The 72,089-nt window shown below is 39.9% G+C and overlaps 1 protein-coding gene across 3 annotated transcripts; it reads left to right on the forward strand.

The window, feature by feature from the left end:
* Positions 1-18,250: 18,250 nt before the first annotated feature.
* Positions 18,251-37,362, forward strand: TNFSF10 (TNF superfamily member 10). Of its 3 annotated transcripts, XM_010356906.2 has the most exons (5): positions 18,256-18,503; positions 26,473-26,610; positions 30,101-30,143; positions 33,090-33,194; positions 35,954-37,200. In XM_010356906.2, the coding sequence occupies exons 1-5, from the start codon at positions 18,372-18,374 to the stop codon at positions 36,379-36,381; spliced, it is 846 nt and encodes a 281-aa protein (XP_010355208.1). In that variant the 5' UTR covers positions 18,256-18,371; the 3' UTR covers positions 36,382-37,200. The 3 variants fall into 3 exon arrangements, with proteins under 3 accessions (XP_010355210.1, XP_010355208.1, XP_010355209.1); XM_010356907.2 differs by lacking the exons at positions 30,101-30,143; positions 33,090-33,194 and having other exon boundaries at positions 18,271-18,503; positions 35,954-37,362; XM_010356908.2 differs by lacking the exons at positions 26,473-26,610; positions 30,101-30,143; positions 33,090-33,194; positions 35,954-37,200 and adding an exon at positions 23,340-25,180 and having other exon boundaries at positions 18,251-18,503.
* The last annotated feature ends 34,727 nt before the right edge of the window (positions 37,363-72,089 follow it).

Consider the following 72,089-nt stretch of genomic DNA (forward strand, 5'->3'; position numbering starts at 1 on the left):
TTTGGTTGCCTTTTTAGTTAAAATTCTACCTGTGAATGTCCTGTGAAAACAAGAGGGAATGGGGACAGGAGGCCCCCACAGGAGACCCAGAATTGAGTCTTCTTTCCCAAGGAAGGAAGAAAGGTTGCAAAACTTACAGAAACTTGGAAGAGGCATTTGTGAATTTACAAATTTTACAAATATTTGCTAAGCACCCTCTTAATACTGAGATACTGAGTTACTAAAATAAATGCAAAAGCAAAAGTTCTCTCTCTGCCTATCAGTGCTTCTCCCTGTCTGACAGGACGTAAGACTATGTTCTGCCCTTCTTGTGACAGCATAAGAAAGACACAAAACAATTCAGGGAAGCGATTTACTTATCGAGAAGCCAGGCTAGCCCCAGACTTCCTTTCTTATACTGATATGCACGTGACTCACAGTAAACACCACCCTACTAGCATTAGATCCTCCCCTAGATTTGCCTCTGACATGTCCAGGAGAGCAGTTGTGGTCTCCAGGAACTGTTGTAGGCTGAACTGCCAAATGGGATGAAACTCCTCACCCTCTCTGGTACCATTGCCATTCCCTGACTCAGACATTTCAGTCTTGCTCTTCAGTGTCAGGGCCTGCAGTCCAAAACCCCTTCCTCCAGGAAGCCCTGCCAGTATCCTCTCATGCTTACCTCCTGCCTGTACACCTACTGCTTACTAAGTGCCAGAAACTCCTAGCATTGGTAATCAAAGACAATAAGATGGGCCTATGCCTATTAGGGAGGCAGTCTTGTGGGGGAGTCGAACTTATAACAAAATGTAAATGCAATACTGTCATAGGTTATTTGAAAACAAAGGAACAAGGAGCAAAGTGGCAGAAAGAAGAATAGTTGTGTATTCTACTGGTGTGGAAAGAATGATAGGAAAGTGTTTGCCCAAACAAGTTACACCTGTTTACTTTCTCCCTCCTCCCAGCAGGTAAACTTCCTGGTCCTTCTTTACCATTTCCTGGCTGAACCTAACAGCCCTCTGGGCTCAAGTGCTGATGGCAGAAGGCCTGAAGAAAGGGAAGGAAACTTTACTCCTGCTTTATTTGCATCTTCGGGCCTACCCAGAAAGCCACCTTAGCTGTTAGAATCCCTACTAGATGGAAGAGAAACTTGGGATCAGAGAAGTTGACTGGCCTGGCCAAGAGCACACAGCTAGTAAGATCTCCTTCTGACTTGTGTTACTATAGTGGGCTGTTCTCACATTGTTACAAAGAATTACTTGAGACTGGGTAATTTATAAAGAAAAGAGGTTGAATTGGCTCACAATTCTGCAGGTGGTACAGGAAGCATGGTGCTGGCATCTGTTTGGCTTCTGGGGAGGCCTCAGGGAGCTTTTACTCATGGCAGAAGGTGAAGTGGGAGCAGACACATCACATGGCCAAAGTGGGAGCAAGAGACAGAGTAGGGTGGGGGGAGTGCCACACACATTTAAGCAACCAGATCTCAGGAGAACTCACTCACTATTGCAAGGACAGCATCATGCCATAAGGGATCCATCCCTGTGACCCAATTCTAGCAAATAAGCCATTAGGAGAATTTTCTGGAGTTGTCTGAGGAATGTTTTCCTCAATCTTAAGAGTAAGGTAGGGTTGGACTTCTGACTTTTGATAATGGCTGAGTAGATAATATCAAACTACTTCTCTGCTCATAACAATTCTAAATTTGGGGGAAACACTTTTTGAAAACAAAAAGTTTCATCACACACCGGAGCCTATCATGGGGCGGCGGGGGAGGGATTGCATTGGGAGTTATACCTGATGTAAATGACGAGTTGATGGCTGCTGATGAGTTGATGGGTGCAGCACACTAACATGGCACAAGTATACATATGTAACAAACCTGCACATTATGCACATGTACCCTAGAACTTAAAGTATAATAATAATAAAAAATAAAATAAAATAAAATGAAAAAAGAAAACAACTGTTTCAAGGCACTGATAAGCAACCAAAAGCAAGCAGAAACTAGAAGAGACACAAGCCTTGAAATAAGGGAAACACATTGGGTAAGATATGATATCTAACTGGCTTTCCCATGAAGAAACTCTCCAGTGTGCAAAATGCAGGGGAATAGAGTTCAAGCAGAAAACAGCAGTTTTGTTTACCTGTGTAACAAACCTGCATGTCCTGCACATGTACCCCAGAATTTAAAACAAAAGTTGAAGGAAAAAAGATTCATAAAATGTAAAAGAAAAGAAAAAAGAAAGAAAATAGCAGTTTTACTGGACTGAGGAGTCTGAGAATAGTTTTTGGGATTATTACAGCAACAACTTAAAATTGAAGAGAAAATCCCAGAAAGAAGGGAGTCACAGAGAAGTGAGTGCTGAAACCTGAATACAAATTTCCCTCAAATGCGTGGCTGAATCCTAAACTATCCATGCACATAGCAAGGGAGACCAATGGAAAGCAACTCTGAAACCTGAGGAGATGAGCAACGATTTTAGCAACTCCTCAGTACCAGGGGAGACTGAGTTTGGAGTTCAAATCTTACCAAGTTAGAAGACTTGGTAAGTTCCTTGGTCTTTACTAAAACCCCAGGAGGGTCAGGTCTTTAAAGTAAGTACCAAAGCTCAGGACTAACAGCTATTCCCTAGAACTAAGGGAAAATAAAATAGACTTGCTATATCAAAGCCTAAAAGCAAGTCTCCATGGGATCAAGGTGATCCACCTGTAATTTAACCGCCCACCAGGAAACAACTCAATCATCTTCAGAGGAAGATTACATAATCCATAGTTTATATAATGTATCATTTGTGCTGTCTGGTATATAACCAAAAATTACTAGAATGGGAAGAAACAGGAAAATAAGACCTCTATTAAATTTATAATAAAGTTAATAATTAAAGAGCTATTCGTGACATAGATATTGGAATTAGTAGACAAGAACTTTAAAATAATTACAAACTTTTTTAAGTCAGTAGGAATAAATGATTATAAATAGTGAAGGAATGAGGAATTTCAGGAAAGGCATGAAATTCTGCAAAAGAACCAGATGGAAATTCTAAAAGTGAAACAAACAATATTGAAATAACACATTCATCAAATGGAAATTATGGAAAATTAGACAATGCAGAAGAAAGATTTTGTACCGTTGAGGACAAGACAGTAAAAAAAAAAAAAAAAAAAAAAAAACACATACTGGACTAGAGAGAAGAAAACTGGTGGGGTGGGGTGCGGAAAGAATGAGACATCAATGACTTGTTACACAGTATCAAGTACAGCCTCCAAATTACATTAGTTAGTTACACCTAACGATTTTTCAACTTGATTATGGTGTGAAATTATCACAATTTTGATGTATTTCAAACTTTGAATTTTGATCTTTTCCCAAACTAGCAATATGTGTTTCATGAGATATTCAACATTTTACTATAAAATAGGCTTTACTTTATGATTTTTCCCAACTGTAGGCTAATGTAAATGTTCTGAACATGTTTAACGTAGGCTAGGTTAAGCTATGATATTTGTTAAGTTAGGTGTAGTAAATGCGTTTTCAACTTACAATGGGTTTATCAGGACATAACCCAATTGTAAGTCAAGGATCATCTGTAACTAAAAATACATATAATTAAAGGTCCAGAATGAGAACAGAGACAATGGGGCAGAAAATTTATTTAAAGATGTATTGGTTGAAATTTTACCAAATTCTATGTAAAACGTAATTCCAGTGATCCAAGGAGCTAAATAAACTCCAAAATGGATAGATTAAAATAACACACACATTTCGGAACATCATAATAAAACTCTGAAAACAGAAGATACAGGAATTTTTTAAAGAGAAAAAAGACGTGATTTATGGAAAAACAATGATGAGAATTACAACTAACTTTTTGTCAGAAGCAATCGAGATCTGAAAATGATGAAAGGTTGTATTTCAAGTTATCAATGAAAAGACACCTGCCAACCTGGAATTCTATGTGTAGTGATATCATCCTTTAAAAACAAAAACAAAATTAGGATATTTTCAGAAAAACAAGTCTAAGGAAGTTGTCAGCAGAATGCCACTATAAGAACTGCTTAAGGAAATTCTCAGGCTAAAAGAAAAGATACTATAAGAAAATTCAGAGCCACAAGAAATAATTAAGAGAACCAAGAATGGTAAACATATTTACCATTACATATAACAATATTATGTGTCAACAATAGCATAAAGAATGGAAGCGAGCAATAGCATTATACTGATGCAAATTCTTTTTTTTTTTTTTTTTTTTTTGAGACAGGATCTCACTTTTTCACCCAGGCTGGAGTGCAGTGGCCCTCTCTCAGCTCACTGCAAGCACTGCCTCCCGGGTTCATGCCATTCTCCTGCCTCAGCCTCCCGAGTAGCTGGGACTACAGGCACCTGCCATCACACCGTGTTGGCCAGGATGGTCTCGATCTCCTGACTTCATGATCCCCTGCCTTGGCCTCCCAACGTGTTGGGATTACAGGTGTGAGCCACCATGCCCGGCTGCAAATTCTTACATTATATATGAAATAATATAATTTTAATTCAATAATTCATTAAAAAGACATAATAATAACTAATAGAAGTGATTTAAAATACAAGAAGTAAAACTATTAGAAATGAGATAAAAATCAGAAAAACCTACCATTATAAGTGAGATTTTAACACTTCTTTCTCAGAAATAAGTAGAAGTGGACAAATAATCAGCAAGTTATAGAAATTTTGAACTTCACTATCAAGCAACTTGACCTCGTTGATATTTATATAATGCCACACCAATCACTGAATTCTTTTCAAGTGCAAATGAAATTACCACTAAGATAGATTATATGTTAAGCCATATCTTGACTCATTTCTTTTCTTTTTTGTTTTTTTGTTTTTTTTTTTGGTTTTCTTGACATGGAGTCTCGCTCTGCTTCCCTCCCAGGCTGGAGTGCAGTGGTGTAATCTCTGCTCACTGCAAACTCCACCTCCCAGGCTCAAGCAATTCTCATGCCTCAGCCTCCTGAGTAGCTGGGATTACAGGTGCTCACCACCATGCCTGGCTAATTTTCGTATTTTTAGTAGAGACAGGGTTTCATCATGTTGACCAGGCTGGTCTCGAACTCCTGACCTCAGATGATCCACCCACCTTGGCTTCCCAAAGTGCTAGGATTACAGACATCAGCCATCACGCCCGGCCTGACTCATTTCAAAAGATTAAAGTAATGTAAGTACATTATCAGTCCACAATAGAATTCAATTAAAAAATAAATACCAATAAGATGTCTAGAAGATCTGCAAATACTTACAAATTAAACTGCATGCTCTAAATACTTTTGTCTAAGAAGAAGTTACAAAGGAAAATTAGGGGATATTTAAAATTGAATGATAATGATGACAAAAAAGTCAAAGTGTACAGAATGCAGTTCTTAAGGGAAAATTTGTAGGCTTACAGACCTATTTTAAAAAGGAAGCAAGGTTAAAATCAATTATTTGAGCTTCTAACTTAAACAGAAAAAGAAGAGCAAATTAAATAGAAGAAAGGATACCATAAAGAGAAGAAATAAATGAAAGAGAAAGTGGACAAATAATATAGACATTAGCAAAACCAAATGTTTGTCTTTAAATATTTATAAAATTGAAGAACTCCTAGGATGGTTGACCAAGAAAAAAAAAAAAGAAAAGAAAGAAAAACTGCAAATACCAATCATAGGAATACAAGACAATGCATTATTTCTGTCTTTATAGACACCAAAAGAATAAGGGGATATTATGAACAACTTTTACCATTACATTTCACAATTTGGATAAAATGGACAAATTCCTTAAAAAACACAACTTCCTGAAACTGACACAAGAAGAAATAGAAAATAAAAATAATCCTATATCTATTAAAAATTTGAATTCATGATTTAAAAGTTTTCCTTGTAGAAAACGTCAAGCCCAGATGGATTTCCCAAATGAATTTTGTAAAATATTTAGAGAAAAAATATCAATTTTACATAAATTATTTCATCAAATAAAGGAGAAAGGGCCATTTCTCAACTCATTTTATAAGGCCAATATAAATCCAATGTAAGAGCATGTTACAAACATTACAAAAAGAAAAGGAAAGAACAGAAAATGACAGTTCAATATTTCTCATACACATAGGTATAAAATCATTAAAATATTGGCAAATCAAATCCAGCAATGTATTTTAAAAGGTTAATATATCATGACCAAGTCAAGTTTACTCCAGGAATCAACGTTGGCATTATATTCAAAATTAAACATAATTCATCACAATAATAAAAGAAGAAAATGACACTATAATTTCAATAGATGTTCTTAAAAAAATAAACTCAGCAAACAAAGTAAACAAGAAAGTTTCCTCAACCTGATTAAAAAACATTTAAGAAAAACTTACACTTAATCCATACTTACTGGTGAAAACCTGAATACTTTGCCAATAAGAATGGTAATAAAGCAAGAATATCCACTTTCATCACTCCTGCTCAAGGTACTATGGAGGACTTAACTCATTGCAATAAGGCAAGAAAACAAAATAATAAGGTATAAGATTGAAAAGAAATAAGTAGAAGTGTCTTTATTTGCAAACAAAAAGAACTGATGATTAATATATAAAATCCCAAGGAATAACTTTTAAAAAAACATACTAGAACTAATGTTTGGCAAAGACACAGGATATAATGTCACTATTAAATATTAATTACATTTCCTTATTCAAACTGTTGAGACTTGAAATTAAATAAAGAATAACATGTAGAACAGCACAAAAATGTGTAGAAATAAATTTAACAAAAGATGTGAAAGATTTCTACACTGAAAGCAACAAAACATTGCAGAAAGAAATTTTAAAGACAATAATTGAAGGTAGAGGGCAAGATGGCTGACAGATGCAACCAGGTTGAACAGCTGCCACCAAGGACCAAGATGATTGGTGCCCTCCTGACAAATCTTCAGAAGGAAGGCACTGAGTGAACAGAGGGAAGGCACGGAGTGGGCGGAGGGAAGACACAGAAGCTGGGCTGAAAGGGGAGGAAACTGGGAATCCCATATGGGGCTACTACACACTAGGACTCGTTCCTGACCCCCAATGACTTCAGGGGAATGCATGAGTTGAACTGGCAAAAAGCAATCCGCCGCCGGGTGGGGTGGCTCACAACTGTAATCCCAACACTTTGGGAGACCAACGCAGGTGGATCACAAGGTCAGCAGATCGAGACCATCCTGGCTAACAGGTGAAACCCCATCTCTACTAAAAATACAAAAGAAAAAAATTAGCTGGGCAAGGTGGCAGGCGCCTGTAGTCCCAGCTACTTGGGAGGCTGAGGCAGCAGAATGGCGTGAACCCGGGAGGTGGAGCTTGCAGTGAGCTGAGACCGCACCAGTGCACTCCAGCCTGGGCAACAGAGCGAGACTCAAAAAAACAAAAAAACAAAAAAAGCAGTCTGCTCTTGCCATAGACCTCTGGAATCCTGACAGGAGGAGACCCCGTGGCCATCAGGGACACTCAAGTTGGCAGGAGAGCTGCTTAGAGAAGGGATAGGGGCAGCACAAGAGCTGAAGCACAACCAAGAGAATTTGGTACGGGAGCATCTGTAGCAGAGGATGGCCAGAGAAGCCCATCTCCCTGGGCTTGACTTGCTCCCATAGGAGACTTTAGCCCTAATGGAACTGTTGGACCTGAATTCTGAAGGACAGTCTTGCCCATCAGACGGGGTGGGTTTGACCCGAGGACCCCTTGGTCTGCTGGCCTCTTCCAGGGCCCCAGCCTGGCTACACCTGCTTGCAAGGCAGCCTTGGGTGCTCCAGGGGCCCACATCATAGCTGGTGGATCATGTCTGATTGGTGGAGAGCTCCAGCAGGGTGGCCTTCATGGCCATGCACCAGCCTGCCCACTTCCTTCCCAGACTGCAGCTTCCCTCAGGCCGATGGCAAAACCCCACATCAATTTGCCAGTGTGTGCGTGTATGAATGGGGTTTGCCTTCTTTGCCCTGCCTGTACGCCTGTGTGTATGCACCCTGCCCTGCCACTGTTGCAACAGGAGTGCACTCTGCTGTGCTCCCCACCGCGCCAGACCACCATTGCAGTCAGAGCCTTGGCAGGCACAGAGCTATGCAAATGGAAAAGAGAAGAACACTGGGGTTGCAATCCTAGTTTCAGACAAAATAGACTGAAACCAACAAAGGTCAAAAAAGACAAAGAAGGGCATTATGTAACGGTAAAGGGTTCAATTCAACAAGAACACCTAACTATCTTAAATATATATGCACTCAACACAGGACTACCCAGATTCATAAAGCAAGTTCTTAGATACCTTCAAAAAGACTTAGACTCCCACCCAATAATAGTGGGAGACTTTAACACCCGACTGACAATATCAGACAATCAAGACAGAAAATTAATGATACGATACAATAAGTCTTCATTAATGTTGTCAACAGGTTCTTGTACACTGTAACCCTGAGTGAAACAACATACCGTATACCACAGGAATTTGCCTCATTTATGTCAATTAGCCTATAGTAAAATTCGTTTTGTTAGACAGTACGTTGTCTCACTTGAAGTTGCAGTTCACAAGAATTTATGAACTACGCAAGTGAAGACTTACTGCTTACATATATTTTTAAACTCTTATAAATCAACAATAAAAATTTGAAAAGCCCAATGACAAAAATACATGAATAAGCATATCACAAAAGAATCATTAGTCATTAGGGAAATAAAATAAAACCATAATGAGCCACCACTTCACATCCACTACAATGGCTATGATTTTTTGTTGTTGTTGCTCAAAAAGAAGTTTCCCATATTTATTAACAGAAATTTCATGTCCCCAATTAAGAATTTTATAACATTTGCTTAGAAGACATATGTTCAAGCGATATGTATTTTGGAAACATTGTCACATGATTGCGAGATCAGAATACATCTCTTCCTTTACGCACCACTCTTGAAAGACGTTCCTTTCCACCATGGATGGAAAGATTAAACATACACATTTCAAACAAGTTAAAATTATCAATTTACAACCAGCACAGGAATAAGTACTTGCAATTTCAATATTTTGGCTTGTTTCCAGTCTTTTATTTGCAATTTCTTTAGAGACAGTGGTGAATTTGGAGAATATACATATCTCCATTGTTACCCTCTTTTGGGTCCAAAATCTTGACTTCTATCCAATTTCTTTTGCTAAATTAAGATTCTTCATTATTTCAGATCTTCTCTTCTCCACTAAAATGTGCATGAACATTTTACATAAAGTAGAAACTATTATTTCTATAATTTGATAGAATTTGTCTTTAAAATTTGCAGAATATAACCAGGTGCAGTGGCTCACACCTGTAATCTCAGCACTTGGGCAGGCCAAAGCGGGCAAATCACTTGAGGCCAGGAGTTTGAGACCAGCCTGGCCAACATGGTGAAACTCCATCTCTACTAAAAATACAAAAATTAGCCAAGCATGGTGGTGGGTGCCTGCAATCCTAGCTACTCAGGGGGCTGAGGCAGGAGAATTGCTTGAACCTGGGAGGCGGAGGTTGTGCTGAGCTGAGATCACTAGTGGCTGTGATTTTTTTAAACTGCCAATAGCAAGTGTTGGTGAGGATGTGTGGGCAATTGAAACACGTGGATTATTTATTAGAGTGTAAAATGTTACCACCTCTTTGAAAAACTGTTGGCAGGTTTTTTTGTTTGTTTGTTTTGAGACGGAGTCTCGCTCGGTCGCCCAGCCTGTAGCCCAGGCTGGAGTGCAGTGGCGTGATGTTGGCTCACTGCAACTGCACTCCACCTTCCGGTTTCAAGCAATTCTCCTGCCTCAGCATCCCGAGTAGCTGGGGCTACAGGCGCCTGCCACACCATGCCCGGCTAATTTTTTGTATTTTTAGTAGAGACAGGGTTTCACTGTGTTAGCCAGGATGGTCTGGATCTCCTGACCTTGTGATCTGCCCGCCTCGGCCTCCCAAAGTGCTGGGATTACAGGCATGAGCCACCACACCCAGCCTTTTATTTTTTTTAATTGAGATGGAGTCTAGTTCTGTTGCCCAGGCTGGAGTGCAGTGATGTGACCTTGGCTCACTGTAACTTCCACCTCCAGGGTTCAAGCAATTCTCATGTTTCAGCCTCCCATGTAGCTGGGACTACAGGCACGCACCACCATGCCTGTCTAATTATTTTGTATTTTTAGTAGAGACAGTGTTTCACCACGTTGGCCAGGCTGGTCTCGAACTCCTGACCTCACGTGATCTGCCCTCTTTGGCCTCCCAAAGTGCTGGGATTATAGGCGTGAGCCACCACACTTGGCCAGCAGTTCTTTAAAAAGTTAAACGTCTACACTGTGACCAGAAATTCTATTCTTCAACACTAACTTAATAAAAAGCTTTTGTGCATAACAACTTTACAAAAACATTCGATGTTACTTTATTCATAGTTATCAAAAACTGAAAACAACCCTAAAGCTCATCAATAGAAGGAACAGAGAAATTATGGAATACTACTTACTAATAAAAGAGAACAAACTACTGATGCATGCAAAATAGGGATAAATCTCAAAAACATTATATTAAGGAGGAAAAAAAGCCAAAAAGTAATTACCTTGAGGGGCTAACTGGAAAAGTGCATGAGGGAAATTTTGCTCTAGGACTGCCAGGTTTGTATGCTTGCTGTGTAGCAACAGACCGTTACCCTGACAGTTATCAGTGAACTGAAAATGTCCCTTGTGGTTTGAGCTGATAACATCCCTTACGGCTGTGGCATTTAGCTTTTGCTTTGACTAACCAGCATGCAACTAACTTCCTTCCAGTGTTGGAATTTTTCTAACTTGCAAGGCAGAGCTCATTTCTCATTGGATAAACTGAAAATGTTAGATACTCACCTTCTCATCTTCCCTTGAGGCTAGGGTGTGACATGACCTAGACTCTGCCAATCAGGTACATAAACACACATGAAACAGAAGTTAGTGATGAATTATGAAGCTCATGAATTATGAAGCAGAAGAAGACACTGAGCAGATTCTGTTCTGGGGATTTTGTCCACTGACTACTGTATTAAGTTTCCAGAAACAGCAGTGTCACTGGTTCTAGGAGCAGCATCTGATGTCTAGTGTAGGTGGCACCAGTGTTGCAGCTGTGACGTGTGTATTCCGTGGTGGAAGCAGTCATATTGCTACCACAGTGACTGTGTGTGTATTCAGTTTCCAGAAACAGCAGCATCACTGGTTCTAGGAGCAACATCTGACATCTAGTGTTGGTGGCACCAGTGTTGCAGCTGTGATGTGTGTATCCTGCAGTGGAAGCAGTTATATTGCTATCAGAGTGACTGTGTGTGTGTGTGTGTTCAGTTTTCAGAAACAGCAGCGTCACTGCTTCTAGGAGCAGCATCTGATGTCTAGTGTAGGTGGCACCAATGTTGCAGCTGTGGTGTGTGTATCCTGTGGTGGAAGCAGTTTTATTGCAACCAGAGTGACTGTGTGAATAGGTTTTGGTGATTCCAGATTTGAGAGCTCCAAATCTAGGTTTGTAGCCACCTCAACTCCCACCAAGATTCAAACAAGTCATTTTTCTGTTTCCGTGTGTCAGAATTGGTGTTAGTTGCCTGACACTAAAACACTACTTGAAATTTAATTGAAGTTTTCTTGAGTAGTGTTCTCTGTTAATTGTAGCTGAATGTATTTAAATAATCCCCAGTCCTAAGCTCTATCAGTTTTCTATTGCTACAATAATACTTTGAAGCCAAAAACTCAGTGGATTAAAACAATTATTTATTCTTGCTCACTTCTCTGGGAGTTGCCTGGGAATCAACCGATCTAGGCTGTGTTGAACTGACCTTGGCTCCAAAATGTGGACTAGGTCTAGCTCAGCTCCATGCACCTCTCATCCTCCTTGGACTACCCAGGGTTTGTCTTCTCATGGAAATAACAGAGTTGGACAAGACCAACCATGAAATTTTAATCTAAGCCTTCTCATGTTAGGTTTACTGATATTCCAATGGTCAAATCACATTACCAAGTCCCACATGGGTGAAGAGGGGATATACACCCCTTATATACTGATGTGAACTGTAAAGCCACATGGCAAAAGGTATGAATAGAGAGACGGATGAAGAAGTGGGGAAAATAATAAGATCTACTATATTAACTTATACCCCACCCCTATCCTCCAACATAAAAAAAGAAACACTTAGGTAGTGACTATTGTTGGTATAATTGTTGGGTTTTGTTTGTTTTTGTTTTTGAGACGGAGTCTCGCTCTGTCACCCAGGCTGGAGTGCAGTGACATGATCTTGGCTCACTGCAGCCTCCACCTGGCCTGGTATAATTGTTTTAATAGCTATTGAAGTCTTACAGAAGATGCCACGTGCGGTGGTCATGCCGGTAATCACAGCACTTTGGGAGGCTGAGGCAGGTGGGTCACCTGAGGTCAGGTGTTCAAGACCAGCCTGGCCAACATGGTGAAACCTCGTCTCTACTAAAAATACAAAAATTAGCCAGATGTGATGGCAGGTGCCTGTGATCCCAGCTACTCGGGAGACTGAGGCAGGAGAATCACTTGAACCTGGGAGGCGGAGGCTGTGGTGAGCCGAGATCACACCATTGCACTACTGTTGCATTCCAGCCTGCAAGACATAGCGAAACTCTGTTTAAAAAAAAAAAAAAGAAAAAGAAAAAGAAAAAAAGCTGTTATCTCCAAAGAGTTTGTAAAAAGTGGACAGATACTTTGTATTGCTTAAGAGGACTCATCTGGCAGCAGTTTACCATCTTCATTCTGGAAGCTCAGTTGTCCCAACACCTATGAGATTACTAGCCTGAATCAGCAGCTATTGAGTGGTAGAGTGTGGATGCTTAGGCAGAAGAGTCCAAACACATATCCAATTTTATATCTAGTGTGATGGGGGGAGGAGGAGTAAATGATTTGAGGAATACAGAATTGGTTTTGCCCTAATATAGTGTGGATAAAATAGCCGAAGTTTAGAGCAATTTACCTGGAAGCAAATAGACGTGAATTCTAGTCATTCTGCCATTTTGTAGTTCAACAACCATGGCTAACTCACTTAAATTTTGGTGCTTTAGTTTCCTTTATCAACCAAGCAATAGAATTTTCCTGGGGGTCTTTAAGATGTCTAACAGTCCAGTCATTTTATGATTCTACCATTGCCTGATTATAAAAATAATAAGATTCAGCCTGCCACAGTGGCTCATGCCTGTAATCTCAACACTTTGGGGGGCTGAGACGGGTAGATCACCTGAGGTCAGGAGTTCGAGACCAGCCTGGTCAACATGGCAAAACCCCATCTCTACTAAAAATATAAAAATTACCTGGGCGTGGTGGCACAACGTGCCTATGGTCCCAGCTACTCGGGGTCTGAGGTGGGAGAATTGCTTGAATCCAGGAGGCGGAGGTTGCAGTGAGCAGAGATCATGCCACTGCACTCCAGCCTGGGTGACAAAGTGACACTCCATCTCAAAAAAATAATAATAATAATTTTAAAAATTAATAGAATTCATTTCTTCACTCGAAGGCAGTGTGTCCAAGACCTCTTCTAACAAGACTTCATTTTTATTTTTATTTTATTTTTTATTTTTTTGAGACTACATGTCCTGCTCTTGCCCAGGCTGAGGTGCAGTGCATGATCTCAGCTCACTGCAACCTCCTCCCACTAGGCTGAAGCAATTCTCCTGCCTCAGCCTCCTGAGGAGCTGGGATTACAGGCAGGCACCACCATGTCCGTGAGCCACTGCACGCGCCCAGCCTAACAGCTCTTATAATTAAATCTTTACATAAGAAGAAAAGTTTTAAAATCTTTACAAATCCTCACAAGGCACTGGTGGCAGCAACAGCTTCTGTTTTTCCCTTCATGTTAAAAGCAAACAAGGATCAACTATTGGCAAAATTAAGTGCTGGAAGTATAGATCTTCTAGACAAATACCCAGGCTTATATTCCCGAAACCTTTTCCTGCATCTCTGCTTGAGGAATGTACAGTCTTCTCTTCACCTCTATTGTCACTTGGTCTGATTAAGAAAACAACCCAAGCCTCCCAGTGTGGTTAAAGTTACTTTAACATTTACATTTTAACTAACATCTTTATTCACAGAATGAAATATTTGGCACTTGGTCACGGGATGTCATGCACTAGGAAGCAAGTAATAGATTTCTTGTAAGGCTTGGTGGGGAAGACTTAACAATTCCTTGTCTGTGACCATTCCGCAGAGCACACTGCTGCTCCTGAGGTAAAGAGCCTTAAGACTGTGAAGACTATGAAATGCTCATTCATCCAACCAGCATAGATTGTGCTCACAGTGTGCAAGGCATTGGTAGCAATGCATGTGGCAAAGTTTCACTCTCATGCAATCTACATTCTTATAAATGGGGTAGCCATAAAATAAATAAATAAATATAGAAACAAAAAGCCAGGCATGGTGGCTCACACAGGTAATCCCAGCACTTTGGGAGGCCGAGGTGGGCGGATCACCAGGTCAGAAGATTGAGGCCATCCTGGCTAACGCGGTAAAACCCTGTCTCTACTAAAAATACAAAAAAATTAGCTGGGTGTAGTGGCATGCGCCTGTAATCCCAGCTACTCGGGAGGCTGAGGCAGGATAATCGCTTGAACCCGGGAGGCAGAGGTTGCAGTGAGCCAAGATGGCACCACTGCACTCCAGCCTGGGGGGACAGAGCGAGACTCCGTCTCAAAAAAAAAAAAAAAAAAAAAAAAAAAAAAAAAAAAAAAGAAGGAAACAAACAAGATACCCTGGAAGTTCTCTAACCTCCAGTCAGTATGTTCCACAGAGGGAATGAAGAACTTAGGCTGTTCTCCTGTTTCCGTCTATATATCTAACAAGAATTAAATTATTCTCAGAACTGATTATGCCAGTTGTAATTACATAGTTCATATAAATATCATGGAAGCCAATAAAATGTGAGTTGTTTCTTGGAATGCTAAATTTAATGTTTTGTAAGGACTTAATTAAAAATTACTTAAAAATTATAAAACAGGCCGGGCTTGGTGTGTGATCACACCTGTAATCTCAGCACTTTGGGAGGCTGAGGCGGGTGGATCACTTGAGGTCAGGAGTTCAAGACCAGCCTGACCAACGTGGTGAAACCCTGTCTCTACTAAAACTACAAAAAATTAGCCAGGCATGGTGGTGCACAGCTGTAATCCCAGTTACTCAGGAGGTTGAGACAGGAGAATCTCTTGAACCCGGCAGGCAAAAGTTGCAGTAAGCCAAGAGCCCACCACTGCACTCCAGCCTGGGTGACAAAGTGAGACTCTATCTCAAAAAAAAAAAAGAAGAAGAAAGTATTTTTAAAAGGTTCTCAGCCGGGCATGGTGGCTCACGCCTGTAATCCCAGCACTTTGGGAGGCTAAGGCAGGTGGATCTCTTGAGGTCAGGAGTTCGAGATCAGCCTGGCCAACATGGTGAAACCCTGACTCTACTAAAAATACAAAAAAAAAAAAATAGCCAGGTGTGGTGGCGAGCACCTGTAGTCCCAGCTACTTGGGAGGCTGAGGCAGGAGAATCACTTGAAACCAGGAGGTGGAGGTTGCAGTGAGCTGAGATTGCACCACTGCACTCCAGCCTGGGTAACAGAGTGAGACTCTGTCTCAAAATAAATGAAATAAAATAAAATAAAATAAAATAAAATAGAAAGTTCTCACTCCAGTTTAAAGAAACTGAATCCCTGATTAAAGGGTATAGTTAATGTATGGATGCCAGTCAGCAGAGTCATACTAGTAATAACAAAAATGGCTTTAGCTCTATATTATTTATATTAATGTTGTTATAACAAAAGGATTAAGATTTCTCTATATCAAATACATATATATAATATCTTTGTATTTAATACATTAGGAGGCTCAAAGATAGAGGTAGCTGGACCTCTTGACTCTTGTTTGTTTTTCGTTTTTTGTTTTTTTTTTTTTTGAGATGGAATCTTGCTCTGTGGCCCAGGCTGGAGTGCAGTGGCACGATCTCTGCTCACTGCAAGCTCTGCTCACTGCAAGCTCGCACCATTCTTCTGCCTCAGCCTCCCCAGTAGCTGGGACTACAGGCACCCGCCACCATGCTCCGCTAATTTTTCGTATTTTTAGTAGAGACGGGGTTTCACCATGTTAGCCAGGATGGTCTCGATCTCTTGACCTCGTGATCCACCTGCCTCGGCCTCCTGAAGTGCTGGGATTACAGGCGTGAGCCACTGCACCTGGCTGACTCTTGTAACTCCTCAAATCACCCCTTCTCCTGACCTGACCCCAAGACAAGCCTCCTCATTTCCACACTCTGAACTTTCTTACATGCTCATAAGATAGAGATGTTGACTTCCTGCACGTTTCCCATTCCTTCGTTTCATGCCTTTCATGTACATCATAGCCGTAATGTTTCTATTTCTGGATTATAACAAAGGTGTTACGTTGGTTTTCTTTGGTATTCTCCCCTGTGTTTCTTTGTCATCCCTCATTTCTTGTTTCTGCCCTGCCAGACTGTGTGTCTTGTGCATTACAGTTATCCCACTCATCTTTCACCTGATTTAAAAAAACTCATTCAGTCCAGGACTTAAGTATAAGTGTGTTTAAATAGTGTTAGGTTCACATAATGTCTAAAACTTTTAGTAGGAAAAAGGCTACCTTGCCAATTTGTCAGTGTCTGAAAGGAATTTGCTTTTAAAAATTTGGCAATTTGACAGAGGCAAATTTAAGATTTGAAAATATTTTCTTAAATGTCGACAGTTGACTCATCTACAGCTAGAAGGCAAGGGCAAGAAGCGATGGTGACCAGTGGAGCCTGAATGAACTCAGGAATGTAACTCTAGATCAAGGGTCCTAACTGTAGGTTTCAAAGACTCTCTTGGAGTACTTGCTGAAAAATGTAGGTTCCTAAGTCCACTGCCAGAAACTCCGATTCAGTGGGTCAAGATGGAATAACTAAACAATGGCCTGATGCAGTGGCTCATGCCTGTAATCCCAGCACTTTGGGAGGCTGAAGCAAGAGAATCACTTGAGGTCAGGAGTTTGTGACCAACCTGGCCAACATGGTAAAACCCCATCTCTACTAAAAATACACACACACAAAAAAATTAGCTAGGCATGATGACATGCACCTGTAATCCCAGCTACATGGGAGGCTGAGGCAGGAGAATTGCTTGAATATGGGAGGTGGAGGTTGTGGTGGGCCGAGATCTTGCCATTGCACCACTGCACTCCAGTCTGGGCAATAAAGTGAGATTCTGTCCAAAAAAAAAAAAAGAAGAGAGAGAGAAAGAGAGAAAGAGAAAAAAGAAAGAAAGAAAGAAAGAAAGAAAGAAAGAAAGAAAGAAAGAAAGAAAGAAAGAAAGAAAGAAAGAAAGAAAGAAAGAAAGAAAGAGAAAGGAAAGAAAGAAAGAAAGAAAGAAAGAAAGAAAGAAAGAAAGAAAGAAAGAAAGAAAGAAAGAAAGAAAGAAAGAAAGAAAGAAAGAAAGAAGGAAAGAAAGAAAGAAAGAAAGACTGAACAAGATATAGAGACAACATACAGCTGGGCCAGCATACGACATCTGATAATGGGGAGATGTGGGGCTGGGTCCTGAATCTGAGGGTAATTAATTCCCTGTAACTTCTTTTCCTAATCTGTAAAAGGATAGTGACAGTGAGACACTGTGATGGGGTTAATATCTTGGAAAACATCCACATGTTTTTTTCCTTTGCCTTTCTGAGTGTGTCAACTACTTCCTACCTGTCCAGCCTAATACACAGGCATATTGTCTTGGTGGGGGTGGAGATCTGAGAAGGAGATTAGAATTTGTGTCTGAAGGTTTACAAAGAGGAAGAAGAAGTCAATATTTAGATTCTGACATTCAAGATGGAGTTATGTAGCAAGACCATTGCTATGAGATAGTATTTCTATTTTCCTTTATCCACTCCCACCCTGCCGTCTCCCCACACCTCACAGTAGCATGAGAAAAACCAGATATGGAAGTTTCAGGTCATAAAAATTATCTTATAATTTAGAAAATAGGCCTTGTGCCTATGACAGCCAGGCCATGAGGTTTAGAGCTCTGTGGTAGAATGAGGATATGTTAGGGAAGAGCAAAGAAAATCGCTCCCCTCTTCGGCTGAGGACATTATAAAAAGGAGAGCAAGAAAGAGAAGAGAGAAATGGGCTTGAGGTGAGTGCAGAGAAGGGGTGCATGGATCCTGAGGGCAAGGAGAGGAGCTTCTTTCAATTTCCCTCCTTTCCAACAACTACTTTGAGACAAGAGTTGTCACAGGGCGGTAGGAAAGGGGAGGGACAGATGCAGGTTCAATAGATGTGGGTGGGGCCAAGGCCACAGAACCCAGAAAAACAACTCATCCGCATTCGTTTCCTCACTGACTATGAAAGAATAGAGAAGGAAGGGCTTCAGTGACCGGCTGCCTGGCTGACTTACAGCAGTCAGACTGACAGGATCATGGCTATGATGGAGGCCCAGGGGGGACCCAGCCCGGGGCAGACCTGCGTGCTGATCCTGATCTTCACAGTGCTCCTGCAGTCTCTCTGTGCGGCTGTAACTTACGTGTACTTCACCAATGAGCTGAAGCAGGTCAGTGCAGGACAGTGCACTCGGTTTCGGTTTCGGGGGCGCTTAGCAACTGTCTGGTTACCTGCTCCTCCTTTGCATGTCAGCTTGCTCCTCTCTGAAGACTTACTGCTTCCTTTCTCAGTGGGTACACTCTAACTGCTAAATTGCATAATCACTGAGGTCCTCGCAAAAGTGTAAGTTCAAGAAATTGTGTAAACTAAGTGCAGTGACAGAACTGGCTCCACTAGTTACTAGCAGATGTGGGCAACAAAACTCCTGAGAGATTGTTTTTAAAAGTATGCGTATTTTATAATATCAGCCATTGCAACTGTTCATGAAAGCTTTCTGCTAAATGCTTTATAGTTCTTTGGTTTTTCTTTTCCAAACTTTTATTTGTGCACATTCAATTGAAAAAGATAACTTTTACAGGTTCTTTGGTGCCCATATTCAGCATACAAAAATGTAAAAGACTATTCACAAATAAAACACATTAGCTCAAAATGGAAAAAAATAACAATGACAACAATAAAACAACCTAAGGTAGCGCACACTGTGACAGCTCTGCTTATGGCGACATGAGAATTACTGCGAAAATAAATAGAATGTCCTTTTGTAAAAGCAGCAATGGCATGTCTTGTAAACTTCCTTTTCTATGTTACAGCAAGGTTTGGAATACAATCCACAGGGACTGAAGCTTACACGGCAGCCATGAATAAATAAAAGAGTCTGTTTCCTCAATTACCGTTGGTCCAGTTTTCCTTTTGAGTCCAAAGTGCAGCAGTTTTAAAAGGTGCTCAGTTAGAGATTCTAACCGATGAAGTGGTGAATGATAAAATTTCTTTCCTGCTTTCAAACACAAATGGGTAAATCTGTTCCACAGCAGTAGCAACAGCCTTTAAACAGGGCCTTGTTACTGTGATACTTCCTGTCGAAAAAATCTGTAAGGTAGCTCTTAGAATCTTTATCCAATAGCACACAGCAGGATGAAGTTCAGGTTCGTAACTCACATGAGATCTATTGTTCTTTGTGAATTCTGGCAAACAGATTTCTTTATTTTTTATTTTTTTATTTTACTTTAAGTTCTGGGATACATGTGCAGAACGTGCAGGTTTGTTACATAGGTATACATGTGCCATGGTGGTTTGCTGCACCCATCAACCCATCACCTAGGTTGAAAGCCCCACATTCTTTAGGTATTTGTCCTAATGCTCTCCCTCCCCTTGCCACTCATCCCCTGGCAAGCCCCACTGTGTGATGTTCCCCTCCCTGTGTCCATGTGTTCTCATTGTTCATTATAAGTAAGAACATGCAGTGTTTGGTTTTCTGTTTCTGTGTTAATTTGCTGAGAATGATAGTTTCCAGCTTCATCTGTGTCTCTGCAAAGGACATGATCTCATTCTTTTTTATGGCTGCATAGTATTCCATACTATGTAGTATATGTATATGTGTATATGTGGTATATGTATATGTAGTATGTGTATATGTGCCACGTATTCTTTATCCAGTCTATCACTGATGAGCATTTGGGTTGATTCCAAGTCTTTGCTATTGTAAATGGTGCTGCAATAAACATATGTGTGCATGTGTCTCTATAGCAGAATGATTTATAACCCTTTGGGTGTATACCCTGTAATGGGATTGCTGGGTTGAATGGTATTTCTGGTTCTAGATCCTTGAGGAATTGCCATACTGTCTTCCACAATGGTTGAACTAATTTATTCTCCCACCAATGGTGTAAAAGCATTCCCGTTTCTCCACATCCTTCCAGCATCTGTTGTTTCCTGACTTTTTAATAACCACCATTCTAACTGGAGTGAGATGGTATCTCATTGTGATTTTGATTTGCATTTCTCGAATGACCAGTGATGATGAGCTTTTTTTCATATGTTTGTTGGCTGCATAAACGTCTTTTTTGGAGAAGTATCTGTTCATATCTTTTGCCCACTTTTTGATGTGGTTGTTTGTTTTTTTTTCTTGTCAATTTGTTTTACAAGAAACAAATTCCTTGTGTATTCTGCATATTAGACCTTTGTCAGATGGGTAGATTGCAAAAATTTTCTCCAATTCTGTAGGTTGCCTGTTCACTCTGATGATAGTTTCTTCTGCTGTGCAGAAGCCCTTTAGTTTAGTTAGATTCTATTTGTCAATTTTGACTTCTGTGCAATTCCTTTTGATGTTTTAGTCATGAAGTTTTTCCCCATGCCTGTGTCTTGAATGGTATTGCCTAGGTTTTCTTCTGGGGTTTTTATGGTTTTAGGTTTTAAGTCTTTAATCCATCTTGAATTAATTATTGTAGAAGCTGTAAGGAAGGGGCCCAGTTTCTGTTTTCTGCATATGGCTAGCCAGTTTTCCCAGCACCATTTATTAAATAGGGAATCCTTTCCCCATTGCTTGTTTTTGTCAGGTTTGTCAAAGATCAGGTGGTTGTAGATGTGTGGTGTTATTTCTGAGGCCTGTTCTGTTCCATTGGTCTGTATATCTGTTTTGGTACCAGTAGCATGCTGTTTTGGTTACTGTAGCCATCTTCCCTGCTTTGTTGTTCCAGGTTGGAATTACAGTTCTTGACTCATGAATTCTTGAGGGTTAAGGTAGCTGTATCAGAGTTGTGTCTGCTTCTGTTCACCGGTATAACTCTGGGTCTAGCATGTGATTCCCAAGTAACCACTAATACTAATACTTGTGGTTCACTAAATACTTTTTGAATGAATGAACAGCCTTTGCAAATGCGGTAGGCACCATGAATATGCAGGCAACAAGGGCAGAGTCAAGCTCAACCCAAAGCCAGGCTCTAAATCACTGAACACTCCCGCTTTGTTTTCCAGATGTAGCTAGTCCTGGTGAACTTTCACACCTTTGAAATGTTTTGCTTTTAGGCATGAGGCATTCCTGTGTTGACAATAAGTGAGAATACAAAGGACTGGCATTCTGCCTATTCCTGGGGCACAGGCATGTCATGGGTAAAATCTGTAATAAAGAAGTTATCAAATAGACACAGCTGTTCATGATAAAACAATTGAAAAGCAAACTGCCAGTCTCTGCCTATGGATAGTCCATGTCCAAATTGAGGTATCTTTGACAGAAAAAACAAACAAACACTTAGTGCCACTTTCATTTATGATTTTCTCGATGAAAATCCCTGGTACTATGACTCCAAAATTGCTGAAAATAAACCAACTCAGTTTTGGACTTCTAATATATATTTTAATTCATTGTATATTAAGTAGTAGAGAATCATGAGCTACAAGGAACTTCAGATCCTACCCCCACCACCACAACTACATTTTTACAGATGAGGAGACAACAAATAATGTACTCACGTTCAGACAAGGCTTTGGAGGCAGTGCTGGGGTGACTAGCACCCAGGTCTGTAGGCTCTTCCCTCCATAGTGGGATGTCCACAGGGTTAACCTATGTGCACCTTGTAATGTACAGTGCTTGCACAGTCCATCCTGTAGCACCAACTCTGTCAGCTGACTAGGAAATGAAAGACTAAGGATCTCAGAAAAGTAGAAATTGTGCAAAAGACATAGAGTGGTAACTATTTGCTAGGGAAGTACAGTTTGCATATCCTGTGGAGTGTAAGTTTGGTTATCTCAATCAGTCGGAAATTTTTCTTTTGGAAATGGATGAGGCAGACTCTTGTTTTATTTGCAAGTAATTATGAAAATTATGGCTACCATTAGATGACCAGTAAAGTCAGGTTTATTGTAGGCACATTTAGAAAAGAATTTCTTTTGTAAAAAAAAAAAATATTCATGAAACTATAGTCATACATTTAGCTTTAAGTCTACACGAGAGACTGGCACCAATTTGGAGCCAGAATTTCCTAAACTTTCTTAACTTTACAGCATAAACAGAGTAAAGCTGTTACTCCATACACAAGTAGCTCCATCAATTTGCTCACATTGCAAGTTAGACTAATTTTAAGATTGAATCAACCAGTTATTTACTCAACTGACTCATGCAATTGTCTGTATATATATAATCAAATTTCTTTTTCAATTCTACTATAAAAACGGAAATTTCATATAAGGCTTAAGATTTTCCCACTTGCACACATTTTTCCTAATTGCATTTTGACATATGAATACATGTACATTAGGCATGCAGAAGAATTCATTGAGAGTACAAGAAAGCCAGGAGAATTACAGATATTGAGCAATTACTGTGTACCAGGAACTTTGAAAAGTATTGCCTGATTTCAATTCTCATAACAATTCTATAACGTAAGTATAATTACCCCATATTATAGTTGAACAAACTAAGGCTGAGGTGAAGTTAAGAGATTTGTTCAAGATTACAAAACTAGTAAAAGGCAAAGCCTGATTTTGAACCCAGGCATGAAGGAGGTACTCAATAAATTGAAACACCTACTTTTTTTTACAATACATTTTTTTCAATACATTACAATGCTATTTTTATAGTAGCATTGTAATTACTGCTGAAGTCTCCTGAATGTGTCACTTTCTTCATCAGAAATTTTCCAAAGGGAAAATATACTTGAATCTTCTGTGTAGACTTTGGAAAAGTATATTCAACATAAGTATTAATTTCTTAAAACTGAATACAGGCTCCACTTTGGCTGGTGAAATTTTGCAGAAGATACAGTCTGCAAGGATTATAGGGTGTAAGGGTTAAGGAAGGCTTCATAACATTGGATTGGATCTTCACAAATAAGCCTGTAGACCAGCAAACATGAACAACAAATATGGACTGAGCCCCCAAAGTCTGTGTCCCTCTGAGAAGGTTTTATGATAAGGGAATGGCCTATCACTGTGGCATCATAGATGGGAAGGAAAAAGGAGAAGGGATTCCTCTCCACAGATCTCCGTAAATGATCCTTTATGCTATTTGCAGTTTGCAGAAAATGATTGCCAGAGACTAACGTCTGGGCAGCAGAGAGGGTCAGTGCTGCCATCTTGAAGTCTACCTTGCTGAGTCTACCCTACTGACCTCAAGCCCCATCAAGGACTGGTTGACCCTGGCCTAGACAACCACCATGTTTGTAACAGTACCAAGAGCAGTCACCATGGAAATCCACTTTTCAGAACCAAGGGCTTCTGGAGCTGAAGAACAGGCACCCAGTGCAAGAGCTTTCTTTTCAGAGGCACGCAAATGAAAATAACCCCCACACGCTACCTTCCGCCCCCAGTGCCCAGGTGTGGTTAGTTAGAGAATATAGCCTCAGCCTGTGATATGCTGCAGGAAACTCATACTTTGAAGTGGAAAGGATGGGAGGAGGCGGGGGGAGACATATCGTCTTAATTATCATTCTTGGAATAACCACAGCACCCCACGTCAACCCACCATGTGTCTAGTCACCAGCATTGGCCAAGTTCTATAGAAGAAACTACCAAAATTCATGATGCAGGAACCATGTGAGGGTGGAGAGGGTGATTGAGGCTTCCTCTCTGGGTTTCTATTGTTCAGAAAACAGTATTTATGCATAAAAAGGTCTAGAAAGAGAAACACTAAAATGACAATGTGATCTCTACATGGTATGATTATGAGTGCTTTCTTTCCTTTTTATTTTTCTATATTTTACAGATTTTCTACAGGGAATGTCATAAAAAATCCATGCTATCCATATGTAATTTTCATACAGATTTAAAGAACACAACATTTTTATACAGCCTTATGAGAAAACAACCATACTGAAAATTATGCACACACATAGTGTGATCTCATCCCTGTAAACAAGAGAGATCATCCAAAGGTTAACTAGGAGGTGGGAATATAGCTGCCATTAGTGGTTGTTTCAGTTTTTTGTTTGTTTGTTTTTGTGATTTACTTATTTAGTTTTGGGAGGGTTTTTTTTTCTTTTAGAAAAGTGTTCTTTACTTTTCCATGCTTCCCAGCTTGCCTGTGTATCCTGAATGTATCCAGGCTTTATAAACTCCTGGGTAATAATGTAGCTACATTAGCTTGTCAACCTCCCATCCACTTATACCCAGGACCTTACTCAATTTTCCAGGTTCCCCCCACCTCCTCCTGAAAGTATTACTGGAAAATACCAAAAGGGATCACAGGCTGTAGCCAGCAGTTGGTACTAAAGTGTCCTGTGGCTCAAGCTCCACTACCACCATCCATGTCAAATTCCACCTCAGTTGACAAGTTGTTGCCTGCTGCCATTACTGCCTGATCACAGGCAGCTGTCAACTCTGCATCTTGCCCCTCATGGCTGGAGCCTCCCATCTTCAGCCATTTCCTGCTGAGAGAGCTTACAGCTGATGTGAAGTAAAAAGGCATACTTCTCCCTCCTTTCTGTGTCATGCACACCTTTTTGCCCCAACAAGTTAGAGAGACTTGTGAGCCTGCTTGTTCAGTGTAATCAAACCGAAGCTTGGCCAGAGTCCACTCATACTGGGTGAACTGGGACAGTGTCCAGGGAAAGTTCGCTCTTCCTGGAACTACCCTCGGGCCTTGTAGCTGATCCCAGTTTCTCGTCTCTTCCTTCATGATCCTTTCCCACAGTTTGCTAGACATGCTTTCATACTTTTGAATCACATGTGACTGAGTGCCTTCCTTGGAAAGGTTTTGCATCTCCCAAGTCAATTGGAGTTGCAACTAGATGTCTACAGGTGGGGCAGGCAGGGGCAAGGAAATGTACCTAAGTCCATGGCCAGTCATATCTCAACTCGGGCAGCCCCAGCTTCACCTCCAACTACATATACTACGGGAATGTTTTTCTCTTGTTGCTTAAAAGAGGAAGAAAGAAAATAAACATTTGTTTAAAAGTAAATGAATGATCTATGACAGGGTGTGTGGAAGAAATTTATTAACTCAAGTTTGCACCTTTGCATTTGAGGGACCTTGGCCAGATGTCCAAGGGTTACATGGCTGAGTACAGAACTGTGTGATTCTGGCTAGGACCGCTCATGAACAGTTCAGATACTCTGATTTAAAATGAGATGGTCTTTCTATAGAAAGGAGTGAATCATCATTCAATTTGATCCTCCCTTCAAGCTTTGCAGTACCTTAGTTCAAATAACAGATTAAAATTGCCATTTTCTCATTTATTTCCCCAGGTAGAGTCAATTCAGCAGATTTTTTCAGGGAAATAACGTCTCTTCCATCCTACTTGTTAAAACAAAACAAAACAGAAGATAAAATCCTTCTGGCTTTGTTTGGACCTTCTGTTTCCTGTATTTCTTGATTAAACAATGATCAGCCTGAAGAGTTCTGGGTGGTTTGGGGTGTGTGTGTTTGTGTGTGCTTATAACATCAAGCAAGGATTTGTTGATGAGAGTGAGGAGTTTGTTGACAATGATCTGGCTATTGCCAGTGTTTACTTTCAATCAGAAACAGGGAGAAAACCTTCAAAGAGTGTTTAAAGTCTCTGCCAATAAATCCCTAGCTAGTGTAAACATTTAATGAAACAGCGTTCAGATTTCTAGCGGCAACATGGTCCAGATTCTGCCATCCAGAGGAGTAGAAATCAAATCAGTAACTAGAATCTACTTAGCTATCCACAGCTCAGATCAAGAAACAGAACACGACCCCCTCCCAAACGATTTGGCTGTTTTTTATTTAGGATCCTAAAATTTAAACTGACTCCACTACCAACCTTGTATCTAGGTAGGTTTCCAGCTTCAAAATGGGATACATACCGTGGCAGAGCTGGAAGAGACCTCAGAATCACTATAGTGAACCGGCTCAAAACTGATGAACAGACACAGGAGAATGGAAGCAACTTGTCAAGAAAAGCACAGCTGTTCAGTAAGGGAGGCAGGGAAGGACACTGTGACTCCAGATGCCTGACCCACACCTGCATCCTTTCCACCATATCCAGCTGCTTACTTTTATTCTCTTTCTCTCTGTTTTTTTAAGGACAAAGGAGAGCATACTTACTTTTATTTCAAACAGGGACTTACCCAATGTACCAAAACTTCTCTAAGTCTGCTATTAGTTTCTGTTGTCTTAACTTCCAAATGAGCAAAAATAAAAAGCACTTATGCAAAATATTGTGTTATATTCTATCTCAACCCAGATGCAGGACAAGTACTCTAAAAGTGGCATTGCTTGTTTCTTGAAAGAAGATGACAGTTCTTGGGATCCCAATGACGGAGAGAGTATGAAGAGCCCCTGCTGGCAAGTCAAGTGGCAACTCAGTCAACTTGTTAGAAAGGTATGTAATCTCACCAGGAGACCTCACCAGTAGGCAGATAAGGCCAGAAGAATTCCTTAAAGTGAAGGAATCTTTAAGATAATCAAGACTAGACTCTGCATTTTACAAATAAGAAAACTTAGGCCCAGAGTATTTAAGTAATTTTCCCCAAATTCATAGAACTAGGAAAATGGGGCATAGCACCAAAAGGCAGGGCCTGGCCGACTCCTGATCTAGAGTTCATTCCTCTGCCCCAGACAGACTCCACATCTAGTCTAATCTTTTGATCTCACATTATGGAAACTGAGGCACACACAGGGTAATGAAGAGAAGGTCACAAAGTCATAAAGAATAGGCCGGGCGCGGTGGCTCAAGCCTGTAATCCCAGCACTTTGGGAGGCCGAGATGGGCGGATCACGAGGTCAGGATATCGAGACCATCCTGGCTAACACGGTGAAACCCCGTCTCTAACAAAAAATACAAAAAACTAGCCGGGCGAGGTGGCGGGCGGCCTGTAGTCCCAGCTACTTGGGAGGCTGAGACAGGAGAATGGTGGGAACCCGGGAGGCGGAGCTTGCAGTGAGCTGAGATCCGGCCACTGCACTCCAGCCTGGGCAACAGAGCAAGACTCCGTCTCAAAAGAATGTGTGAGATTTTTTTTCATTCAAAAGATAAAGGAGATCAAATAATGATGTTTTATATTCTTCCCACATTGCCGATGTCTGGAATTAAATATTTATTTTTGTATGCATATAGAGATGAAGAAAGAGGAAAGTAAGAGGGAAGAAAGAGGAAAGGAAGGGAAGGGAAGAAAGAGATACTCTGAGAATTTGAAGGTGGTTTTTTTCTTAATTTACAGCCAATAAATAACAAATTACAAAAAGTATCTGTTTATGGAAGTTGCTTAAACAGGACCTCCAGCAGAGACATGTTAGTTAACAGTTTATTTTACTAAATGTGGCAGAGTGACAGATCAAATCAAGTTTCTTCTCTTAGGCTCTTCTTTCTTTGTAAAATGACATTTAATAATATTTGCGGCCGGGTGTAGTGGCTCATGCCTATAATCCCAACACTTCGGAAGGCTGAGGCAGGCAGATCACCTGAGGTTAGGAGTTGAAGACCAGCCTAGCCAACATGGTGAAATCCCATCTCTACTAAAAATACAAAAATTAGCAAAGTGTGGTGGTGTGTGCCTGTACTCCCAGCTACTTGGGAGGCTAAGACAGGAGAATTGCTTGAACCCAAGAGGCAGAGGTTGCAGTGGGCTGAGATTGTGCCACTGCACTCCAGCCTGGGCAACAGAGCATGACTCTACCTCAAAAACCAAAATAAATAAATAAATAAAGTAATAAATTGCTTCTGCCTATGTAAAAATATGAGATGAGAACATGACTATAAAAATACTCTGTAAACTATGAAGTACCACATACACCACCATTGTTTAAAGATGTTAACTGGGGGAATTCCCAGGGTAGGAGGAGAATGTGTTTCACACATGTTTGTAAGTCCATTGTTTGGTGCTCTGTATCTGTTTCTCCATATAAATACTGTTATATTGGTGGTTAGGGATCAAGTTTATAATCCTGAACTGTTTTCACAGTAGAGCCCCGACATACGTAAGATGCTATTTCTATGGGAAATGGAACTAGATTTCTTCCTAGGAGTCCTAGAAACATAGCTGCTCTGTGGCTGCCCTGGCAGCGTGGCCCCGGGCAGGGGACCCACTCCACACAAGCTATATGGAAGCAGCTGTGATTCCACCACTGCAAATGACAGCGAGTGCTCAGGGGGCAAGGACCAGGAGACTAGGAAAAGCCTGGGCTGGAGAAGGGTCCTGTGGAAGCTGAGAAATGAAACTCCCAAGTTCCTGAGATAGGGGTTTGGGGAGGATGGAATTGCAATCGTCCAGCAGGGGAGAGCGACTCAGAACTACGGTAGAAATCTGGAGACAGAGGAGAGGGCTGGGTGCTGTGGACAGGGAGTGGGGAGATAAGAGAAATAGTGAGGACATTTCTTTTTCCTGCTATTCCTGCCATTCTCCCTCCCATTCTCACATCCTGCTGCCAACTAGAATAGCGAGAAGCTGGGAGAGAACACAGAGGGAATAGGTGAGAATGTGGGAGAAATAATTCTCTTTTTTTTTTTAGGCACATTAGTCGAACGGACTAATTCCAGTAAATATCCTATGCCCATTATCTCGTTTAATCATCACGACAGCTCTGAATAATAAGTCATTATTATCCTCTTAAATATATTTTTAAAATAGATGAATAAATTGAAGTTTAGATCAGTTAAATAGCTTGAGCAGTCTCACAGAGCCAGTAACTGAAACATTTGAATGCAGGGCATCTGGCCATGCTTCTAGTCACTCTTTTTATTTTGCCTCCCACATTGTAGGAAAGACCCTTTTCTTTCTCCTGCTGCTTCCCCTTCTTTCCTTCCTTTCTGTTGCAGAATAAGAGAAAGAATAGGAGTGGAAAAGAGAGACACACAGAGAGAAATGAGAGAGAGAGAGATAAGAGAGAATGCCGTGGTTTTCTCTCACTTCCCCTTCCTGTATGTCAGTGACCAGAGAACTGATTACAGTCAGTCCACCACCACCAGCCCTGCCCCCATTATCTGGCATCAGGGCTTGAGGTGGAGGGAGAAGCAGAGAGCGTCTGCTTTGGGGTTGGGAGTACAGAGAACACAAGTTTCTGACAGTTGCAACATTAACTAGAGTGACTGGGAAAGAGGGCAGTGATGGGAGAAGGTGGCAGGAGGGACAGAGCTGAATTCAGAATCCGTGGATGAGCCAAGTCAGGATCTTCCCAGTTAACAGAAAGGTTTGATTTTCACTCTTTCTTACTGGTTTTCCCCATTGGTTAGTACAAAGGGAGGGGGAGGTTACTAGATATTTAGCAAATATATGGGAAGGTGGTAAAATATCTTTATGTTGAGAATGGCTCAGCCACATTCTCAGAAGTGAAAGAATGACACGGTGTTGTCAGGTTATACCTTGATAGGCTATGTATGTCTGTGGGCATCCTGAGAGAGAGGAAGTGCGCCCTACGTCTTGAGGATTGGGTCTGTCCAATAATTTTAAGCCTCTGGGCTCTGTTACCCAGCGCACTTATACACACACACATAAAGGTGCACATACACCCCACACACAGAAAGTGACATGACATGGCTGCCACACCTATCAGCCACATTTGGCTGAACTCACATGGCAGATGATTTCTTCCTCCTGTACTGCTCCAGATGTGATCTTTCCAAGACTTCATCCAGCAACAGAACCTTCCCAGGCAGAGGACCATCCCTTGATTACTGTGGGGACAGTTATCTCAATATTCATCCCAGCTCCCACACCACCCCTTACAGACCCTATGCTTGACCAACTGAAAGCTTCCTAGATTGATAATGCATGTAGAAATTTCCTGTTAGACATCAGCAAGAAGATCCATAGGCATTCTATTGTCAGTTTAAATTTTTAGGGAAATTAACAAGCTTTATTCAATAATATTTGCAGATGATTTTGAGAACCTCTGAGGAAACCATTTCTACAGTTCAAGGTACTATGTTTTTTGTTGTTATTTTAATTTTTTACTATCGTCTTCATGACAGGTGGTGAATAGTTCTCCATTCTCCTCTCTGTTCTCATCCACTCATCTATCCTCTGATCTGCTGCTCTGTATCTCAAGCTACTTGTTGATTCTATTTCCCTCTTTACATTGGCAGCTAGGAAGCTCAGAACCAAACCTGTGGCCCACCTATGGTCAGAACTTTATTTCAGCTTGATTTTATTCTGCCCCATGAATTTTCCTTTCTCCTTAATTTCTTCACTTATTTGTTTCTACCTTCTAATGTGTTACAAACAAGCCATCTTAAATCATTTCTGGGAAATTGACAGAAATAAATGAAGTCTCTTAAAGTTACCCTTCTTTGTTTCAGGCCACCACTGGGTTCCAGGTCTTTCTTTATGAAAGCCTCCTCCTCCATCATCCTTTCCCAACAATCTTTCTACCCATCCACAATCCTTATCCTGTGGTCTTCATGCCACACCACCCTCTTGTTCATGGTCAGCAGCCTTCTCTCGACCCACCTCTCTGTTCAGTACTATTGCCCAGGCTGGCTTCTTTAGCCTTCCATCTGGCACTCCCTCATCCTTCACAGCTCATGTAATTGTCACCTCTTCAGAGAGGGCTTCTGTGGACACCTTTCTAAGTAAATTCCCTGCACTCTGTTATTTTTATCACACGTACCTTGTTCATTTCCTTTCAGTTATTTTTTAAATGTTATTCTTTTCCAATGCAATAAACTTCTTCATCACTTGGCACCCCCATTTTCCTTTATTAAATATGTTTTCTTAAATATAAAGGACAGAATCTGGTCCTGGGGTCTAAGCCTTCTTTCTTATCATTTCTCCAAAGATGAAAGCAGTAGTCAGAATGTTGAACACTCCACCTGTTCAGATGATTCATATCAGATTAATGGTCTACAGCAGATAGATGCATGTACTGTTTTCAGTGTTGGAAGAATAAAATTCTTTGTTATTCATCTCAGTAAGGTGAAACACTACTCTGTATACTAAGATATATCCATAGTACCTCAATATACATATTTGCAAGTTTCTTTTCTGGCAGATGTTTAATATAACCAGTAGAAAATTTCCTCTTTTAAAATTTTGCTTTCAAATCTAGACTTTCCTATCCATATGCTTGAAATGACCGTAACAAATCTGTTGCCCAGGCTGGAGCGTGGTGGTGCGATCGTGGCTCACTGCAGCCTCAACTTCCTGGCCTCAAGCAATCCTCCCACCTCAGCGTCCCGAATAGTAGGGCTATAGGCACAGGCCAACACACCTGGCTGATTTTTCTATTTTTTGTAGAGACAAGGTTTCACTATGTTGCCCAGGCTAATCTCAAACTCTTAGGCTAAGCGATCCACCCATCTTGGCCTTCAAATTATCACTTTCTTTGTTTTTTTTTTTTTTTTTTTTTTTTTTGAGACGGAGTCTCACTCTGTCGCCGGGGCTGGAGTGCAGTGGCCGGATCTCAGCTCACTGCAAGCTCCGCCTCCCGGGTTCACGCCATTCTCCTGCCTCAGCCTCCCGAGTAGCTGGGACTACAGGCGCCCGCCACCTCGCCCGGCTAGTTTTTTGTATTTTTTAGTAGAGACGGGGTTTCACCGTGTTAGCCAGGAGGGTCTCGATCTCCTGACCTCGTGATCCGCCCGTCTCGGCCTCCCAAAGTGCTGGGATTACAGGCTTGAGCCACCGCGCCCGGCTCTCACTTTCTAATTCATATTTTCTGTAGAAGGCTGTAAGTCCCTTGAGGACATGGTCAGTGAAGTCAGTGATTAATATTTGTGGCCCTTTAGGGTGTAGTGCCTTACCCTAGCACTGTCTGTTTGATGAAAGAATATAATTTATCTTACAACCAAAGTAAGCACTCTTGGGAAGTTTGAACTGATTTTTTAGCGAAAGTCATTTGTTACATTTCTTTTCCATTTTTTTAAACATTTTTTTTAATTTTTATTTTTTGATGGAGTCTCGCTCTGTCACCCAGGCTGGAGTGCAGTGGTGCAATCTCTGCTCACTGCAAGCTCTGCCTCCTGGGTTCACACCATTCTTCTGCCTCAGCCTCCTGAGTAGCTGGGACTATAGGCTCCCGCCACCACACCTGGCTAATTTTTTTGTATTTTCAGTAGAGAATGGGTTGCACCGTGTTAGCCAGGATGGTCTCGATCTCCTGACATGATCCGCCCACCTCAGCCTCCCAAAGTGCTGGGATTACAGGCATGAGCCACCGCACCCAGCCTACATTTCTGTTTCTTTAAGGCTACTCCAAAATACTTTGGACGGTGATCAATAAATGTTATTTGTTTATTGTGATCCAGTGAATTCGCAACTTATATGCTTGTATACTCAATATCATAACCAGAATGTCAATTCCTGTTCTTTCTTTTTGGAGTGGAAGGGTGGTTGCAGGATAACTGTTGGATACCAGTTTGCCGCATCTAAGGGCAATTGTTATAATTGCTACTGCTTTAGAATCTGCAGTAGTTAGCATAGAGAAAGGAAAATTGAGATGACAAAAATTGGTACCACTCTGTTTATTTCCATATATAATTCAAGGTGGAAATTTGCCAATACGTGGTTATTTGCACACTTTAACTCAGCAGCATTATTACATGTCTACAGTTATTGCTTTATATTTTTGGAAAAGGGATAGAATCTTCACTTTGTTGTATTCTCTTTGGACCTTACCTGTGAGACACTGATAAATTATAATCCATGTTACTGCTTATTCTTCCCATGTAAAGTACTTTTCAAGTTGGTCATAAGCTGAGGTAGGTTGATCATAATAATATCAAAATGTTATTTTTATGAAAACTCGTGGAATCAACTTTGGAAGCCCAGTATGCTTACAATGGCTGATTGACAACACCTATGAACAGCAATGTATTTGAGAACTAGTTTGGCAAGTGTTGATGATTCTTTATCATTTCTCCTTTAGAAAAGCAACAAAATACTTCTCCCCTAGTGAGAGAAAGAGGTCCTCAGAGAGCAGCAGCTCACATAACTGGGACCAGAGGAAGAAGCAACACATTGTCTTCTCCAAGTAAGAAAAACAACAAATAAGTGACTTAAGGGAAAATAATGGAAGGATTGTGCCAAGTAACTTATTTTTTAAATAATTTTACATGAAATGTTTATATGGCTATCTACAAAATGCTCAGTATTAATCAGATCTCAGATTGACTGTTTTCAGATGCAAGATTACAGACAAATAGCTCAATCACTGCCATGACATAACTGGCCTCAGGAAAATTACAAAGTGGGAGAATTGGGTTTTTGCAGTTGCCAGGATCCCTTTTTTTTTTTTTCTTTCTTTGGAGTTCTTTCTTTCTTTCTTTCTTTCTTTCTTTCTTTCTTTCTTTCTTTCTTTCTTTCTTTCTTTCTTTCTTTCTTTCTTTCTTTCTTTCTTTCTCTTTTTCTTTCTGTCTTCCTTTCTTTCTTTCTTTTCTTTTTTTCATCTTTCTTTCTTTTTCTTTTTTTTAGACAGAGTTTCGTTCTTGTTGCCCAGGCTGGAGTGCAGTGGCGCTATCTCGGCTCACTGCAACCTCTGCCTCCTGGGTTCAAGCGATTCTCCTGCCTCAGCCTCCCAAGTAGCTGGGATTGCAGGCATGCTCCACCACGCCTGGCTAATTTTGTATTTTTAGTAGAGATGGGATTTCTCCATGCTGGTCAGGCTGGTCTCGAACTTCCCACCTCAGGTGGTCCGCTTGCCTCAGTCTCCCGAAGTGCTGGGATTACAGGTGTGAGCCACCGCACCCAGCCTTTCTCTCTTATGATTACTTCTTCCATCCCTTTGCACTTCTCTTCTTTGATCACCATCAAATCTACCTTCTTTTTTTTTTTTTTTTTTTTTTTTTTTTTTTTGAGAAGGAGTCTCACTCTGTCACCCAGGCTGGAGTGCAGTGGCCAGATCTCAGCTCACTGCAAACTCCGCCTCCCGGGTTTACGCCATTCTCCTGCCTCAGCCTCCCGAGTAGCTGGGACTACAGGCGCCCGCCACCTCGCCCGGCTAGTTTTTTTGTATTTTTTTAGTAGAGACGGGGTTTCACCGTGTTAGCCAGGATGGTCTCGATCTCCTGACCTCGTGATCCGCCCGCCTCGGCCTCCCAAAGTGCTGGGATTACAGGCTTGAGCCACCGCGCCCGGCCCCTTCTCTTTATAGGTTTCATTTACTATCACTATGAATCACTAGGTTCTCCTAGTGGCATTTATATTAAATTAAACCATAGGAGATTGCCAATATTTGACCATATTTTACTTACACAAATGTCAGTTTCGTATAGTTTAACCATATATGTTACATTTAATTTATATCTAGGCAGAACACATGCTGATGCGGTGCTATGTAATACTGTGCAGGTTTTGTTGTTGTTGTTTGTTCTTTTTTTTTTTTTTGAGACGGAGTTTCACTTTTGTCGCCCAGGCTGGAGTGCAATGGTGCCATCTCAGCTCACTGCAACCTTTGCCTCCCCGTTTCAAGCGATTCTCCTGCCTCACCTACCCAAGTAGCTGGGATTCCAAGCATGCACCACCACACCAGGCTGGTCTCAAACTTGACCTCAGCTGATCTGCCCCCCCTCAGCCTCCCAAAGTGCTGGAATTACAGGCGTGAGCCACTGCACCAGGCCTCTGTCCATGGGTCTTACAGTGTAAATGTCTAGGTTGGAATCGCAGCTCCTCTTCACCTAGATGCATGTTTTGAGCAAATTACTTAACCCAGTCAAGCTTCAGTTTCTTCATATGCAAACTTGAGACAAATCTTAACTCACAAAATGATGCAAAATGTCTGATCTATTGTATATACTCAAGAAATACTCACCTTTATTTTTATCAGAGGCTTTGTCCCATAAATTTGTCTAAAAATATTTCAGACATCACTTAATAGATAAAAATGTTGTTTGGGGGGTTTTGGGTTGGTTGGTTGGTTTAGTTTCTTCTGGGTAGTTGGCTTCTTGACATTTTTGGACTCATGTTTTATAAATGATTGTCATGTTCTGCCTACAAGTGAGGGGATTATTATGATGGTACTGCTTGCTACTCATCAATAAATATAATTGGTTTACGCTCTGGAAAAGCCCAATTTTGCACCAATCATGGAGATTCCTTCTCAAAGTGTTAAGGAATATCATTTTGGAAGGCTCATTTTTCATTCAAAACCTTTGAGTATGAAAGATTCAAGGATCTCAGAATCTTTAAATCTAGGCTCCTTTGCCAACTTTGTGCCTCTATTATTTTTGACTAGAGAAACCATCTGCTTGGATGTGCCTTTGACTCTGGAGAGCTGAGAAAGATCAAGGAGGGACCCAAAGAGTCCAAAAGGAATGACAAGAACTTCTGAGATATAGGCTTAAAGAAATAGATACGTTTGTTTAGGTTTCCTAAAGAAATAGATAGGTTTATTTAGGTTTCCTTCTGGATTGTCCACTTAAGTTCACCAGCACAAGAAGAGAGGAACGGATTCAGGGCAGAAGTTCTGCCCAGGAGTAACCATTGCTATCTAAGTGGGCCATCCCCTGTGCTACCATTCTAAGTGTGACACATGTGGCATAAGCAGCTGATAACGTATAAAAAGACAAGGGACTCCCAACAGTTCCCAATGTCACAATGATACAGGAGCCTCCTAATTTCTATGTGACTAGAATTTATAATCCACATAAGATTGAAGGAGGAAGAAGTTTGATATTAGATTGAAATCCCTGGCAATCCCAACACAAATATAGGCTAGCCATAGCTGCAAAGAAGCTCCTTGCTTTGCTACAAATTCCCTTCTGTTAACTCTCTTTCTCTCTAAATTTCCTACAGACTCCAAGAATGAAAAGGCTCTGGGCCGCAAAATAAATTCCTGGGAATCATCAAGGAGTGGGCATTCATTCCTGAGCAACTTGCACTTGAGGAATGGCGAACTGGTCATCCAAGAAAAGGGGTTTTACTACATCTATTCCCAAACATACTTTCGATTTCAGGAGGAAATAAAAGAAAACACAAAGAAAGACAAACAAATGGTCCAATATATTTACAAATACACAAGTTATCCTGACCCTATACTGCTGATGAAAAGTGCTAGAAATAGTTGTTGGTCTAAAGATGCAGAATACGGACTCTATTCCATCTATCAAGGGGGAATATTTGAGCTTAAGGAAAATGACAGAATTTTTGTTTCTGTAACAAATGAGCACTTGATAGACATGGACCATGAAGCCAGCTTTTTCGGGGCCTTTTTAGTTGGCTAACTGACCTGGAAAGAAAAAGCAATAACCTCAAAGTGACTATTCAGTTTTCAGGATGATACACTATGAAGATGTTTCAACAAATCTGACCAAAACAAACAAACAAATAAAAAACAAAAAGCCTCTACGCAATCTGAGTAGAGCAGCCACAACCAAAAAAATTCTACCACACACACTGTTCTGAAAGTGACTCACTCATCCCAAGAAAATGAAATTGCCAAAAGATCTTTCAGGACTCTACCTCATATCAGTTTGCTAGCAGAAATCTAGAAGACTCTCAGCTTCCAAACATTAATGCAATGGTTAACATCTTCTGTCTTTATAATCTACTCCTTGCAAAGATTGTAGAAGAAAGAGCAAAAATCCATCTCTCAAGTAGTGTATCACAGTAGTAGCCTCCAGGTTTCCTTAAGGGACAACATTCCTAAGTCAAAAGAGAAAAGAGGCACCACTAAAAGATCACAGTTGGACTGATGCAGTGGCTCACGCCTGTAATCCCAACACTTTGAGAACCCAAGGTGGGCAGATCACGAGGTCAAGAGATCAAGACCATAGTGACCAACATGGTGAAACCCCATCTCTACTAAAAGTACAAAAATTAGCTGGGTGTGTTGCTGCATGCCTGTAGTCCCAGTTACCTGGGAGGCTGAGGCAGGATAATCGTTTGAACCCGGGAGGCGGAGGTTGCAGTGAGGTGAGATCACGCCACCGCACTCCAGTCTGGTGACAGAGCAAGACTTCGTTTCAAAAAATAATAATAATAATAAAAATTGTATATGTATGTGTTATTTTTTCAATAAAATTCTATATTACAGTGTGTCATGTTTGTTTTAGTGCTCACATTTATTGTTGTTTTTGTTTTAGTACTCACTTGTTTCATAATATCAAGATTACTAAAAATGGGGGAAAGACTTCTAATCTTTTTTTCATATCTTTTATCTGACACATATTACAGAAGAAAGAAATTTCTCACTTTTAATTTAATATGACAAATGTATCAGTTCTTTTATTTATGGCTAATACTTTTGTTTTGGGTTGAGTTGTGCTGTGTCCTCAGGAAAGATATGTTGAAGTCCTACTCACCAGTACCTCAGAATATAACCTTATTTGGACATAGGGCCATTGTGAATGTAACTAGTTAAGATAAGGTCATAGTGGAAAAGGATGGGCCCTTAATACAATATGACTGGTATTCTTTTTTGTTGTTGTTTTTATTTTTATTAATTTTTTTTAGACGGAGTCTCTCTGTCACCCAAGCTGGAGTGCAATGGCACAATCTTGGTTCACTGCAAACTCTGCCTCCCAGGTTCAAGCGATTTTCCTGCCTCAGCCTCCCGAGTACCTGGAAATTACAGGTGTGCACCACCATGCCCAGCTAAATTTTGTATTTTTAGTAGAGATGGGGTTTTGCCATCTTGGCCAGGCTGGTCTTGAGCTCCTGACCTCAGGTGATCCACCCCCCTCCACCTCCCAAAGTGCTGGGATTACAGGTGTGAGCCACTGCGCCTGGCCCACTGGCATTTTTGTAAGAAGACGGAAATTTGGGGCCGGACGCGGTGGTTCATGCCTGTAAATTCAGCACTTTGGAAGGCCGAGATGGGTGGATCATGAGGTCAGGAGATCAAGACCATCCTGGCTAACACAGTGAAATCCCCACTCTACTAAAAATACAAAAAATTAGCCTGGCGAGGTGGTGGGTGCCTGCAGTCCCAACTGCTCTGGAGGCTGAGGCAGGAGAATGGCGTGAACCCGGGAGGCGGAGGTTGCAGTGAGCCGAGATCTCACCACTGCACTCCAGCCTGGGCGACACAGTGAGACTCCGTCTCAAAAAAAAAAAAAAAAGAAGGGGGAAATGTGGTTATTTGGTTACAAAGACACATTGGGAGAACACTGGTGATTACAGACACCGAATGGAGTGGTGCCGCTGGGAGCCAAAGGATGACCAAGGATTGACAGCCATCATCAGAAGCTCGGAAGAAACAAGGAAGGGTTGATTTTTCACAATCTCAGAGGAAGCACGACCTTGCTGACACCTTAATTTCAGACTTCTGGGCTCCAGAACTATAAGACAGTACATTTCTGTTGTTGAAAGCCGCCTGCTTTGTGACATTTTGTTCCAGCGGCTGTAGGAAACTACCTTACCTTTCATGCCTTGTTCAAGAAATCTTTTGCACTCTCATACAGATATCACCACATATTTTTTTCTAAAAAAATTAAAGTTTAGCCTTCATGGTTTGATAATGTCATTCAACTGTAATTTAATTTGTATATGAGGTGAGATAGGAATGTAAGTTTTTTTTTTTTTTTTTTTTTTTGAGATGGAGTCTTGCTCTGTCGCCCAGGCAGGAGTGCATGGCGCAATCTCGGCTCACTGCAACCTCCACCTCCCGGGTTTAAGAAATTCTCTGCCTCAGCTCCCGAATAGCTGGGATTACAGGTGCATGCCACCACACCCAGCTAATTTTTTTTTTTTTTTTTTTTTTTTTTTTGCATTTTTAGTAGAGCCGAGGTTTCACCATCTTGGCCAAGCTGGTCTTGAACTCCTGACCTTGTGATCCACCTGCCTCGGCCTCCCAAAGTGCAGAGATTACAGGCATGAGCCACCGTGCCCGGCCTAATTTTATGCTTTACCATATAAATAGCCAGTTGTTCAACACTGTTTATTGATTAGTCCCTCATTTTCCCCGCTGATTTTAATGTCTCTTCTATCATACACCAAGCTCTCATGGTTCGGCTTCTGTGGGTATTTTTTACCTATTGGTCTAGTTGTGCATTCCTGCTCTATGCCATGTTTTTATTTAAAAATAATGGTAAACTATACTTAACATAAAATTTATCATTTTAATCCTTTTTGAGTGTACAATTCAGTGGCATTAAGTACACTGATGCTGTTGTGCAACCATCACCACTATTCATATCCAGAAGGTTTTCATGATCCCAAAATGAAATGCTGCACATATCAAACAATAACATCCCTTGGCCGGGCATGGTGGCTCACGCCTGTAATCCCAGCACTTTGGGAGGCCGAGGCGGGCGGATCACAAGGTCAGGAGATCGAGACCTTCCTGGTTAACACAGTGAAACCCCGTCTCTACTAAAAACACAAAAAATTAGCCGGGCGTAGTGGTTGGCACCTGTAGTGCCAGCTACTTGGGAGAGGCAGGAGAATGGCGTGAACCCGGGAGGCGGAGCTTGCAGTGAGCTGAGGTCGCGCCACTGCACTCCAGCTTGGGCACAGAGTGAGACTCCATCTCAAAAAATAAGTAAAAATAAATAAATAAACAAACAAACAATAACATTCCATTACCCCCCGGTAACTACCATTCTCCTTAATTTGTCTATAATTTTAACTCACTTAAGTATCTCATATATTATGCAATATTTGCCCTTTTGTGACTGGCTTACTTCACTTAGTATAATGTCTTCAAGGTTCTTCCATGTTGCAGCATGTGCCAGAATTTCCTTCCTTTTTAAGGTTGAATAATATTCTATTTTATGTGTGTAACCCATTACCCCCCAGTAACTACCATTTTCCTTAATTTGTCTATAAATTTAACTTACTTAAGTATCTCATATGTTATGCAGTATTAGCCCTTTTGTGACTGGCTTTTTTCACTTAGTATAATGTCTTCAGCATGTGCCAGAATTTCCTCCCTTTTTAAGGCTGAATAATATTCTATTTTATGTGTATAACACATTTTATTTATCCACTCATTGGTCAATCATACTATCTGGTTTAAATCACTGTTGCTTGTTGCTTTACTATAAATCTTGATATCAGGGATGTATGTTCCCTTTCTTTAGTCCTGTGGTTCAAAATAATCTGAGCTATTCTTAGCTCTTACTTTTCCCTGTTAATTTAGAAACCACCTAGAAGTTGTGTACACGCAGACACACACACACACACACACACACGCAACCTTTTATAGATTCTGATAGAGTTGCGTTGAATTGCTGGATTAATCTGGGGATGGCTTCCATGTTTTAGATACTTTGATACTTCCCAAACACGAGCGACTATATCCCCCTATTTATTTAGACCATCTAAAATTACCTCCAATAAGGTCGTATTTACTTACTTATTTTTGACATCATGAATGAGATCTATGTCTTTTAATGACATTTTAAAGTAGTTGATGCAGGGAGTAGGTATTAACTTTAAGAAACAGTGCAACATAGTGATTGAGAACATTGTCTCTGGATCCAAATTGATGGAATTCAAATCCTAGTTTCACCACTTACTTGAACAGATTAGTAAATTCTGTGTCTCAGTTTCCGACTCTGTAAAACGGGGTGGTTACAGTAGCCCTGTCATATGATTGATGTGAAGATTAATAGAATTTACACTTAACATACTTAGCACAATGTCTGGTACATAATAAATGTAAACAAAATTTTTAACTATTGGCCAGGCACGGTAGCTTATGCTTGTCACCCCAGCACTTTGGGAGGCCAATGCAGGCAGATGACTTGAGCCCAGGAGTTTGAGACCAGCCTGGGCAACATGGCAAAACCCCATCTCTACAAAAAGTACAAAAATTAGCCAGGCCTTGTGGCATGGGCCTGTGTTTCCATGACTCAGGAGGCTAAGGTGGGAGAATCACTTGAACCCAGGAGATCAAGGCTGCAGTGAGCTGTGATCACACCACTGCACTCCAGCCTAGGCTACAGAGAGAGACTCTATCTAAAAAAAAAATTGTTAGCCATCATTATTATATTGATCTGTACCCATAAGCCTTGCCAAAGCCGTATGAAGATACAAAGATCTTCAGTAAAGGGGAACACATAATAAAATATAAAAATCAGAATTATTGTAATTTTATTTCTAAACTCTGTATTTTCTACAATATCTAAAACACGACTGCACAAAACAATTATAAATCTATGTTAGTGGGTACGTATATAAAGATCTAATTTGGGACAATAATATGGAGTTAGGGGCAAGGGATACAGCTTTAAAGAAGTACAGGTTTTTTATGAAATAGAAGTTAAGTTGTAACAATTCAAAATAGATTTTATAACTTTAGGATATTATATATAATCTTTATGGTAATCACAAAGAAAATATTTAGAGAATCTACATGAAAGGAAATGAGATGGTAATAAAAGTGTGTCACTATAAAAAGTCAACTAAACACAAGGGAAGGCAGTAATGGAGGAAATGAGGGACAAAGGAAGCTATAAGACACATAGAAAACAAATAACGAATGGCAAAAGTCAATCCTTCCCTGTCCATAATTACTTTAAATATAAATGGATCAAATTCCCCAATAAAATGGTATAGATAGGTAAAAAGGCTAAAAACTTTAATTAAAAAAACCATGATCCACTACGTGCTGTCTCTCAGGGACTCATGTTAGACCTAGGAACACACATAGGTTGGAATTGAAAAGATGGAAAAAGATATTATTGCAAATAGTAACCAAAAAAGAACTAAAGTGGTCATACTAATCTCAGACAAAAATAGAGTTGAAATGTAAAACAATTACAAGAGACAAGGGTTTATCTAAATCGGATTTACAAAGACGGATTTACAAAGAAGTTGTGAAGAGATAGTCTAGAGAGTTTCTGTACATTCTACATGCAGTTTCCCCTATTGTTAATTTTTATGTTAGTATGGTACATCGGTCACAATTAATGGAGCAATACCAATACATAATTATTAAGGAAAGTCCATACTTTATTTAGATTTCTTTAATTTTTACCTAATTTTTTTTTCTGTTCTGGAATCCTATCCAGGATACAGTGTTACATTTAGTCTTCCTTTCTTTTTAGACTCCTCTAGATAGTGGCAGTTTCTCAGATGATTATTGTTTTTGAAGCCTTTACAATTTTGAGGAGCAAGCAGTTTAATGCAGATAACATTTTATCAGGTTATAGAAATTACTTTCTATCCCTAGCTTCTTAAGAGTGTCAATATGAATAGGTTATCGAATGCTTTGTCTAGATATATTGAAATAATTATGTGATTTTTTGATCCACTTACCTGTTAATAGGTGCATGCATTAATAGATTTTTTTCTAATGGTAAATTATTCTTATAATCTTAAGACAAACTCTAATTGATCATGTTATTTATTATATACAGTAGCGAATTTAGTTTGCCAATATTTTACTTGGGAATTTTACTTATGTTTACTTTACTTATGTTTGTTAATAAGATTATTTTAAAATTTTTCTTCCTCATTGTATTCATATGCCTTTTTGGTGTCAAGGTTATACTAATTTCCTAAAATAAGGCAGGGAGTTTTTCCTTTTACAGAAGAGTAGAATTTTGATAACTGGCTCAGTTTATTTAATGTTTACACATATTTCCATATGATTAATTTCTTTTTGCTTGTTAGTTCACATTTATCTAAAAAATACTCAAATGTTTGTATATTTATTAGCATCAATTTGTGAATAACTGATGCATATTCCACAAAATCATTATCCAGTTAGCCTATCTTGTTATAAATCACTTTGGTTTTTAATTCACATACTTCTTGGAATATAGGTATCTCTTACTATGACATTTTTCAGACGGGTAGTTTGCAAATATGTTCTGCCATTTTGTGAGTCGTCTCTTCACTTTGTTGGTTTTTCATTTGTTGTGCAGAAGCTTTTTAACTTAATATGATCGCATTTGTCCAGTTTTGCTTTTGTTGCCTATGCTATTAGGGCATTACTCAAGAAATTTTTGCTCAGACCAATGTCAAGGAAAAAGGATAGAATGACAGTTACCCAGAGGCTGGAAAGAGTGTAGTGGCTGTGGGGGTCAGTGGAGGTCAGGGATTGGGAGTGAGGTGGGGGATGTTTAATGAGTAAAATAAATAGTTAGAAAGAATAAATAAGACCTAATATTTGATAGCACAGCAGGGTGACTATAGTCAATAATAATTTAATTGTATATTTTAAACTAACTAAAAGATGATAGTTGAATTATTTGTAACAAAAAGGATAAATGCTTGACGGGATGAATGCCCAATTTTTCATGATATAATTATTAGAGATTGCATGCCTGTACCAAAATATCTCATGTACCCCATAAATTATACACCTAACATGTATCCACAAAAAATAAAAAAAATAGAACGGGCGCAGTAGCTTACACCTGTAATCCCACCACTTTGGGAGACAGAGACAGCAAAACACCAACACTACAAAAAATACAAAAATTAGACAGGCATGGTGGCACACACCTGTAGTGCCAGCTACTGGGAGACCAAGATGGGAGGATCACTTGAGCCCAGGAAGTAGAGGTTGCAGTGAACCAAGATCTCACCACTGCACTCCAGCCTGGGTGAGAGAGTGAGAGCTTTACTCAAAAAATAAATAATTAAAAAGTAAAAGAGGGGGGCGGAGCAAGATGGCCGAATAAGAACAGCTCCAGTCTCCAGCTCCCAGCGCCAGTGCCACAGAAGACAGATGATTTCTGCATTTTCAACTGAGGTACTGGGTTCATCTCACTAGGGAGTGCAGGACAATTAGTGCTGGTCAGCTACTGCAGCCCAACCAGTGAGAGCTGAAGCAGGGTGAGGCATTGCCTCACCTGGGAAGCGCAAGGGGGAAGGGAATCCCTTTTCCTAACCAGGGGAACTGAGACACACAGCACCTGGAAAATCGGGTAACTCCCACCCCAATACTGTGCTTTACCAAGGGTCTTAGCAAACGGGCATACCAGGAGATTATATCCCACACCTGGCCGGGAGGGTCCCACGCCCACGGAGCCTCCCTCATTGCTAGTATAGCAGTCTGCGATCAAACGGCAAGGCAGCAGCGAGGCTGGGGGAGGGGCGCCCGCCATTGCTGAGGCTTAATCAGGTAAACAAAGCCACTGGGAAGCTCAAACTAGGTGGAGCTCACAGCAGCTCAAGGAGGCCAGCCTGTCTCTGTAGACTCCACCTCTGGGGACAGGGCACAGCTAAACAACAACAACAACAACAAAAAGCAGCAGAAACCTCTGCAGACGCAAATGGCTCTGTCTGACAGCTTTGAAGAGAGCAGTGGATCTCCCAACACAGAGGTTGAGATCTGAGAACGGGCAGACTGCCTGCTCAAGTGGGTCCCTGAACCCTGAGTAGCCTAACTGGGAGACATCACCCACTAGGGGCAGACCGACACCCCACACCTCACACAGTGGAGTACACCCCTGAGAGGAAGCTTCCAAAGCAAGAATCTGACAGGTACACTTGCTGTTCAGCAATATTCTATCTTCTGCAGCCTCTGCTGATGATACCCAGGCAAACAGGGTCTGGAGTGGAACTCAAGCAATCTCCAACAGACCTATAGCTGAGGGTCCTGACTGTTAGAAGGAAAACTAAAAAACAGGAAGGACACCCACACCAAAACCCCATCAGTACGTCACCATCATCAAAGACCAGAGGCAGATAAAACCACAAAGATGGGGAAAAAGCAGTGCAGAAAAGTTGGAAATTCAAAAAATAAGAGTGCATCTCCCCCTGCAAAGGAACACAGCTCATCACCAGCAACGGATCAAAGCTGGACAGAGAATGACTTTGACGAGATGAGAGAAGAAGGCTTCAGTCCATCAAACTTCTCAGAGCTAAAGGAGGAATTACGTACTCAGCGCAAAGAAACTAAAAATCTTGAAAAAAGAGTGGAAGAATTGATAACTAGAATAATTAATGCAGAGAAGGCCATAAACGAAATGACAGAGATGAAAACCATGACACGAGAAATACGTGACAAATGCACAAGCTTCAGTAACCAACTCGATCAACTGGAAGAAAGAGTATCAGCGATTGAGGATCAAATGAATGAATGAAGCGAGCAGAGAAATCTAAAGAAAAAAGAAGAAAAAGAAATGAACAAAGCCTGCAAGAAGTATGGGATTATGTAAAAAAACCAAATCTATGTCTGATTGGGGTGCCTGAAAGTGAGGGGGAAAATGGAACCAAGTTGGAAAACACTCTTCAGGATATCATCCAGGAGAACTTCCCCAGCCTAGTAGGGCAGGCCAACATTCAAATTCAGGAAATACAGAGAACACCACAAAGATACTCCTTGAGAAGAGCAACTCCAAGACACATAATTGCCAGATTCACCAAAGTTGAAATGAAGGAAAAAATCTTAAGGGCAGCCAGAGAGAAAGGTCGGGTTACCCATGAAAGGAAGCCCATCAGACTAACAGCAGATCTCTCAGCAGAAACTACAAGCCAGAAGAGAGTAGGAGCCAATATTTAACATTCTTAAAGAAAAGAATTTTCAACCCAGAATTTCATATCCAGCCAAACTAAGTTTCATAAGTGAAGGAGAAATAAAATCCTTTACAGATAAGCAAATGCTTAGAGATTTTGTCACCACCAGGCCTGCCTTACAAGAGACCCTGAAGGAAGCACTAAACATGGAAAGGAACAACCGGTACCAGCCATCGCAAAATCATGCCAAAATGTAAAGACCATCGAGGCTAGGAAGAAACTGCATCAACTAACGAGCAAAATAACCAGTTAATATCATACTGGCAGGATCAAGTTCACACATAACAATATTAACCTTAAATGTAAATGGACTAAATGGTCCTATTAAAAGACACAGACTGGCAAACTGGATAAAGAGTCAAGACTCATCAGTTTGCTGTATTCAGGAGACCCATCTCACATGCAGAGACATAGGCTCAAAATAAAGGGATGGAGGAAGATCTACCAAGCAAATGGAGAACAAAAAAAAAGCAGGGGTTGCAATCCTAGTCTCTGATTAAACAGACTTTAAACCATCAAAGATCAAAAGAGACAAAGAAGGCCATTACATAATGGTAAAGGGATCTATTCAACAGGAAGAGCTAACTATCCTAAATATATATGCACCCAATACAGGAGCACCCAGATTCATAAAGCAAGTCCTTAGAGACTTACAAAGAGACTTAGATTCCCATACAATAATAATGGGAGACTTCAACACCCCACTGTCAACATTAGACAGATCAACGAGACAGAAAGTTAGTAAGGATATCCAGGAATTGAACTCATCTCTGCACCAAGCGGACCTAATAGACATCTACAGAACTCTCCACCCCAAATCAACAGAATATACATTCTTCTCAGCACCACATCGCACTTATTCCAAAATTGACTACATAGTTGGAAGTAAAGCATTCCTCAGCAAGTGTAAAAGAACAGAAATTATAACAAACTGTCTCTAAGACCACAATGCAATTAAACTCGAACTCAGGACTAAGAAACTCAATCAAAACCGCTCAACTACATGGAAACTGAACAACCTGCTCCTGAATGACTACTGGGTACATAACAAAATGAAGGCAGAAATAAAGGTGTTCTTTGAAACCAATGAGAACAAAGATACAACATACCAGAATCTCTGGGACACATTTAAAGCAGTGTGTAGAGGGAAATTTATAGCACTAAATGCCCACAAGAGAAGGCAGGAAAGATCTAAAATTGACACTCTAACATCACAATTAAAAGAACTGGAGAAGCAAGAGCAAACACATTCGAAAGCTAGCAGAAGGCAAGAAATAACTAAAATCAGAGCAGAACTGAAGGAGATAGAGACACAAAAAACCCCCCAAAAAATCAATGAATCCAGGAGTTGGTTTTTTTGAAAAGGTCAACAAAATTGATAGACCACTAACAAGACTAATAAGGAAGAAAAGAGAGAAGAATCAAATAGATGCAATAAAAAAAATAAAGGGGATATCACCACCGACCCCACAGAAATACAAACTACCATCAGAGAAAACTATAAACACCTCTATGCAAATAAACTAGAAAATCTAGAAGAAATGGATAATTTCCTGGACACTTACACTCTCTGAAGACTAAATCAGGAAGAAGTTGAATCTCTGAATAGACCAATAGCAGGCTTTGAAATTGAGGCAATAATTAAGAACCTACCAACCAAAAAAAGTCCAGGACTAGATGAATTCACAGCTGAATTCTACCAGAGGTACAAGGAGGAGCTGGTACCATTCCTTCTGAAACTATTCCAATCAATAGAAAAAGAGGGAAACCTCCCTAACTCATTTTATGAGGCCAACATCATCCTGATAACAAAGCCTGGCAGAGACACAACAAAAAAAGAGAATTTTAGACCAATATCCCTGATGAACATCGATGCAAAAATCCTCAATAAAATACTGGCAAACCGGATCCAGCAGCACATCAAAAAGCTTATCCACCATGATCAAGTGGGCTTCATCCCTGGGATGCAAGGCTGGTTCAACATTCGCAAATCAATAAACATAATCCAGCATATAAACGGAATCAAAGACAAAAACCACATGATTATCTCAATAGATGCAGAAAAGGCCTTTGACAAAATTCAACAGCCCTTCATGCTAAAAACGCTCAATAAATTCGGTATTGATGGAACTTATCTCAAAATAATAAGAGCTTTTTATGACAAACCCACAGCCAATATCATACTGAATGGGCAAAAACTGGAAGCATTCCCTTTGAAAACTGGCACAAGACAGTGATGCCCTCTCTCACCACTCCTATTCAACATAGTGTTGGAAGTTCTGGCTAGGGCAATCAGGCAAGAGAAAGAAATCAAGAGTTTTCAGTTAGGAAAAGAAGAAGTCAAATTGTCCCTGTTTGCAGATGACATGATTGTATATTTAGAAAACCCCATTATCTCAGCCCAAAATCTCCTTAAGCTGATAAGAAACTTCAGCAAAGTCTCAGGATACAAAATTAATGTGCAAAAATCACAAGCATTCTTATACACCAGTAACAGACGAACAGAGAACCAAATCATGAATGAACTTCCATTTACAATTGCTTCAAAGAGAATAAAATACCTAGGAATCCAACTTACAAGGAATGTAAAGGACTTCTTCAAGGAGAACTACAAACCACTGCCCAGTGAAATAAAAGAGGACACAAACAAATGGAAGAACATACGATGCTCATAGATAGGAAGAATCAATATTGTGATAATGGCCATACTGCCCAAGGTCATTTATAGATTCAGTGCCATCCCCATCAAGCTACCAAGGAGTTTCTTCACAAAATTGAGAAAAACTGCTTTAAAGTTCATATGGAACCAATAAAGAGCCTGCATTGCCAAGACAATCCTAAGTCAAAAGAACAAAGTTGGAGGCATCACGCTACCTGACTTCAAACTACATTACAAGGCTACAGTAACCAAAACAGCATGGTACTGATACCAAAACAGAGATATAGACCAATGGAACAGAATAGAGTCCTCAGAAATAATACCACACATCTACAGCCATCTGATCTTTGACAAACCTGAGTAAAACAAGAAATGGGGAAAGGATTACCTCTTTAATAAATGGTGCTGGGAAAATTGGCTAGCCATAAGTAGAAAGCTGAAACTGAATCCTTTCCTTACTCCTTATACGAAAATTAATTCAAGATGGATTAGAGACTTAAATGTTAGACCTAATACCATAACAACCCTAGAAGAAAACCTAGGGAATACCATTCAGGACATAGGCATGGGCAAGGACTTCATGTCTAAAACACCAAAAGCAATGGCAGCAAAAGCCAAAATTGACAAATGGGATCTGATTAAACTAAAGAGCTTCTGCACAGCAAAAGAAACTACCATCAGAGTGAACAGGCAACCTACAGAATGGAAGAAAATTTTTGCAATCTACTCATCTGACAAAGGGCTAATATCCAGAACCTACAAAGAACTCAAACAAATTTACAAGAAAAAAACAAACAACCCCATCAAAAAGTGGGCAAAGGATATGAACAGACATTTCTCAAAAGAAGACATTCATACAGCCAACAGACACATGAAAAAATGCTCATCATCACTTGCCATCAGAGAAATGCAAATCAAAACCACAATGAGATACCGTCTCAAACCAGTTAGAATGGCAATCATTAAAAAGTCAGGAAACAACAGGTGCTGGAGAGGATGTGGAGAAATAGGAACACTTTTACACTGTTGGTGGGATTGTAAACTAGTTCAACCATTATGGAAAACAGTATGGCGTTTCCTCAAGGATCTAGAACTAGAAGTACCATATGACCCAGCCATCCCATTAGTGGGTATATACCCAAAGGATTATAAATCATGCTGCTATAAAGACACATGCACACGTATGTTTATTGCGGCACTATTCACAATAGCAAAGACTTGGAATCAACCCAAATGTCCATCAGTGACAGACTGGATTAAGAAAATGTGGCACATGTACGCCATGGAATACTACACAGTCATAAAAAAGGATGAGTTTGCGTCCTTCGTAGGGACATGGATGCAGCTGGAAACCATCATTCTTAGCAAACTATCACAAGAACAGAAAACCAAACACCGCATGTTCTCACTCATAGGTGGGAACTGAACAATGAGATCACATGGACTCGGGAAGGGGAACATCACATACCAGGTCCTATCATGGGCAGGGGGGAGGGGGGAGGGATTGCATTGGGAGTTATACCTGATGTAAATGACGAGTTGATGGGTGCTGAGGAGTTGATGGGTGCAGCACACCAACATGGCACAAGTATACATATGTAACAAACGTGTACATTATGCATGTGTACCCTAGAACTTAAAGTATGATAATAATAATAATTTAAAAAAAGAATTTAATGGACTACATATACATGCACATACAAACTTTATAATTTATAATTATGTAAATACAATAGAAGGTAAAAACAAAATGGCACCATTTAAATAGAACCTATCTTAAAACTGACATTCTCATTTTGCCAAATACTGCTTTTAGTTGGGAAAGACCGGTTTTGGAGCATTTTCTTTGAGCATGAAAGCCCTGGACAAATATGGACATAATAAATAGAATAAAAAGAGAAAAAAAAAGTAAAAGAAAAATCATTTTTCTAACAAAGTTTATAAGTGAAAAGTTTGTGTCCTCTTTTACTTCATTGAGCAGTGGTTTGTAGTTCTCCTTGAAGAGGTCCTTCATACCCCTTGTAAGTTGGATTCCTAGGTATTTTATTCTCTTTGAAGCAATTGTGAATGGGAGTTCATTCATGATTTGGCTCTCTGTTTGTCTGTTTTTGGTGTATAAGAATGTTTGTGATTTTTGCACATTGATTTTGTATCCTGAGACTTTGCTGAAGTTTCTTATCAGCTTAAGGAGATTTTGGGCTTAAGACGATGGAGTTTTCTAAATATGCAATCACGTAACAAACAAATGGAAGAATATTCCATGCTCATGGATAGGAAGAATCAATATTGTGAAAATGACCATACTGCCCAAGATAATTTATAGATTCAATGCCATCCCCATCAAGCTACCAATGACTTTCTTCACAGAATTGGAAAAAACTACTTTAAAGTTCATATGGAACAAAAAAAGAGCCTTCATTGCCAAGACAATCCTAAGCCAAAAGAACAAAACTGGAGGCAACCTGCTACCTGACTTCAAACTATACTACAAGGCTACAGTAACCAAAACAGCATGGTACTGCTATCAAACTAGAGATATAGACCAATGGAACAGAACAGAGCCCTCAGAAATAATACCACACATCTACATCTTCAACCATCTGATCTTTGACAAATCTGATAAAAACAAGCAATGGGGAAAGGATTCCTTATTTAATAAATGGTGCTGGGAAAACTGGCTAGTCATATGTAGAAAGCTGAAACTGGATCCCTTCCTTACACCTTGTACAAAAATTAATTCAAGATGGATTAAAGACTTAAATGTTAGACCTAAAATGATAAAAACCCTGGAAGAAAACCTAGGCAATACCAATCAGGACATAGGCATGGGCAGGGACTTCTTGTCTAAAACACCAAAAGGAATAACAACAACAGCCAAAATTGACATATCGGATCTAATCAAACTAAAGAGCTTCTGCACAGCACAAGAAACTACCATCAGAGTGAACAGGCAACCTACAGAATGGGAGAAAATTTTTGCAATCTACTCATCTGACAAAGGGCTAATATCCAGAATCTACAAAGAACTCAAACAAATTTACAAGAAAAAACAAACAATCCCGTCAAAAAGTGGGCGAAGGATGTGAGCACACTTCTCAAAAGAAGACATTTATGCAGCCAACAGACACATGAAAAAATGCTAATCATCACTGGTCATCAGATAAACGCAAATCAAAGCCACAATGAGATACCATGTCACACCAGTTAGAGTGGCGATCATTAAAAAGTCAGGAAACAACAGGTACTGGAGAGGATGTGGAGAAATAGGAACACTTTTACACTGTTGGTGAGACTGTAAACTAGTTCAACTATTGTGGAAGACAGTGTGGCAATTCCTCAAGGATCTAGAACTAGATATACCATTTGACCCAGCCATCTCATTACTGGGTATATACCCAAAGGATTATAAATCATGCTGCTATAAAGACACATGCACACGTATGTTCATTGCGGCACTATTCACAGTAGCAAAGACTTGGAACCAACCCAAATGTCTATCAATGATAGACTGGATTAAGAAAATGTGGCACATATACACCATGGAATACTATGGGGCCATAAAAAATGAGTTCATGTCCTTTGTAGGGACATGGATGAAGCTGGAAAACATCATTCTCAGCAAACTATCGCAAGGATCAAAAGCCAAACACCGCATGTTCTCACTCATAGGTGGAAATTCAACAATGAGAACACTTGGACACAGGGTGGGGAACATCACACACTGGGGCCTGTCATGGGGTGGAGGGAGGGGGGAGGGATAGCATTAGGAGATACACCTAATGTAAATGACGAGTTAATGGGTACAGCACACCAAAATGGCACATGTATACATATGTAACAAACCTGCATGTTGTGCACATGTACCCTAGAACTTAAAGCATAATAATAATAAAAAAAGAAGTGAAAAGTTAATTTGCCTCTACAAAACTCAGTTCAGCAGTTTGAACAAAACATTGTTTTGAGAAAATTTTCAAATTACATCCCACATACCATTGATATTCATCTTAGAACTACATGTAGACATTTCAAATAGTGTGAATAGAGACAATTTAGGGAATATGCTTCTTGGATGTCAGTAGTACTAAGTGAGGCAGCAAAGGGTCACAAACAGAAAGAAACCAAGCCCACAAATAAAACTAACTTCAAAAGGTGTGTTTGTTTGTTTGTTTGTTTGTTTGTTTGTTTTGGGGGGACAGGGTTTCAATCTTGTTGCCCAGGCTGGAGTACAATGGTGCGATCTTGGCTCACTGCAACCTCTGCTACTGGGTTCAAGCGATTATCCTGCCTCAGCCTCCCAAGTAGCTGGAATTACAGGCATGTACCACCACACCTGACTAATTTTGTGTTTTTAGTAGAGACAGGATTTCTCCATGTTAGTCAGGCTGGTCTCAAATTACCGACCTCAGGTGATCCGCCCACCTTGGCCTCCCAAAGTGCTGGGATTACAGGTGTGAGCCACCGCGCCTGGCCACTAACCTCAAAAGTTTTTATAAACAGATATTTGACACCACAATAAATATATCCACCCTTCCAAAGGAAGCTCTCTTTGCAGAAACAGATAAAAATATCTTGGAAGATTTTGAAATCTCAGACTAAAGAACTACCAAATTTGGTCCGTGCACAGTGGCTCACGCCTGTAATCCCAGCACTTTGGAAGGCTGAGGCGGGCGGATCATGAGGTCGGGAGAGCGAGATAATCCTGGCTAACATGGTGAAACCCCGTGTCTACTAAAAATACAAAAAATTAACCGGGCATGGTGGCGGGCGCCTGCAGTCCCAGTTACTTGGGAGGCTGAGGCAGGAGAATCTCTCGAACCTGGGAGGCGGAGGTTGCAGTGAGCCGAGGTCACACCACTGCACTCCAGCCTGGGAGACAGAACAAAACTCCATCTCTAAATAAATAAATAAATGAATAAATAATGAACTACCAAATTTGTGCAGCTGGATGTGCAATGTCAATTTGCAGAAGAGATTATTGATAAAAAACTCAGAGTGGCTAACCAAATCACTAAATGCCGCTGACGTCAAAGAATTCATGGCAATGCAGATTCAAAAATAATGTCCTTGACCATGGGGGCAAAATGGTAAAAGCCTTTCTGTCAAAAATGGCCCAATGTCTTTTTGGAACCCTAGGAAGACGTGTATGAAAGTAAACAAGAGGAGTACCAGCAAAGAGCAAAGTTCTATTTTGCAACTTTCTTCATCCAAAAGCATCAAACCCCATTCCCTGAGAAACGGATATAACAACATCACCTGTCACAACCAATGACAAACCATTGCAGCTTTAACCCCCTTCCTCGTGTCTCTTCTCAACTTTCTTCCACCTTAAATTTCTACTTCACTTAGTAAATATAAACCATCTTGTTTTGCTTGTACTTTTTGCTTACATTTTTTCAAGCGATTTATTTGCATCTTATTGATTTAGCTATATTAGAAGTGTAATTTTTGGTCCAGCATACAAGATATACATGCTATTACATAGAAAGTCACTGCTAACAACTATATTAATTGTTTTGTGATTTGGGTTTTAAGTTACATTTTAACTTTTAGAAAGAACATCTTATCCATTGGTGAAGGGCCAAGATGGCTGAATAGGAAATGCTCTGGTCGACACCTACCAGCAAGACCAATGCAGAAGTTGGGTTATTTCTGCATTCCTAACTGAGGTACCCAGTTTATCTTACTGGGACTGGTTAGGCAGTGGGTGCAACCTATGGAGAGTGAGTAGAAGCAGGGTGGGGCGTTGCTTCATCCTGTGAATGGAGTGAATGGAGCCAGGAGACCTCCCTCCCTCAGCCAAGGGAAGTGTGAGCGACGGTGCTACCCAGCCAGGTTACTACACTTTTCCCACGGTTTTTGCAATCCACAGATCAGGAGATTCCCTCTTGTGCCAACACCACAAGGGCGCTAGGTTTCAAGCACAAAACTGGGTGGCTATTTGGGCAGACACTGAGGTAGCTGCAGGAGTTTCTTCTTTTTGTACCCCAGTGGCACCTGGAACCCCAGTGAGACAGAGCTGTTCACTCCCCTGGAAAGGGGGCTAAAGCCAGGGAGCCAAGTGGTCTTGCTCAGTAGGTCCCACTCCCACAGAGGCCAGCAAGCTAAGAACCACTGGCTTGAAATTCTCACTGCAGGCACAGCAATCTGAAGTTGACCTGGGAGGATCAAGCTTGGAGTGGGGGAAGGGGCGTCCGCCATTACTGAGGCTTTAGTACGTGGTTTTCCCCTGACAGTGCTAAGGAGGCTGGGAGGTTTGGACTGAGTAGAATTCACCACAGGGAAGCAAAGAGGCTGTAGTCAGAGTGCTTCTCTAGGTTCCTCTTTACTGGGGAGGGCCTCTCTGAAGGAAAGGCAGCAGCCCCAGTCAGAGACTTACAGAAAAAATGCCCATCTTCCTGGGACAGAGCACCTGGAGGAAAGGACTGCTGTGGGCACAGCTTCTTTCCTGCCTGCCATCTCTGAAGAGAGCAGCTGATCTTGACAAGGGGGATTCTCCCAGTGCAGTGCACCAGTTCTGCCAGGGAACAAACTGCCTCCTCAAGTGGGTCCCTGACCCCTATGCCCCCTGCCTGGGAGAGACCTCCCAACAGGGGTTGACACATACCTCATACAGGACAGCTCTGGCTGGCATCAGGCTGGTGCCCCTCTGGGAAGAAGATTCCAGAGGAAGGAGCAGGCAGCAATCTTTGCTGTTCTGCAGCCTCCACTGGTGATACCAGGTGTAACAGGGTTTGGAGTAGACCCCCAGCAAACTGCAGCAGACGTGAAGAAAAGGGGCCTGGCTGTTAGAAGAAAAACTAACAAATAGAAAGCAACAACATCAACAAAAAAGACCTCCACACAAAAAACCCACCCAAAGGTTATCATCCTCAAAAATCAGAGGTAGATAAATCCATAAAGATGAGGAAAAACCAGCACAAAAATGCTGAAAATTCCAAAAACCAGAATGCCTCTTCTCCAAATGATCACAAGTCCTCTCCAGCAAGGGCACAAGACTGGAAAGAGAATGAGATTGATGAATTGACAGAAATAGGCTTCAGAAGGTGGGTAATAACAAACTCATCTGAGCTAAAGAAGCATGTTCTAACCCAATTCTAGGAAGCTAAGAATCTTAATAAAAGGTTACAGGAACTGCTAACTAGAATAAGCAGTTTAGAGAAGAACATAAATGACCTGATGGAGCTGAAAAACACAGAATAAGAACTTCATGAAGCATACACAAGTATCAATAGCTGAGTGGATCAAGCAGAAGAAAGGATATCAGAGATTGAAGACCGCCTTACTGAAATAAGCTGTGAAGGCAAGATTAGAGAAAAAAGAATGAAAAGGAACAAACAACACCTCCAATAAATATGAGACTATGTGGAAAGACCAAACCTATGATTGATTGGTTTACCTGAAAGTGACGGAGAGAATGGAACCAAGTTGGAAGACACACTTCAGGATATTATCCAGGTGAAGTTCCCCAACCTAGCAAACAGGCCAACATTCAAATTCTGGAAATACAGAGAACACCACTAAGATAGTCCTTGAGAAGGGCAACCCAAGACACATAATCATCAGATTCTCCAAGGTTGAAATGAAGGAAAACCTGTTAAAGGCAGCCAGAGAGAAAGGTTAGGTTACCTACAAAGGGAAGACCATCAGATTAACAGTGGCTCTCTCTGCAGAAACCCTACAAGCCAGAAGAGAGTGGAGGCCAATATTCAACATTCCTAAAGAAAAGAATTTTCAACCCAGAATTTCATATCCAGCCAAACTAAATTTCATAAGCGAAGGAGAAATAAAATCCTTTACAGACAAGCAAATGCTGAGGGATTTTGTTACCACCAGGCCTGCCTTATTCTACCAGAGGTACAAATAGGAGCTGGTACCATTCCTTCTGAAACTCTTCCAAACAATACAAAAAGAGGGACTCCTCTCTAACTCATTTTATGAGGTCAGCATCATCCTGATATCAAAACCTGGCAGAAATACACAAAAATATGTCAGGCCAGTATCCCTGATGAATATTGATGGGAAAATCCTCAATAAAATACTGGCAAACTGAATCCAGCAGAACATCAAAAAGCTTATCCAGTAAGATCAAGTCAACTTCTTCCCTGAGATGCAAGGCTGGTTCAACATACACAAATCAATAAACGCAATCCATCACATAAACAGAACCAATGACAAAAACCACATGATTATCTCAATAGATGCAGAAAAGGCCTTTGATACAATTCAACACCCCTTCATGTTAAAAACTCCCAATAAACTAGGTATTGATGAAACAGATCTCAAAATAATAAGATCTATTCGTGACAAACCCATAGCTAATGTCATACTGAATGGGCAAAATATGTAAGCATTCCTTTGAAAAACAGCACAAGACAAGGATGCCCTCTCTCACCACTCCTATTCAACATAGTATTGGAAGTTCTGGCCAGGGAAATCAGGCAAGAGAAAGAAAGAAAGGGTATTCAAGTAGGAAGAGAGGAAGTCAAATTGTCTCTGTTTGCAGATGACGTGATTGTATATTTTAAAAACCCCATCATCTCAGCCCAAAAACTCCTTAATCTGATAAGCAACTTTAGCAAAGTCTCAGGATAAAAAAAAAATCAATGTGCAAAAATCACAAGCATTCCTATACACCAATAATAGACAAGCGGAGAGCCAAATCATGAGTGAACTCACATTTACAATTGCTACAAAGATAATAAAATACCTAGAATATGGCTTACAAGGGACTTGAAGGACCTCTTCAAAGAGAACTACAAACTACTGCTCAAGGAAATAAGAGAGGACACAAATAAACGGAAAAAAATTCCATGCTAATGAATAAGAAGAGTCAATATTGTGAAAATGGCCATACTGCCTAAAGTAATTTATAGATTCAATGCTATTCTCATCAAAATACCTTTGACTGTCTTTGCAGAATTAGAAAAAACTACTTTAAATTTCATATAAAAAAAAGAAGCCCATATAGCCAAGACAATCCTAAGCAAAAAGAACAAAGCTGGAAGCATCACACTACCTGACTTCAAACTATACTACAAGGCTACGGTAACCAAAACAGCATGGTTCTGATACCAAAACAGATATATGTAGACCAATGGAACAGAACAGAGGCCTCAGAAATAACACCACACATCTACAACCATTTGATCTTCAACAAACCTGACAAAAACAAGCAATGGGGACAGGATTCCCTATTTAATAAATGGTGCTGGGAAAACTGGCTAGCCATATGCAGAAAACAGAAAGTAGACCTCTTCCTTACTCCTTATATAAAAATTAACCCAAGGTGGATTAAAGACTTAAATGTAAAACCCAAAACCATAAAAACCCTAGAAGAAAGCCTAGGCAATACCATTCAGAACATAAGCATGGGTAGTGACTCCATGACACCAAAGCAACTGCAACAAAAGCCAAAATTGACAAATGGGATCTCATTAAAGAGCTTCTGCACAGCAAAAGAAACCGTCATCAGAGTGAACGGGCAACCTACAGAATGGGAGAAAATTTTTGCAATCTACCCATCTGACAAAGGTCTAATATCCAGAATCTACAAGAAACCTAAACAAATGTATAAGAAACAATCAAACAATCCCATCACAAAGCGGGCAAAGGATATGAACAGACACTTCTCAAAAAAAGACATTTATGCGGCCAACAAACATATGAAAAAAAGCTCATCATCACTGGTCATTAGAGAAATGCAAATAAAAACCACAATGAGATACCATCCCACAGCAGTTAGAATGGCGAACATTAAAAAGTCAGGAAACAACAGATGCTGATGAGGCTGTGGAGAAATAGGAATGCTTTTACACTGTTGGTTGGAGTGTAAATTAGTTCAACCATTGTAGAAGACAGTGTGGGAATTCCTCAAGTATCTAGAACTAGAAATACCATTTGATCCAAGCAATCCCATTACTAGGTATATACCCAAAGGATTACAGATTATCTACTATAAAGACACTTGCACACGTATGTTTATTGCAGTACTATTTACAACAGCAAACACTTGGAACAAATCCAAATCTCTCAATGATAGACTGGATAAAGAAAATGTGGCACAAATTCACCATGGAATACTATGCAGCCATAACAAAGAATGAGTTTATGTCTTTTACAGGAACATGGGTGAAGCTGGAAGCCATCATTCTCAGCAAATTAACACAGGAACAGAAAATCAAACACCACGTGTTCTCACTCATAAATGGAATTTGAACAGTGAGAACACATGGACACAGGGAGGGGAACATCTCACACTGGGGCCTGTCAGTGAGTGGGGGGCAAGGGAATGGAGAGCATAGGACAAATACTTAATGCATGTGGGACTTAAAACCTAGATGATGGGTTGATGAGTGCAGCAAACCACCGTGGCACATGTATACCTACGTAACAAACCTGCACGTTCTGCACATGTATCCCAGAACTTAAAGTGGAATTTAAAAAAAAGAAAGAAAGAAAGAAAAGAAAAAGAAAAGAAAGAAAGAAAATCCTATCCACAAAGCATGAGGAACATGACAATGTGGTAATCTTATCTTTCAACCCAGTGGATCCATTGCTGTGCCCCCTGGTGGACGCACTCCTCCTTTAAGCACTAAAACTAAATTATTGCTTCTCAAACTTTAGTGAATATCAGCATCGCCTGGAGAACTTGTTAAAACACAGATTTAAAAAACTCACTCCCATAGTTTTTGATTCAGTAGGCCTGGGTTGTGGTCTGAGAACTTACATGTTGCACAAGCTCTCAGATAATGCTGTGTCTGCTGGTCCACAGAAGACTTTTTTTAAAACTTAAAAAAAAATTATAGTTGTATATATTTATGGGACACAAAGCGATGTTATGATTTATGAATGCAATGTTGAATAATTAAATCAAGCTGATTATCACCTCACATATTTGTCATTTTTGTGATGAGAACATTTGAAATGTACTCTCAGCAGTTTTGAAATGTACAATACACTATTATTAACTACATCCACCATATTTTGTGCAACAGATCTAAAAAAATTTATTCCTCTTGTCTCACTGAGGCTTTGTGCCCTTTGACTACCATCTCAACATTCCCCCATCCTCCAGTCTCCGGTAACCACCGTTCTATTTCCTGCTTCTATGAGTTCGATCGTCTTAGATTCCACATATAAGTCAGAACATGCAGCATTTGTCTTCCTGTGCCTGGCTTATTTTAGTTAGCAAAATGTTCTCTAATTCCATCTATGTTGTTGCAAATGACAATTTCTTCTTTTTAAAGGCTGAATAGTACCGTTTTGTGTATATGTACCCATTTTCTTTATTCATTCGCCTGCTAATGGACACTTAGTTAGATTCCATATCTTGGCTATTGTGAACAGTGCTGCAGCAAACGTGCAAGTGCAGACATCTGTTTGACATACTCATTCCAAATCTTTTAGGTACCCAAAACTGGGATCAGTGGATCATATGGTAGTTCTATTTTTAGTTTCTTGAGGAACCTCCATACTGTTTTCCATAACGACTATAGTAATTTACGCTCCCATCAGTATTATACAAGAGTTCCCTTTTCTCCACATCCTTGCCAACAGTTATATTTTCACAGAATATGTTTTGATAATAAAACTATAAATTACTATTAGATGGATAGGAAGCAAGATGTTTGAGAATAAGTAATTAGATGTGATCATGTTTCACTTGACCTCTATCTTCTATTTCCAGAAATGAATTCTGTTCACCATTATGGCCTTCTACTCAGCATTACCTCCAATGAAGGCTCAACTCAAAGATAAGAAGCAAGGCAACATCATGTGATTCACTGATTTTACCATATCTCTTGTCATCCCAAAGCAGCTGTCTCATAAAATGGTGGAATGTTTATGAAAGACCCAACTATGGAGCAAACTTGGAGGCAACTCTTTGAAGATGGATTACAGGCCTACAGGCTGCAGTATGTGATTTGAACTGGTGACCAAAATATGATACTGTTACTCTTACATATGGTGTGGAGTTACTAATTTAAAGGAAGAAAGGACAGAAGGGAGGGAGAGAGAGAAAGCCAAGGAGAAGAAAAAAAGAATCACACATAAATGAAAATTTAATCTAATTGGCAAGTGTAACTACTGTAGTGAGCCTTAGAGGAAAGACTTAAATCTGTTTCCTCAGTAGTCTTGGATCTTGTAGGTCTCTCACAGTCTGAGTATTTCACAAAGTCAAATGTGACAATGTTTAAAGATATATATTTTTTTATACAACATAGTCCTTAAATATTAATGAATTATTGTCAGATTGCTTTTCACAAGATTGTTAAGTTCCAAAGTGAGTGAGCAAATGGTAGTAATATCCAAATTTGCCATTGAAAATCTTTCAAATCATCCTGAAATCATCATGACCTCAGCTATTAGAGGTGATAAAACAAGAATTAACTTCTTTGGTGAGGAGCTGTAGGCTCTGTTTTCTGGAGAGATGGACACCAAGGTCTACTTTGAAATAGAAAGCAAAATGGAATTCTCTTCCTCTCTCTTCTTCCAATTTTCTCCATCTCCCCCTCTTACCCCACGCCCTCCGTCCTTGCTAGATGTGCAATAGATATGTATTTTTTTGGATTGACAAATAAGGAGATAGATAACAGTAATTTTTCCTTAATGGATTAGGCATTTCTTGCTCATGCTTTAGAGTTTTCTTTAGCTGCCCATAAAGTCTCTGCTAGCAACACCATTCATGCACTTAGTGATTGCCTTATATATAGTCTTATATAATAAACTGGAGGCAGAACATCATTAAGGAGATAGAGGACTTAAACGATACTATAAATCAACTAAACTTAACAACCATATATAGAACACTCCATCCAACAATAGCAGAGTACATATTATCCTCAAGAGCCCATGTAACATTCTAAAGGTTAACTATATATTAGGCTACAAAACAAGTTGCAATACATTTTTTTAAATTAGAACAATACAAAATATCTTCTCTCACCACAATGGAAGGAAGCTAGAAATCAATAACAGAAAGAAAATTGGAAAGTTAACTTTTAAATAGTCAACGGGTTAAAGCAGAAATCACAAGGGAAGATAGTCAATACTTTGAGATGAACATAAAAACACAGCATACCAAAACTTATGGGATGAACAAAACCAATAGTTACTTCTATAAATAGCTGTGAATGCCTACATTTAAAAAAATCTTAAATCAATAGTCAGCTTTGTGCACCACCACACTGGGCTAATTTTTGTATTTTTAGTAGAGATGGGGTTTCACCATGTTGGCCAGAGTGGTCTCGAATTCTTGACCTCAGGTGATCCGCCTGAATTCCTTGAGGAATTCAAAAAGGAAACGCAAACAAAACCTAAAGCTAGCAGAAGGAAGAAAATAATAAAAATTAAAATAGAGGTAAATGAAATAGGAAAATAATAGAATCAATGAAAGCAAAAATTGATTCTTCAAAATAATTAAAAATTTGGCAAACATTAGTGAGACTGAGAAAAAAAAGAAAGAAAATGTAAAAAAAGAAAAAGAAAGAAGATATAAATAGTTAAAGTCAGAAATAAATGTGGAGACATCACTACCAAACTTACAGAAATAAAAAGGATTATAAGAGAACACTATGAACAATTGTATGCCATCAAATTAGATAACCAAGATGAAATAGACAACCTTCTGGAAATATATAACTTACCAAAACTAAGTCAAGAAAAAAATAGTTATTCTTTTTTCTAAGTCAAGAAAAAAATAGAAAATCTACCTGTAACAAGCAAAGACATTCAGTAATCAAAAATCTCCCAACAAAGAAAAGTTCAGAACCAGATGGCTTCGCTTATAAATTCTGCAAAACATTTAAGGAAGAATAACGCCAATCTTTTTCAAACTCCTCCAAAGAGCATAGAAGAGAAGAGAACACTACCTATCAAATTCTATAAGGTCAAGATTATCCTGATACCAAACCCAAAAATACCACAAGAAAACTACAAACCTAAATCCCTTATGAATATACATAAAAATCTTCAACAAAATATTGGCAAATTGGATCCTACAGCATATTAAAAGTATTTTACACCATGAACAGTGGAATTTATCCCAAGAATGTAGAAATGGTTTACCTTAAGAAAAGTGATCAATGTAATATATCACATTAAAAGAGTAAAGGGAAAACCCCATATGATCATCTCGTTTGACACAGAAAAAGCACTTAACAAAAGCAACACCCTTTTATAATAAAAAATACTCATAAAACTAGCAATAAAAGAGAATTTCCTCAAAATGAAAAAGGACATCTATGAAAAACCTATAGATAGTATGATACTCAATGCTGAAAGACTGAAAGCTTTCCTCCTGAAATCATATATTAATACAATAATGCTCATTTTCATCATGGCTATTCAACAGTGTACTGGAAGCTCTAGCCAGAGCAATTAGGCAAGAAAAATGAATAAAAGACATCCAGATTAGAAACAAAGAAGTAAAACTATCTCTATTGACAGTTGACATGATTCTATATATAGAAAATCCCAATGAATCCACAAAAAGCCCTATTTGAACTAATTAACAAGTTTAGCAAAGGTGCAGAGTACAAGACCACCAACACACAGTTGTTTCTGTATACGAGCAATGATCAATCTGAAAAGGAAGTTGAGGAAACATTTTCACTCATAGGTTCCAAATGAATAAAATACCTAGGAAGCCGGGTGCAGTGGCTCATTCCTGTAATCCCAGCACTTTGGGAGATGGAGGCAGGCGAATCACCTGAGGTCAAGAGTTCGAGATCACTCTGGCCAACATGGTGAAACCCCGTCTCTACTAAAAACACAAAAAGTACCCGGATGTGGTGGCGCATGCCTGTAGTCCCAGCTACTTGGGAGGCTGAGACAGGACAATCACTTGAACCCAGAAAACAGAGGCTGCAGCAAGTTGAGATTGTGCCATTGCACTCCAGCCTGGGTGACAGAGAGAGACTCTGTTAAAAACAAAAAAAATCTAGGAAAAAATTTAAGAAGGGAAGAATTTTTAGACTAAAAACTATGAAATATTTTGGAGAGAAATTAAAGACCTAAAAAATGGAAAGACATTCATGTTCATGGATTGGAAGACTTACTATTGTGAAGGTGGAAATACTACTCAAAGATCTACAGATTCAATGTAATCTCCATCTCAATTCCTTCTTCTTCTTCTTCTTTCTTTTTCTTTTCTCTCTCCTCCTCCTCCTCCTCCTCTTCCTCCTCCTCTTCCTCCTCTTCTTCTTCTTCTTCCTCTTCCTCTTCTTCTTCTTCTTCTTCTTCTTCTTCTTCTTCTTCTTCTTCTTCTTCTTCTTCTTCTTCTTCTTCTCTTCTTCCTTTTCTTCCTCTTCTTCTTCCTCTTCTTTCTTCTTTCTTTCTTCATAGAGACAGTGTCTTGCTATGTTGCCCAGGCTGGTCTAGAACTCCTGGCCTCAAGCAATCCTCCTGCTTTGGCTTTCCAGCATGCTGGGATTAGAGGTATGAGTCAGCATGCCCAGTCCTGAAGAAATTTTTACCAAGATAATTCAATATATCAACATAAGAAATAAGAGCAAGCAGATTTAGAAAATATCCAAATTTAAATTCTTTAATGAACAATATGGCTTTTGAAATAAGAAACTTAAAATATGAGTTAAAATCTGTCATCTCTTTGTTTTGGGCTTTGAAATTTAAGGTAACAACAATGAGATTTCCACTTCTAAGGATGTAGTTGACTGAGTAACTCTCTTGCTGAAAACAAGCAAAACAGCTATGAAGACACAGCTGAAGAGTAAATTGGGAACTGGAGGATATGGAAAAGGTCTGTATGACTGTTACTAGTATTAAAAAGAGAAAAAAGAATAAAAAGGAGGGCAATGTTCAACAGATAATGGCTGGGAACTTCCAACATTAATAAAAGACTTCATTCCTCATATTCCAGGAATCCTAATGATGTTGTATATAAACACACATACAACTTTTATTCAAACAAGATGCAAAATGGTATAAACAATGAAGTAAAAAAATAAGTCCAATGCCATTACAGTTAAGAGCTTTGGTTCTTCTAAAGTTACAAAGAAAACGAGAAGACAAAATACAAATTGGAAGGATATATTTGGAACATATTTCACTGACAAAGAGTAGTGTGACCAATAACCTCTGCATTGTTTGATACAGTAATCAATTCTTAGTTCTCCCTTGTCAGAAACATTTGATCCTGTCTCTTACTTCCTCTGTAAAACACCTTCTCCTATTTCCTAGATGCAGTCTTCTGATTTTCCTCCTCTTTCTCTGCACAAGCCTCCTCAATCTCCTTTGGTGTTTTCTTCTCATGTGACTCTAAAGTGGAGTGACCTAGAGCTCTGGCCTTGGACCTCTTCCATTGTCTTATCTGCTTTCATTCCCTAAGTCATTTCATTCAGCTTCATGGCTTTCATACCATCTCCATGCTGGTGAATTCCAGTTGGGTATCTTTAACCCAGACAGCTGAACTCTAGGGTCATTCTACTGCCTGCTCCACATCTGCACTGGTATTTCTACAGGGTTCTCAATATGTTTTTTAAAAATGAGCCATAGGTATTGCCTTTGAAATCTGCTCCAGTCTCCCCATCTTCTTTCATGACAATCCCATCCTTCTAATTGCTTTGGCAAAATCTTGGCATTATCCTTGACTTCTTTCTTTATCTCATATCCCAAATATAATCTATTTGCAGATCTTCTTATCCCTAACTTCAAAATATGCCCAGATTTAGACCACTTTTCACCATTTCCACTACCATCATCCTAGTCAGAGCCATCACCATCTCTCACCTGGATTATTGCAGTACTCTTCGCCTACTCTCATTGCTTTCGCCCTGTCCAGTCACATGTCAGTCAAGTGACTTCTGTTAAAAACCTCAATCACATCAATCCTCTGCTCAAAACCCTTTAATGGATCCCTATTTCACCTACAAGGTGAAAATCCTTACTTTGACTTACAGGCACCTACATGGTATGCTGTCATTTCTTCTCTGACTTCATCCTATAAAACTTCCCCCTCCCTAATGTCCCTCCAGCAGCTTTGAATTTTGTACTGTTTTGCCAACAAGCAAAGCATTCTCCTTTCAGGTTTCCTAACTTGCCATTCTCCCTGCCTGGGAAGCTCTTCCTCCAGATGTCTGCATGACTCATTCCATCAAGTCCTTTAGGTCCCTGCTCAAAAGTCACCTTGTCAACAAGGCCCTCTCTGTCCATTCTATACATAACTGCAAATCCTCCTCAACATACAGATACATTCTCTCATTTCTTGCTTTCTTCTTTATACATCACTCTCTAATACACTATGTATTTTATTTATTTATGTTATTTCTCCTCCATTAGAAAGTTCCATGAAGACAATGGCTTCTGTATATTTTATTTACTGCTACATCCTCTGTACCTAGAATAGTGTCTGACTTTGTTGAATGAATGAATAAATTAATAAAATATTGAAAGGTCCTCTACTCACGTGTATGTGAGAGTATGGAGCATCAAATCGTTTATACACTACAGATGAGAGAATAAATTTGTGCAATCACTTTGGAAAACCATTTGGCATTGCTTAATAAAGTTGCTCATTTTATATGTCCACAACTCAATGATCCCTGTCCTATACATATCCCCTACAGGAAGCCTCGCACATGTGCAATAGAAATCATGAGCAAGAATGTTTGCAGTGCAGTGATGTTTGAAAAAGAAAATGAAAACAGGGCTTGGTGGTGTGCACCTGTAGTCCCAGTTACTCAAGAGGTTAAAGTCAGGGGATGACTTAAGGCCAGGAGTTCAACACCTGTGAATAGCCACTGCACACTCCAGCCTGGGCAACATAGCAAGACCTTGTCTCTTTTTCTTTTTCTGTTTTTTTCTTTTTTGAGACTGAGTCTCGCTCTGTCACCAGGTTGGAGTGCAGTGGCATGATCTTGGCTCACTGCAACCTCCGCCTCTGGGGTTCAAGTGATTCTCCTGCCTCAGCCTCCTGAGTAACTGGGATTACAGGCGCCTGCCACCACGCCTGGCTAATTTTTGTATTTTTAGTAGAGACCGGTTTCACCATGTTGGCCAGTATGGTCTCAATCTCTTGACCTCGTGATCCACCCGCCTCAGCCTCCCAAAGTGCTGGAATTACAGGTTTGAGCCACTGCACCCAGCCAACCTTGTCTCTAACAAAAGCTTAAAAATAAAAATAAATTAAAAAGCAAATTTAATGACTATTATAGTAAAATGACAGAATCTGGAGTATTATAAAGCAAAAAAATGAAACTACAGCTACAATCATCAATATGAATGAATGCCATGATCATAAGGTCAAGTACAGTTTCAGAATAATATGTATAAAAATGGCTTAACTTATGTGAAGTCCATATTTAAAAATTGTGAATATAATGTTTAGAGAGAGATATATACATACACGTGCATACATACACTCACAAAAATCAATCATTGTGTACGCACACAGACACACACACATTTATATATATATATATATATATAATGAATCTATAAGGAAAGTCACCAGTACAATTAACAGGTAATCCAGAGTAAGGGGAAGGAATGTGAGTCTTGGCAATCTCATGAGGCATCAATGGCGCTTGTTCAACAAATTGGGTATAAAAAGAACATACTTCAACATGATAAAAGCCATATATGACAAATCCACAGCTAGCATCATATGGAATGGGGAAAACTGAAAGCCTTTCCTCTAAGATCTAGAACAATACAAGGATGTCAATTTTCATCACTTTTATTCAATATAGTACTAGAAGTCCTAGCCAGAACCATATGACAAGAGAAATAAAGGACATTAAAATTGGAAAGGAAGAAGTCAAACAATCTTTGTTTGCAGACAATATGATCTCATGTTTAGAAAGTCAGTAAAGTTGCAGAATACAAAAATCAGTAGCATTTCTGTATGCCAACAGCAATCTGAAAAAGAAAACAAGAAAGCAATCCCTCTAATGATCACTACAAATAAAATAAAATACCTATGAATAAACTTAGCAAAAGAAGTGAAAGACCTCTACAGTGAAATCTGTAACTCATTGATGAAAGAAATTGAAGAGGATTCAAAAACTGGAAAGGTATACCATGTTCACAGATTGGAAGAATCAATATTGTTAAAATGTCCATACTACCCAAAGCAGTCTTCAAATTCAATGCAAACCTTATCAAAATATCAATGGCATTCTTCACAGAAATAGAAAAAATAATCCTCAAATTTATATGGAGCCATGGCTGGGTGCAGTAGCTCGCTCCTGTAATCCCAGCACTTTGGGAGGCCAAGGTAGGCAGATCACTTGAGGTCAGAAGATAGAATCCAGCCTGGTCAACATGGTCAAACCCCATCTCTACCAAAAAATACAAATGCAGCCGTAAAAAACAGTATGAAATTCTGTTATTTGCAGCAACATGGATGGGTATATACCCAACATGGATGGAACTGGAGGACATTTTGTTAAGTGAAATAAGCTAGGCACAGAAAGACAAGTATTATATGTTCTCATTTATGTATGGGAATTAAAAGAAAAAATTGACCTCATGGAGACAAGAGAGAATAGAATGATGGTTACCAGAGGCTGGGAAGGGTAGCGGGGAGCAGGGGATAAAGAGGGGATAGTTAATGGTACAAAATAGAGTTACTCCCTCTGAGTAAGATCTAGTGTTTGGTGGCATAATAGGGGTACTATTGTTAACAATAATTTATTGTATTTTTCAAAAGAACTAAAAGAGTACTTTTGGAGTGTTCCTAACACAAAGAAATAATAAATGTTTGAAGTGATGGATATCCTGATTATCCGTATTTGAGCATTACACATTGTATGTTTGTATCAATACATCACATGTACCCCATAAATATGTGCAACTATTATGTATCCATAATAATTAAAAATAAAAGAATTTTAAAAAATAAAAGGTAAATCAAGGAAGAAACAAAAAGATACGATAAAGTTCTGTTCCTTAATGTTACTGAAGCACCAGGGATTCGGTGTAGGTCCTGCTGCTGGCCGCACAGAAAGCCAATCACTGAGACAATTCTTGCCAAGGAAGAAAGCTTTAGTCAGGTGCTACAGCTGAGGAGATTGGGGATCAGTCTCAAATCCATCTCCCTGAGCGATGAAAATTAGGGGTTTATATAGCAGGGAAGAAATGCAACTATGTGTGAGAAAACAGGAACTGGAAGGGGTAAGAAAGCAATCATAATGAATGAGGGGCCTGGAGTCTCATTGTCTTGATGCCATGATGTGGTGAGTCTCAGTTCTTTGATACTGTTTGAGAAAACTAGGGGTCGTTTCCTGACGAAGTAACTCAGATAAAACAAACATAAGTTTCACACTTTAAGATCAGCAAAGTCTATTTCTATGTTTATCCAAAGGGAAAAGAAACCCAAAAAACTGTTTATGGGACTATTGGGTTGGATTCATTAATTTTATGTGGATTCATAGGATTGGTTCTCTGTAGTATCTTTTTTTACACCTTACACATACATCATCCTTTTACAGTTTGAATCTTACCTGAATATTGTTGGCAAGCATGACAAACCAGGGATTTAGAGGGGTAATACACTACTCTTTGTCCCAATCAACATTTTTAAAAATTTTATTGCATCTTATAAGTTGCAAATGAAAGGTATGCTGTTTGTTATGAGTGAAATGTTGAAATGTATGAAGAAAATGTTTAAAATCAGTAATCCCTCCACTCCCTTCCCATCATGAAGGATCCAATATTAAAACTCTGTGTCCTGGCTGGGTGTGGTAGCTCATGCCTGTAATCCCAGCACTTTGGTTGGCCGAGGCAAGTGGATCACTTGAGGTCAGGAGTCCGAGATCAGCCCGGCCAACATGGTGAAACCCCATCTCTATTAAAAATACAAAAATTAGCCAGGCATGTTGGTGATGCACCTGTAATCCCAGCTACTTGGGTAGCTGAGGCAGGAGAATCACTTGAACCCAGGAGGCAGAGGTTGCAGTGAGCCGAGATTGCACCACCTCACCCAGTGATGCAATCTCCAGTGAGACTCCTTCTCAAAAGAAACAAAAAACCAAAAAACTCTGTGTCCTTTCACATGTTTCTACCTTCTCCCAATACTCTAGCTTAATTAATTTTTTTGTTTTATAAATGAAAATACATACACATAAATATATAGGTATGTATGTAAGCAGTTGTGTATAAAACTCAGCAACTCATTGCTTTAATAGTACATAGACTCCTTTCCAGATCAAAGTATACAGATTTAATTGGTTCTTTTAAAATACTGCATAATAATTCATTGAATGAATAGATTATAATTTATTCCAAGATTTTATTGTTCCCAATTATTTGTCACTACAAATAATGCTACAATAAACATTTTTTGTCATTGAGCTCAACATTCGGGATTCCAAATTGGAATTTCTGGGCCAATTTCACATTTTAGATGTTGAAAATACCTGTCTGGGCCCGGCGAGACAGCACATATCTGTAATCCAAGCACTTTGGGAGGCTGAGACAGGTGGATCACTGGAGGCCAGGAGTTTGAGAGCAGCATGGGCAACACAGGGAAACCCCATCTCTACAAAAAAAAAAAAAAAAGAAAAGAAATAAATAACTGATTACTTCCTTAATCTTTTGCAGCACATTACACACCAAGCAACAGAAAATGAGAATGCTTTGGTCCTCACATCATCACCAGAATGAAATACTACTGTTTGTCTTCCTGTTTGCTGGCCTGACAAGTGAAAACAGTATCTAGTTTTTGTGTTAACCACCAACATTCTTTACCTCTTGCTTCCGTTCTGCTCAGCAACGGTGGTGTAGGTACAGTGGCTCCCAAGCACACAACTTCTCGGTACCTCCCAGGGAGCATTTAAAAATGCTGATGCCCAGGCTTCCTCACAGACCTACTGAATTGGAATCTTTTTGTGTATTTTTATGTTTTAATTTCCACAAGTGATTCTGATATAGCTAACTTTGCACCTATTCACTGACAGGCAACTGAAAATCATGAATAGAACCTATGTAGACTTGAAAAACCTACATTTCAAACCCTGTGGTGTGCAAATTAAGTACTTAAGAAAACAAGATACCCAAATGATAATTCTGATTAAATGTTCAAAAATTCAATTCACCTGCAACATTTTAATTCCATGAGTTGTTTTAACAAAGGATGATGCCTGCATGTTATTTCCTCTGCATCAGAAACTAAAGCCTAAGGTATGTGAAGCTGCTGTGGACTGGCTATTGTTGAAGGACAGTTTTCTGGCTAACTGTGGATTCTTTCTTATAGAACATGAATACTGATCTTTTTGATAACGAAATAAAGTCAAGAGCATCTTGGCCTCTCATTGCTGGACTCTGTCCCATCAAACCTCCTCTCTAGAAGCATAGAGAAAAAACTGCTACTCCAATTTTTATCAGAATGGACCTAGGCAGGGCAAGGGATTTTTAAAGACAATGGCCCTTGAGGAGAGGTCAGCTTAGCAGTTTGAAAGGCGTGAGTAACAAGGCAGGGACATTCTCTCCTCTTTCCTTGAAACCAGAAAGTGGGCAGCCACCTTGTTATCACACACTATGAGCAGCCACCAGGTGGCGAGTTTCCCTTATTTTCCTCAAAGCCCAAAGTACTTGGGAGAGAATAAAATGACTTCAAATCCTAGTTAAAATGAAAGTGAAGAGGAGTAGTTTGTATCTGGACCATAGGTGATCAGGGATGCAGACAAGATCATCGGAGCACTGTACGGACATGTCCTGATTGAGATCTTGCCACCAATGGCTTCCGGTAGTTATGTCATATCCTCTCTATATCTCCGTGCCTTATTTATTCAAATGGGGATAATAACAAAACCCACTTTCTAGGGGTTATTAGGAAATGATTAATACGTGTGAAGTGCTGAGATATGGCCTTTATTTTAAAGCCATTCAATATGCTTTAAAAAAAAAAAAAAGAAAAGAAAAGAAAGAAAAGAAAAGAAGATGAAGAAAATCTCTGGTACTGTATTACAGCCTCATTTTAATTGCTTTTATGCTGATTTTGATTTTGAATTTCTCTTTATTCTTAAAATCTCCCAGAAAGTCATGTTTATGTCAAAACTGGAAATAACCTAGTTAAAATAGGTAAGTATAAAACAGGACTCAAGTACTTCCTGCTTTGAGAAAAATTAATGTATAAAACCCCTGAGTTTAACAAAACAGATAAATTTAAGAGATACAAAAGAACACTTAAAAAAAGAAATGAATAGCAGTCTTTCTTTAAAAGTAAGTTTCCTTTTTACATTAAGAATATGGTTCAACTTGTGGAATTCATTTGCTCCTAACTGCTCTGTGAAGTGAGATGAACGCATCCTTAGGATAAATTGGGAAGCTGAGCATTCTGCTTCTGCAACCCCTGCTTCCTCTTTTTGTACATGTTCCCTTCCCTACAAGCTTGTCACACTGCCTGCCTGCAACCCATCACCTTTTGTCTCCCAATCCCCTCCCTCCTGGAGGGGCACAGGCAACGGATGAAGATCGGGAGGACATACAACCCCATCCATGGTACAGGCTGAAGGGTGGAGAGGAGTCCTCCTCTTTCCCCCAAGCTCCAGGAAGCTTATCACATGAGTGGAAAGCTGGAGAGTGACCTGGGCATGGTGCTGCTTACACTTGAGCAGACTTCTGTTTGGCAGCAACTTCTACTCCAGGGAGTTAATAATAATCATGTGGGTAGGGCACGGTGGCTTACCCCTGTAATCCTAGCACTTTGGGAGGCAGAGGCAGGTGGAGCACCCGAGGTCGGGAGCTCCAGACCAGCCTGGCTAATATGGTGAAAACCCATCTCTTGTAAAAATACAAAAAAACAGCTGGGTGTGGTGGCAAGCGCCTGTAATCCCAGCTACTTGGGAGGCCAAGGCAGGAAAATCGCTTGAACCTGGGAGGCAGAGGTTG

Source organism: Rhinopithecus roxellana, chromosome 1, assembly GCF_007565055.1.
Source record: "Rhinopithecus roxellana isolate Shanxi Qingling chromosome 1, ASM756505v1, whole genome shotgun sequence".
Lineage (NCBI taxonomy): Eukaryota > Metazoa > Chordata > Mammalia > Primates > Cercopithecidae > Rhinopithecus > Rhinopithecus roxellana.

Excerpts from the sequence above, each read along its gene's own strand:
- TNFSF10 (XM_010356906.2), top strand. The coding sequence starts at position 18,372 with ATGGCTATGATGGAGGCCCAGGGGGGACCCAGCCCGGGGCAGACCTGC. Across the intron at positions 30,144-33,089 it reads AACCATTTCTACAGTTCAAG|AAAAGCAACAAAATACTTCT; the intron begins GTACTATGTTTT and ends TTTCTCCTTTAG. Across the intron at positions 33,195-35,953 it reads CAACACATTGTCTTCTCCAA|ACTCCAAGAATGAAAAGGCT; the intron begins GTAAGAAAAACA and ends AATTTCCTACAG.